The sequence below is a fragment of the Psammomys obesus genome, unplaced genomic scaffold (assembly GCF_907164565.1).
Source record: "Psammomys obesus unplaced genomic scaffold, mPsaObe1.curated_primary_1811, whole genome shotgun sequence".
Classification (NCBI taxonomy): domain Eukaryota; kingdom Metazoa; phylum Chordata; class Mammalia; order Rodentia; family Muridae; genus Psammomys; species Psammomys obesus.
Window position 1 is genome coordinate 24849241 of NW_026595981.1, and position 60948 is coordinate 24910188.

General features: G+C 50.1%; 4 protein-coding genes across 8 annotated transcripts in view; 1 reads left to right on the top strand and 3 right to left on the bottom strand.

The window, feature by feature from the left end:
- The window catches only part of Plekhh3 (pleckstrin homology, MyTH4 and FERM domain containing H3), a 9197-nt gene extending 6871 nt beyond the window's left edge, over positions 1–2326 (bottom strand). For 2 of the 4 annotated variants that reach the window (XR_008721613.1, XR_008721612.1), the window contains exon 1: positions 1532–2326. Coding sequence is in view for 2 of the 4 variants with exons in the window: in XM_055620414.1 (XP_055476389.1) it covers positions 1532–1693 (162 nt within the window). In the remaining 2 variants the exon portion in view is untranslated. The remainder of the gene's footprint in view (positions 1–1531) is intronic. The other 2 variants (XM_055620414.1, XM_055620413.1) reach the window with 1 other exon arrangement.
- A 2069-nt stretch (positions 2327–4395) lies between these two features.
- Ccr10 (C-C motif chemokine receptor 10) lies at positions 4396–6223 on the bottom strand. The gene is made up of 2 exons (XM_055620636.1): positions 6172–6223; positions 4396–5474 (listed from the first exon to the last, which is right to left on the bottom strand). Exons 1-2 carry the CDS (start codon positions 6193–6195, stop codon positions 4410–4412), a joined length of 1089 nt encoding a protein of 362 aa, XP_055476611.1. The 5' UTR covers positions 6196–6223; the 3' UTR covers positions 4396–4409.
- Positions 6224–6822: 599 nt separating this feature from the next.
- On the top strand, positions 6823–21435 carry Cntnap1 (contactin associated protein 1). The gene is made up of 24 exons (XM_055620062.1): positions 6823–7149; positions 8045–8146; positions 8236–8429; positions 8754–8901; positions 9001–9204; positions 9964–10148; positions 10488–10631; positions 11185–11446; positions 11919–12068; positions 12328–12499; positions 13224–13330; positions 13459–13578; positions 13875–14078; positions 14249–14405; positions 14492–14619; positions 14916–15101; positions 15569–15790; positions 16086–16325; positions 17495–17848; positions 17972–18099; positions 19011–19104; positions 19294–19539; positions 19613–19660; positions 20117–21435. Exons 1-24 carry the CDS (start codon positions 7080–7082, stop codon positions 20407–20409), a joined length of 4158 nt encoding a protein of 1385 aa, XP_055476037.1. The 5' UTR covers positions 6823–7079; the 3' UTR covers positions 20410–21435.
- Positions 21436–21759: 324 nt separating this feature from the next.
- Positions 21760–58952, bottom strand: Ezh1 (enhancer of zeste 1 polycomb repressive complex 2 subunit). Of its 2 annotated transcripts, none has more exons than XM_055619735.1 (21): positions 58899–58952; positions 51318–51385; positions 50100–50220; positions 49851–49979; positions 47668–47787; positions 46253–46373; positions 43328–43504; positions 42146–42248; positions 41550–41713; positions 41063–41154; positions 34029–34209; positions 33507–33703; positions 31478–31569; positions 30513–30553; positions 29868–29993; positions 26263–26441; positions 25641–25736; positions 25232–25313; positions 24467–24547; positions 23973–24057; positions 21760–23752 (listed from the first exon to the last, which is right to left on the bottom strand). In XM_055619735.1, the coding sequence occupies exons 3-21, from the start codon at positions 50214–50216 to the stop codon at positions 23692–23694; spliced, it is 2244 nt and encodes a 747-aa protein (XP_055475710.1). In that variant the 5' UTR covers positions 50217–50220; positions 51318–51385; positions 58899–58952; the 3' UTR covers positions 21760–23691. The 2 variants fall into 2 exon arrangements, with proteins under 2 accessions (XP_055475710.1, XP_055475711.1); XM_055619736.1 differs by having other exon boundaries at positions 50100–50225.
- Positions 58953–60948: the final 1996 nt, after the last annotated feature.

The following is a 60948-nucleotide window of genomic DNA, read 5'->3' on the forward strand; positions in this document are numbered from 1 at the left end:
CCAAGACTGGGCTAGGGGTGGGCACAGAGTTGAAAGAGGGATCCTTTTATATAATAAGACTTTTTCCAAGAGCCTTGTAGGCTATTTTGCAGACATCCCTGAGGAAGATGACACCACGCTACCCTTTTTCTGGGGCTTAGACTTAGAAGGGAAGGAGGCTGCTAAGCAACATACTCCTCAGGTCAGGGGTAGTTTGGAATTTTGCCCTTCTCACACACAATCCATTTCCAACCCCTGCCCAAGAACTTCAGTTTTTGTGACTTTGGGGTTTGAGGGAGGCCTCAAAACCAACCCAGAGCCAAGTTAGCTAGACAGGAACTATGCCATGGTCCCATTGCGCCCAGACGGCTAAAGCCAGGGCGAATGGAGGGGGAGGGCCAGGGACACCTGTCCCCAAGCTCCAAGGAGGGGGTGGAGGTGGGGCATGAGGGAGGCCATGGCCTATTTGACAGAGAGCCTCCCATGCTGGAAGTTCGGGTACTCCTAGGTCTCCCTCCCTCCCTGGGGACTCACTCACTTCTTCTCTGGAGGTCCTGAGCAGGACAATCCACACACCCTCAGAGGGCAGGTACTGATCTCACCCCCCCCCAGACCAAACTCCCCTAATCGCAGTCCCCTGCTTCCCTGCTCCTCCCCTCTATATTTAACTGCCCTCTGCCTCGCCAGGTGCTGGCGCCGGAGCTGGCTGCGGTGCAGCCTGCCCCACCCAGGAATGGAGCCACCGGGCTTGCTGGGGGACCCCTGAGCGGGGGTGGGGGGTGAGGGGGATGGGAGCCTGACCCAGGCCACAGCACACAGAAGCCTGGTTGCTTCAGGTGGGTAAGGGCGTGAGGGAGGGCTTCTGGAAGGATGGACGTCTCACAGGCCAATTGTGTTTCAGTGTCTCCCCGGGGGAGATCTGATTTAAAAAACAAAACAAAACAAAAACCCAGCAGTCAAGTGACCCTCGCCATTCCCTCAGGGTTCCCCGGAAGCCTCACCAGAGAAGGCAGAGAGTTCTGTCTTAAATGGCAGGATAATGAGAAGTCCTCAAAGGGCCACCGTCCCCAGCTTTTCCTTGGCGGGATCCCCGGTGCAGACCCCAATTCTAGGATGTCTTTTCCCCCTCGCCCGCGTTCCTGCGGTGAGGGCTCCCGCATCTGGCCCCAGCGCTCATCAACTGTGAGCAGAGCGAACCCAGGCGTTCGAGCCGCCCAGCCGGCCTCTCCACATTCCTTGGCTCTGGCGGAGGCGGAAGGAGACGCGATGGGACGCGGGCCCGGCAGGGAAGGGAGAGGCAGGGCCAGGTCGGGCCACGCGTGACGCCTCCTCTGCCTCAGGGCCCCCAGCAGGTGGACAGCGCCCTGTGCGCGGTGCGAGGCCCACAGGCACATCCCAAGTAGGGCCGCTTGCCCCTGGAACTCCGGGGCTCTTGGCCTCCAGACAAGAATCTCCCCTCCATTTCCAGTTGGGCCCAAGTATGGAACAGGATCAGGCGTGGCGACCGGCTGTGGTAAGGACTGAACACCGTTCTCAATCCCTCCAGACTTACCCTCCCGCCGCCCGCTGGGCTCGGGGTCCGCAGCTCAAAGGTCTCGTCGTCCTCGTCTTCGTCCCCGTCCCCGCTAAGCTCGCCGTCGCCGTAGTCCCGGTGCAGGAGAGTGAAGCCTCGACGGCAGCAGAGGAGCCACCACAATCCCCCGGGGAGAGGCATCCGGGCGAGCAGCCGGGGAATGGGGGGCGCGGGCAGCGTTGCCCGAGCAGCAGGGGATCGGTGAGACTGGAGGGTGCTCGGACCAAACGCGCCAGGGACGAGGTGCGAGGAGGGCAGAGAAGGGGGCCGCGAGACGGCAGTGTCCAGCGCCGAGGTGCAAGAGGACGATCGCCAGAGCCTGCTGGGGGGCCCCCCGATGTCTGGGCCCGGGCAGGGGGAGGGGGGGAGTCCAGGGCCGGGGGAAGGGAGCCAGGGAGCAATGTCCGGAGCTGGGAAGCAGTGTCCGCTGCAGTGTCCAGCCCTGTGAGGAGCAGTGTCCGGTGCAGTGTCCGTGGCGGGCTCTTGTCCAAGCTCCAGCGAGGGTGGTGTCCGGTAGGGCGTCCGGTGGCCCGGGCCCGGGCGGCGCGCGCTGCGCTCCCTGCAGCCCCGGGACTGGCGCGCTCGGGGCACGAGCAGAGCTCCGGACCCCGCCTCCCTCTCTCCCCCCTCCTTCCCTCCGCCTTCCCTGTTTCTCTCCTCCCTTCTTTTTACGGGGTAGGGCCTACGGGTCCGTCACTGCAGCCTCTGCCCAATCCGTGTGTCTGGCGCCGGCCGGGGCCACCAATCCCGCGCTTGAAACCGAGGCGGGTTGCATCATGTGCCTCTGGCTGAGTGACAGTGGGGAGGGGCGGGGGAGGGGAGGCCGGGGAGGGGGTGGGCGGTGCGACGCTAGCCACGCCCCAAGCTTCTGAGGTCGGACGAGGGGTGCCTGTGGCGTCATGTAGGCCCGCCTCCGTGCTCTTGTTTTAACTCTTGGCTCACCGAGCAGCCAATTAAAAAAAAAAAAAACACCTCTTGGAAGGTCTGGGGAAGGGAGGGCGCAAGGTTAGAGAGGAGCCAGGCTGTTGCCCCGTGATGACCCGTCACGCCTCGGACTCCCTGCAGAAGCAGAGAGCCTCAGGGCCCGCGAGGCACCTCCCACCTGCGCGTGAGGGTAAACTGCAGGGGCAGCTCCCCATCCTCGGCGCTAAAAGGGTCCAGCTTTAGATCTTAGTCACCCCACTGTTCAGGTGAAAAAGCTAAGACAGGAACTCCGGGGCGGGGGGGGGGGGGGGGGAAGCCTCAGCTACAAACCTGGAATAAAAGGGAATTTACGACGCACCGAATGGGAGAGTGTCTTGGCATGCAAGGAAAATCTGCGGTCTCTGAGAAGAGATGAATCGGAGGCCTCTCGGGGCAGATAGGCTGCCTTTCTGAGCAAGAAGGGGTTAACGAGGGCGCCAGGAGTCCAGGGCGGGGACCGCGGGCACGCGCGGTGCTGACTCAGGCGATTCCCGCGGTCACTGGCGGAGGGTTCCAGGTCGGCTGCGGAGGGTAGCCTGCGCCCCTTGGAGGACTGCGCAGTTTGGGGGCCCTTTCTTGCTTTGGGCTTCAAGAGGGCCAAGTTTTAAGTCTCTACTGCCCGAGGCTCCAGGATGCACGGGCTGGGCCGGGCTGGGCCGGGCTGGGCGGGACAATGCCTCCCTGGGGACCTGCACGCCACGCCCTTTTCGCCCGGAGAGTAGAGGGTCTGGCTTCCCTGACCGGATACTGAACTGGGAGAACTGTCCCGTTTGAGCACAACTCTGGCAGTTGTGACTGCGCAGAGCAAAGGCCAGAAGTGAACGCAGCATCCCCAGAAGCCCTCCTGAAGTGGTGTGTGCTGAGGTTTCCGAAGGCCGGAGCCTCCTTCCTTCCTCTTCAAGGTCCTAGACGCTTGCCCGCAGGAGAGTTCTCGCCGAGACCTCACCTCCTCTCTCCCGGCAAGCTCAGTGCATTTCCTTTGATTTGGTCCCAAGGGGAAATGGACAGCAGGGCACGCCACACTTTGAACCCACGCCCAGTAACTCCTCTTGGGAAATTTGCAAACCGAAGTCCGGCACCTCCTCCCCCACCTCCCACTTTTTTTTTTTTTTTTTTTAATCCTAGGTAAAAAACTCCAACTCAACATTTTACTTTCTATTTCTTTTCTTCTTAGGCAAGATCTCACTCCTGACCTTCCTGCCTCGGCCTCTGGGGCTTCAGGTAACACACCATCAGACTCAACTTTTTAGTGAGTGTCTTTCTTTCCATTGCAGAACTTTTGGACGAGATCCAAAAAAACAAAAACAAAAACAAAACACCCTTAACTAGAATCTCTTGCTTCTTAACCCCTACCTCCAGGCCAGACCCACACACAAACAGTTTGGGACAACATCATCACCCCCCGGGCATCTCACATTGCTGGGAACTAAGTACTTGCTAAAGCAGCCATTACTGGATTGCGCTAGGGTTGTTAGAAAGCCCTTCCTTCCACTGACTCCGGAGGAACCCCGCCCCTCCTCACCTGGCAGCTTTCCCACCTCACCTCTGTTGGCAGAGACCGGAGGGAAGGCAAGAGGGAGTGTCCGCGCTCAAAGCTTTAGCCGACTCAGCACTCCCCTCCCCCACGCCTCCCACTCAGGCTCAAGCAGGGGCGTGGGGGTGTGACCCGGTGTCTGGGTCCTGCTGCAACTCGTCGTGACTCAAAAATAGTAACAGTCGTTGGGTTGCAGCTCATTTGCGTTGTGTCGATTTAATGAAGCGCCGAGGCAATCTCTTTAGGTTCTGAAGTCTTTCTCAACATCCTCCCACCCCACGCCCTTACTCCCCTTTCTACCACCCGCCCTGGGATCTTTTCCTCATCCCTCCCCCCACCCCCTTCTCTGGAATTGGAGCCCTAGTTGTCCCAAGAGAGACTGTGGGTCTCGGTGGGAGCGGAGCAGGAAGAAAGGCGGAGCCGGCGGGGGCAGCGGCCTCGGGGGTTGGGCTTCGGGCTGCATCCCCAACCCTGTAGCAGTCTCCCCAGGTCCTGGCGGAAGCGCAGGCCCAAAAAGGCATAAAGCACCGGATTGAGGCTGCAGCGGACCAGCGCCAGGCCGCTGGTGACCAGCAGGGCTAGGTCCTTGCGTTTGCTGGAGGAGCAGCTCCGCTCGCGGGCGGCCAGGAGATCGGCCGTATCCAGCAGCAGGGCGAGGCTGTAGGGCAGCTGCAGCACCACGAAGGCCGCCACCAGGGCCACCACGACGCGCAACGCGCGCCGCCGCTCGGGCCCCCTGGCGGCCAGGAGCGTGCGGGCCAGGAGCGCGTAGCAGGCTACCATGACGCCCAGGGGCAGCGCGAAGCCGAGGACCACCTGCGCCACTGCGCTCGCCCCCTTCACAGTCTGCGTGAGGCCTTCGGGGAAGATGAGCCGACAGCGCCGCTGGCCTTCCCGTGACCGGTCCTGGCTGAAGAGGAGTGCAGGTAGAGCCAGGAGCAGCGACAGCAGCCACACGAAGGCCGAGACCAAGTGGGCACGGCCAGCCCTGGACGGCCGCTGGACGGCTGGCAGGGCTCGAGCGATGGCCACATAGCGGTCGGCGCTGATACAGGCTAGGAAGAGGAAGCCGGCGTGGAAGGAGGCCGAGTAGAGGCCGGAGATGGCTCGGCAGGTGGCATTTCCTAGATTCCAGCCCTGAAGAACACCTGCTGCAGCAAAAGGCAAGGTCAGGGCCAATAGGAGGTCAGCCAGGGCCAGCTGAAGCAGGTGAACGGAGGTGGGAGATCTGGTAGTTGGACGCGCTGCCAGATGGGTGGCCAACACCAGGCCATTGCCGGCCAGACCCAGCACAGCCACCATCAGGGAGACACTGGGCTGGAAGGCCCGACTAAACGCCTGGACATCCGCCTTGTAACAGAGTTCCGGCAACGGCCCAGCTGAGTAAGCCTCCTCATCATACCCAGAGTAGGGTTCCCAGGAGACCTGGCGGCATGAAAATGAGAGGAGGGGCCATGTAAGGCGTATTCCCGCAGGACTTCCTCATTCGGAGCCCCAACATCAGGAGAAGACATCAAGAGCCCTCCAGATTCACTCTAGGGTACCCTGAACTGCCTGCTTGTTTCTCCTGCAAGTCCCCCTAGCTCTGTTTCCAGCGTGACCTTGAGCAAGCCACTTGCTCTGTCTGGACCTTAGTTATAGAATGTGCTGCGCCCAGTCTAGAAAGCCCTATTCAGCCCAGCTGGCAAAGCCGGCAGTGAGGACTGTCGAGAAGATGGAAGATACCAGATAATGGAAACATCTAGCTCTCCTCAGAGCAAGCATTTGTATTATTAATAAACGGTCGCACTCGTTTCTGTTCCCTTTTGCAGTGCCCTCTCCTGGAAGGAAGGTCAGATGCAGGCCTTTGCTTCAGACTTGGACGCCAGACTGGCTTCAAGCTTAGGCTGAAGGGTTTCTGGGTCCTTTCCCTTCTCTCCTCCCCAGCCTACCGCTAGGTCTCACACAGGCATGCTGAAATTGTTCACACCAAGGGGTCTTGAGCAGAACTCGTAGGCGCCTGCGCAGGTCATAGATGACAGGGGCCTGCTTGCTATGAGGAAGGGGACCCCGGTCCTTCCCCCCCCCCCCCCCCGCCCACCCTCTCTGCAACCCTTCTCCCCTTCCCTGCCCGGACTCCCACCTGCTCTGTGGTGTCGGTCCCCATCTCTGGCTACAAAGGGTTTCTGAGGTACAGCCACAGGGGCTAAAGTTAAATAACTAGTGGGGCAGGAAGGAAGGGGTGGGGAGGAGGGCCAAGAGGGAGGGTGGAGATTAGGGTCTGCGGGTACGCTGTCCCATCCCGCCTCGCCTGCCTGATTGCTATCTAGTCCCTGCCGATGGAAAAAGAATGGCTGTATGATCCTGAATGAGGTTTGTTTTCCTCTCTGAGCCTCGGGCTTTCCACGTGCAAGGTGAAGTAAGATGAAAATGCCGAATTCACAGTTGTGGAAGTGTCCAGTGCTGAGCTAGGAACACTATTTACCTTCAGGGGGAAAAAATGATATATATATATATATATATATATATTTTTTTTTTTTAATTTGCCCTTCATTCCATCTCTAAGGCATCCATCTTCGAAGCTCTTTCCTTGAAAATGCCAGGCTCCGTCTGCAACCCCCCCCCCTTTTGCCACCCTGCAACACCAGTCCCTGTCTGCCTTGGGTTACTTGGGGTATTTCCCAGCGGCAGGTTGTCTACCCCGCCCTTTCGCAATAGGGCCGAGGCACGCGCTTGCGCGGGGTCTGGGAAAACGCGCGCGCGTGCCAGGAGAGAGAGAGAGAGAGAGAGGCTGGGGAAGGGGGCGGAGAAAGGGAAGAGAGGAGAGAGAGAGGAGGGAGAGAGGAGGGGGAGAGGGAGACGGGGAGGAGAGGAGAGGAAAGGACAGAGAGAGAGAGATTGGGGGTTAGGAGAGAGGGAAGGGTGGGTGAGGACGAAAAATCAGCAGTCAGCCGCGAACCCCAGGAGAAAAGCTGGGGACCTGAGCCAGAACGGGAGCCCTAGCAGGAGCAGGGCACAACAAGGCAGACACCCAGGGCTGGTCAGCTCCGCATGATGAGTCTCCGGCTTCTCAGCATCCTGCTCGCCGCTGTGGTCTCTGGAGCTCGGGGCTGGGGCTACTGTGAGTGCTGGCCTCAGTGGCAGGTGGGGTTGGGGACAGGGGTCCAGAGCTCGCGGGGTGAGTCCCGCACCGCATTGCGGCTAGGTGGTCGCAGGTCGTCCCCCCCCCGCAGCCACGGCCGTGCACCACCTTTCCCTGCTCGCTCCCATCTTTCCCTGCCTCTCCCCAGCGCTCCGCAATGCAGCTCGGAGGCTGCTGCTGCTGCGCGCGCGCCTAGGGTTGGGCTCTGAGGCGATGAACCAGTTAGCCCAGGGGATTGGGAGCTGTTAATCCAAGAGGGATACAGTGCCTGGGTCTGAGGTTAGGGTTGGCTACAAACGTCGTACTGGTGACCCGGGTTAGAGTTGAGGTTTTTTTTCCCTGAAGGGCTGGGGCGAGGATTTGGAGCTGGGCCAGGAAGCTAGGCAGGGTTTGTGGCTGGGGTTGGGTTTTATGGCTAGAATCCAAATAGGAGTTGGTGACCCTGACGAAGGCCAAGGATGATGCTAAGAACGGGATTGGGAAGGGGTGGGCTTGGGAGCAAAGTCTGATTGGAGGACGGGCGCGTGTGTCGGTGGGGGAGGGCCGAGGGATGGAATTGATGGGAAGGCTGGGGTTAGTTTCGGGTCCTGAGGCCCACCAAGGTTCCCCAATACGCCGGAGTTTGGGGACTGTGTTGAGGGGAGTGCTGAGCCGGGCCAGGCACTGAGCTAGCAAGGGTCTGGCTTTGTATCTGTGGACTGACCCTGGGAGAAGAAGGCGCTCCCCTGAGGGGGCAGCTGTTGCTGAGAGCCAGGTTGAGCGCGAGGCTTCCAGGTGGGGCTGAGTCAGCCACAGGGGGGCAGTGAAGAGACGGCCAAGCGGGGCCCAGCCTTCGGGAGAGGAGCCGTTCACAAGCTCGCCCCCCCCCCCCCAGATGGCTGCAATGAGGAGCTGGTGGGGCCTCTGTACGCGCGCTCCTTGGGCGCTTCCTCCTACTATGGGCTCTTCACCACGGCCCGTTTCGCCCGGCTGCACGGTGAGTTTGCCCAGCCAGGAAGGGGAGGGGGCACTCTAGAGAGCTGAGAGGAGGCAGTGGGCGGTAAAAGCCCTTGCCCCTTCCCCTAGGCATCAGCGGATGGTCGCCCAGAATCGGGGACCCGAATCCCTGGCTCCAGATAGATTTGATGAAGAAGCATCGGATCCGGGCCGTGGCCACACAGGGAGCCTTTAATTCTTGGGATTGGGTCACCCGTTACATGCTGCTCTACGGGGACCGTGTGGACAGCTGGACACCGTTCTACCAACAAGGACACAACGCGGTACTCTCGGCGCCCAGGCGCATTCCCTTGGGGAGCCGCCCCCCTGCTCTGGGCCCAGAGCTAGGCTCTAGCCTGAAGGGAAGGGGAGGGAACAGCATCAGGCACAGGTTAGGACCCTACTCTTGGGATTAACCCCCACTTCAGTCGTAAAAGCTAGGAGAGCTTCCTGGAGGCGGTGACACTAGATTTGCGCTTTGAAAAAAAAATAATAGGGCACTCTAGACCAGGGAAGCCAGTTCCTAGACTGGGGAAGTTTGAAGTCACCCCTCCCAGGGAAGCGGAAGGCGGGGAGTACGGTTACTACCGTTTCTTCCAACCCCACAGACCTTCTTCGGTAACGTCAACGAGTCCGCGGTGGTCCGCCACGACCTGCACTACCATTTCACGGCCCGCTACATCCGCATCGTGCCGCTGGCCTGGAACCCGCGCGGCAAGATCGGCCTGCGGCTCGGCCTCTACGGCTGTCCCTACAGTAAGGGTGTGGAGGCCCGGGATGGGGGGGGGCGGCGAGGACCCCGGGAAAGGGGACCGTCTCCCCGGGCCCCCCGCCCACCCACGATCCTTTGCGCAGCGTCCAACATACTGTATTTTGACGGCGACGACGCCATCTCCTACCGCTTCCAGCGAGGGGTCAGCCAGAGTCTCTGGGACGTGTTCGCTTTCAGCTTCAAGACGGAGGAGAAGGACGGGCTGCTGCTGCACACCGAAGGCTCCCAGGGGGATTACGTGACACTCGAGCTGCAGGGGGCGCACCTCCTGCTGCACATGAGCCTGGGTGAGTTTCCGGAGCACCTCGGGGCCGCCCAGCCTGCACCTGGCCGCACCTACACCGCCCCTTTGTAGCGCTCGCTTGGTGCCAGCAAGGCGGCGGGGAATGGAGTCAGGAGAGGCGGACCGGGTTTACCGACCAACCGTGCGGTGACCCGGAACAAGACCCGGGGACAAACACAGACGTACAAAACGATCCCCCCCCCCACCCCCCGTCTCAGTCGGTTTTCGTTAACACCTTTGTGGTGAGAGACAAGCAGCCGTCCTACTCAGGGTTTTTAGTCATTTAATGTTTATCTCATATGCGTTAGTGTGAAGGTGTCAGATCCCTTGGACCCGAAGTTACAGACAGTTGGGAGCTGCCATGTGGGTGCTGGGAATTGAACCCGGGTCCTTTGGAAGAGCAGGCAGCGCTCTTAACCACTGAGGCATCTCTCCAGCCCTACTCAGGGTTTTATAGATCACCGGTAGATGGATGGATGGATGGATGGATGGATGGATGGATGGATGGATGGATGGGTAGATAGATAGATGGATAGGTAGATAGATAGATGGATAGATGGATGATGGATGGATGGATAGATGGATAGACGGATAGATGGATAGGTGGATAGATAGATAGATAAATGAAAAGCCTAGAGAGGGTAAATGGCCTCCGGGTTATCCATGGCGTCCCCGTTGTTCTGGGCTTCGGCTGGGTCCGGGGTAGCCTCTGCTCTGTCTTGGGGCCTGCTGGAGCCCTCACTCGGTTCTGCCCCGCCCTCAGGAAGCAGCCCCATCCAGCCAAGGCCCGGGCACACCACGGTGAGCGCCGGCGGCGTGCTCAACGACCTAAGCTGGCACTATGTGCGTGTGGACCGCTACGGCCGAGCTGCGAACCTCACCCTGGACGGTTACGTCCACCGCTTCGTGCTCAACGGCGACTTCGAGCGGCTGAACCTGGACGGCGAGGTGACGGAGGGTGGGGCACCATTTGGGGAGCGTGACAGTAGGGGGAGTGAGGGGAGTCTGGAAATCCAGACCTGGGGTAACGGGAAAAGTAGAGAAGTGTCCCCTAGTCTCCTCCCACAGTTCCGCGCGACCACTAACGACCCTCTCTCCGTCTGCATCTGACAATTTGACCAGCTGAAAGGCCTACAGCCAACTAGCGGTGGCCTTGAGGCTCAACCCCGAAGCCCTAGCTTCGGCGCGCACGCGCGTGTGCGTCCTGGGGGAAGCGGGCCTGGTGCGCGCGCCCAGGAGAGGCAGGCGCTGGGCCCTGAGCAGCCTCTCTTCACCCGCCTCCTGCAGATATTCATCGGGGGCCTGGTGGGCGCAGCTCGGAAGAACCTGGCCTACCGGCACAACTTCCGCGGCTGCATAGAAAACGTGATCTACAACCGGATCGACATCGCGGACCTGGCCGTGCAGCACCACCCGCGGATCACCTTCGAGGCCAGTGGGCAGGGTTGTCTGGGAGGGCCAGGGACACTGTTAAGAGGCGGAGGGGAGAAGGGTCCTGTTTGGGATGGGATCCGCGCTCAGCCCTGGGCGGGGAATACAAGCACTCAGTGGTGTGCCCCCCCCCCCCAAGCGATGTTCACTCCTCAGTTAATGCCGCGAACCCGTCCAGCTGTCAGTTAAAAGATGAGCAGCCACTGAAGTGTCACGGGAAGTCTTCCGATAGGCTCTCCTCTTGGTCGACACTGGAGCGTGTGCGCATGCTCCAAAGCCTTAGGCCAAAATCCGACTTTGCTATCTTTGCTATGGGAATGCCCTTAGCGCTCCAAGGGGGAATTTTTTTTTTTCTTTGTGGACTATGGGATTAGTGGTAAAAAGCAAACAAAGGACCAGAGGGCAGGCTCGCATGGGTCCCTTTCACACACATGTAGACATACTCCGGGGGGTGGGGGGGGGTGACGGTTGGAGGTCTTAAGCCATTGAGAATATTACTGGCAAGTCCTGGCTGGCTCTCCCTGTTCTGAGGCATCCACCCATCCCCTTCCAGGGCAACGTGGCCTTCCGTTGCCTGGATCCCGTTCCACACCCCATCAACTTCGGAGGCCCTCACAACTTCGTGCAAGTGCCGGGTTTTCCGCGCCGCGGCCGCTTTGCCGTCTCCTTTCGCTTTCGCACCTGGGACCTCACTGGACTTCTCCTTTTCTCCCGCCTGGGGGACGGGCTGGGTCACGTGGAGCTGATGCTCAGTGAAGGGCAGGTCAACGTATCCATCGCGCAGACTGGCCGCAAGAAGCTTCAGTTTGCCGCTGGTGAGGCTCCCTGGGAGGTACAAGCAGGCTAGTAAGAGGGGAGGAGCTGGAAGGAACAGGCGTTCTCGGGTTCGGGGTGGGGGGTGGGGGTTCCTGGAGATGTTTGCCAATTTATTTTCAACGCGCACGCCATGTCAGTGACTAGGGTTATGGAGAGTGAAGGGAGCCATCGGAGGTGCCACTGCGCGGGCGAGATACGTAACAATGCGGTGCACTAAGACTGGGCTGGGAGTCCAGATTGGGTGTTTTGCAAGAGCAGGTCTCTTGGCTGCTGGACGACTCTCCAGCGCCACTGTCATTCCAAACGCAGGGGATCCGACTCCCTCTTCTGGCTTCATCGGGTACTGCACTCATGCACACAAAATACAAAATTCGTTTTCTTAAAACAACATCAAAAAAAACCCCAACCCCAATCTTCTCTTATTCTGGTTACTTCTTCCCACTCACACCATCCTCCCCCCCCCCGCCCCAGGGTATCGCCTGAATGATGGCTTCTGGCACGAAGTGAACTTTGTGGCACAGGAAAACCATGCGGTCATCAGCATTGATGATGTGGAGGGGGCAGAGGTCAGGGTCTCATACCCACTGCTGATCCGCACGGGGACTTCCTACTTCTTTGGTGGTAAGTGTGGGGTGACTCTGCCCCGGTCGCTTGGTGGGAAGGTCCTGTCTCAGTTCTGACGGGGCCACATGGAAAATCCTGAAAGGACCAAGCCCCCTTTCGCCTCTGGGACCCTGGGGTATAGGTCATCCCATTATTTGCACTTTGGTTCTAGCATCCTTTCTTCATTCGTGTATGTATGATTCCCTCTTGGCATTTCCCCAGGGCAGGGTCTCTGGGTCCTCTCCTGGGAAGGACCTTACAAGTGTGGTTGCTCCAGGTTGTCCCAAACCAGCCGGTCGATGGGGTTGCCACTCCAACCAGACAGCATTCCATGGCTGCATGGAGCTGCTCAAGGTGGACGGCCAGCTGGTCAACCTGACTCTGGTGGAGTTCCGGAGGCTTGGCTACTTTGCTGAGGTCCTCTTTGACACATGTGGCATCACAGACAGGTATCTAGAAGGTCCTCCTTATCAGGTCACCCCTCTGAAGCCTGCTTCCATGGACTCAGGGTGGGCTTTCTTTTCTTTTCTTCTTTCTTTCTTTCTTTCTTTCTTTCTTTCTTTCCTTCCTTCCTTCCTTCCTTCCTTCCTTCCTTCCTTCCTTCCTTCCTTCTTCCTTCCTTTCTCTTTCAAGACAGGGTTTCTCTGTGTTAACAGCCTTGGCTGTCTTGGAACTCTCCTTGTAGACCAGGTGGGCCTCGAACTCACAGAGATCCACCTGCCTCTGACTCCTGAGTGCTGAGATTAAAGGCATGCACCAACTCCCTTGGATTGGCCTTTTATTTTTATAAGGTCTTTGTCCTTATCAGTGCTCCTTTATACACACACACAAACACACACACACACAGAAAGAGAGAGAGAGAGAGAGAGAGAGAAGGAGATCTTCCTTGATCTCTTTCCTAGTTCTTCCTGCAAGGTTCCAGGTACCCAGGATTGAAAGAAAGTTTCTATTGGGTCCTAACATTCTTGTTTGGCAGGGGCTATGTACTTTGTCCTTTCTAGAAGAAGGGAGGACAGCACTTGATCCTTGTAGACTGCCCAAGTGTCCCTGGTAAACCTGGGCTTGGGCCCAGCTAGCTAGGTGGGAGGTGAGCCACTGGGTCCTGGTGCTTTGGGAAACTGGTAATGACTTCCTTTCAAACTTCCTTCTCTTGGTGCTGGACCCCTTCCCCAGATGCAGCCCTAACATGTGTGAGCATGACGGACGCTGCTACCAGTCTTGGGATGACTTCATCTGCTACTGTGAACTCACTGGCTACAAGGGGGTCACCTGCCATGAACGTAAGCTCAACCGTCACGGGGGGAGGGGGAGGGGAGGTTGTTGGGGATCAGAAAGCTGCTGGAGGTGGTAGGGTTATGACCATTCCTCCAGCCTTCTAGCTCCCAAACTGCCTCGTTGTCCCCACCAGCCTTGTACAAGGAGTCCTGCGAAGCCTATCGCCTCAGTGGGAAAACTTCTGGCAACTTCACCATTGACCCCGATGGCAGCGGCCCCCTGAAGCCATTTGTCGTGTACTGTGATATCCGAGGCAAGTGGCTCTGATGGGTTGGCCAGGCAATGTAGGGGGGCGGGGGTCAGGGAAGCTGTGAGAGGGGGCAAGACGGAACGGTAGTGAGGGTAAAAGACCATGTGGAACCTAAAAATGTATAAAATTACAAATTCTAACTTCTGGCCATTCTGGCACCTTCCAGTGTGGCTGGGCTGCGGTGAAGTGGCCGCCCTTTTACTGGTTCTGGGGGGGGGGGGCGGCAGGGTTGGTGGGGGGGTAAGGAGGGAAACAGAGAACGCTCATGGCCAGCCAAAGTTCTGTCCCTTCCCTCCCAGAGAAGCGAGCGTGGACGGTTGTGAGGCATGACAGGCTGTGGACGACTCGGGTGACAGGTTCCAGCATGGAGCGGCCCTTTCTGGGGGCCATCCAGTACTGGAACGCCTCCTGGGAGGAAGTCAGCGCTCTGGCCAATGCTTCCCAGCACTGTGAGCAGTGGATCGAGTTCTCCTGCTACAATTCCCGGCTGCTCAACACCGCAGGTTGAGGCTGGCGGCAGGGAGGGCAAGGCACGGCCGGAGGAGAGCCTTGGGTGTCGGGGGTTGGGAGGGGTGTGGGGGGTGTTGAGGTCAGGGCTGCTTGTACCTGGGTGTGAGGAGCCCAGAGGCTAACGGAGGGGGCAGGGCCTGGAAGCTGCTGGCGTCTTCCCCAGGAGGCTACCCCTACAGCTTTTGGATTGGCCGAAATGAGGAGCAGCATTTCTACTGGGGAGGCTCACAGCCTGGGATCCAGCGCTGTGCCTGTGGGCTGGACAGGAGCTGCGTGGACCCGGCCCTGCACTGCAATTGTGATGCTGACCAGCCACAGTGGTGAGGGGACAGCAGGGAAGGCTCTTCAGGACTGGGGGGGGGGCAGCTGAGAGGCTGGGTTCAGTCACTGCATCCTTTTCCCACAGGAGAACGGACAAGGGGCTGCTGACCTTTGTGGACCATCTGCCTGTCACTCAGGTAGTGGTAGGGGATACAAACCGCTCCAGCTCTGAAGCTCAGTTCTTCCTGAGGCCTCTGCGCTGTTATGGTGACCGTGAGTGGCAGGCTCCTTTGGCGTGCCTTTCCAGCATTAACGGTTTCCAAAACCTAGATCACCTGACCACCCACTGGGGATCTCTAGGTCACATGGCCAGATGCTCCTGCTGCGATCCCTGCCTTTGTTGTTGTTCTTCTGAGCTTACTTTTCGTTCAGTCCATTTCTTAGTCTCCAGCCTCTGCAGCTCGCCCCGCTCCACCCTTCCTGCCTCCTGCTCACTGAGGCTCCTCCACTCCTCCACCCTTCAACTTTCTTGACAGGGCCTTCCTTGCTCTGTTTTTTTTTTTTTGCAGGCAATTCCTGGAACACTATCTCCTTCCACACCGGAGCTGCACTGCGCTTCCCCCCAATCCGCGCCAACCATAGCCTTGACGTCTCCTTCTACTTCAGGACCTCAGCTCCCTCAGGGGTCTTCCTAGAGAACATGGGGGGCCCTTTCTGCCAGTGGCGCCGACCTTATGTGAGAGTGGAGCTCAACAGTGAGTAGGCGGACTAGGGGGACATGGGTACATGGAAATGGCTGAGGAGGCTGGGTTAGAGAACAGGGCAGTTACCATATTGAGAGGTGGCCGGGAATGGCCGGATCCTAGGCCTACTGTATTGGTGTCTGGTTATGTGACCATGGCCCCCTGGGGACATAAGTTTTGCTTCCGTGGGCCCTTGGGCCCTTGTGAAAAAGAAAGCAAGGCTCCTGAGGTCTCAACCATCTCTTCTAGCCTGGGCAGGGGAGCTCGGGAACTGATAACCAGGAATCTGCAAATCTGGGAAACAGATTGTATAGTTTTCAGCCATTTGTAGATTTTTGCCTTAGGCTATGAACAAAGTGGAGGGCTGTAGAAGGGGCGCCCATTAGGAAAGGAGAGAGATTGTACTGGGCAGGGACACTCTGCGAGGTCCTGGGAGTCAGGGCCCCTCTCTCCCCCTTACCTGCGGTCATGCTGTCCAGCATCTCGGGATGTGGTCTTTGCCTTCGATATCGGCAACGGGGATGAGAACCTGACGGTGCACTCAGATGACTTCGAGTTCAATGACGACGAGTGGCATCTGGTCCGGGCTGAAATCAACGTGAAACAGGCCCGGCTGCGAGTGGACCACCGGCCCTGGGTGCTAAGGCCTATGCCCCTGCAGACCTACATCTGGCTGGAGTATGACCAGCCCCTCTATGTTGGTGAGCAGCAACCCAGGAGTAGGGTGAAAGCCTCCATGATGTTCCTGCACTCTTGTGGGTCTTGCTCCACGTTTCCAGGAAGCCCATTTTCCAGTCCTCTCTGCCCTTGAGTGAGCCAAGGGGCCACTTATCTCCTCCACTCCTGCATATCCTGGCCCTTCCTCCTAGCCCCCTGGCCTCCCTTCCCACCCAGAGTATTTATTCCTGTCTCTGGCTCTACAGTAATTCTAGGGGAGCTCTTGGGATGGTCTGCCTTTGAGCTGCGCCCCCAGCCTCTCCACTTCCTCCTGACCAGGATCTGCAGAGCTGAAGAGGCGCCCTTTTGTGGGCTGCTTGAGGGCCATGCGCCTGAACGGAGTGACTCTAAACCTGGAGGGCCGTGCCAACGCCTCTGAGGGCACCTTCCCCAACTGCACGGGCCGCTGCACCCATCCCCGGTTCCCCTGTTTCCATGGGGGACGCTGTGTGGAGCAATACAGCTACTACACCTGTGACTGTGACCTCACAGCCTTTGACGGACCGTATTGCAATCACGGTCAGTGCTGCTGGCTAGGGGGCGGGGGGAGGAGAAGAGGACACGGAGCCCTAGGGCATGACGGGAGGCCAGAGGGACTACGGGAAGAGACTACAAGTCAGCAGTCATGGAAAACTAGAATTGTTAGTGGACTTCTGAGCCCTTTAATGGGGCAGCCGGGCATTTGAATATGCTCCAGAGTCAAAACAGGAGAAGGGGATGAGGGTAGAACTAGCTGATACTACACGAGCCCCAACATTAAGCGGATTAACTTTCCCATCTTCCCACTATCCGTCAAGGTCACACAGGTTGCCCCCAGACCTCATCCACATCTAATGTGTTTGTGCGTATGTACGTGCACGTGTGTGTGGAGGCCGGAACTCAAGCTCAGGCGCTTTTTCTCAGGTGCATCTACACTGTTTTCAGATAGGGTCTCACTGAGACCCGGAACCCACCAATTAGGCAGGCTCGCTACAGAGCGAGCCTCGGAGTCTCTTGCCTCTGCCTCCCCAGCAACAGGATTACGTGTGTGTGCTGTCACATCTAGCTTTTTGTGGGTGCTAGGGACTGAATTCTCGTCCTCGTGCTCGCACAGCGGGCACTTTACCAACTGAACAAGTCTCCTAGCTCTGATGTTGACTTTGGCTTCACAATACATTTTTCCCCTGCCACTTCTGGCCCTATCACTGCATTCCCAAAACATGTCAACGAGCTGGCTCTTGGTTGGGAGGAGCCTTGAAAATCAACATATCCCAGCCTCCATTTTCCTAAGGTTGGCCCAAGGTACTCTATGGGGCAGATGGGTCACTGTGGGTGGAGTCTGGTGGTCTAGGGAGATACAGAGAAGGATGCTACAGGGAATGGAGTTAGGATGCCTCAATTCTAACCTTAGCCCTTTGGGACACCATTACCCATCTATTAGGCTTATGTCTCCCTGCCTGTAAACTGCAGGGGTGAGACCAGATGGTCTTTCAAGATGCTCGTATCATTATTATTCTATTTAGTGCTAGATGGGATGGGGCGGGGCAGGTCTGTGATCCCAGCCCTGGAAGGGCTGTGGCAGGAGGATTGTAAATCTGGGCTACAAACTGAGACGACGTCTCCAGAATTGAAGGGGGAAAAGGAGCACGTAGTGGCAGATACTATGCCTGCAACGTCTGGAGCCTTCACCTTCATCATCTCTGCTTCAGATATCGGTGGATTCTTTGAGACTGGCACGTGGATGCGCTACAACCTGCAGTCAGCACTGCGTTCCGCAGCCCAGGAGTTCTCCCACATGCTGAGCCGGCCTGTACCAGGCTATGAGCCTGGCTATATTCCAGGCTATGACACTCCTGGTTACGTGCCTGGCTACCACGGCCCTGGGTACCGCCTGCCCGACTACCCGAGGCCTGGCCGCCCGGTGCCCGGGTATCGGGGGCCTGTCTACAACGTGACTGGAGAGGAGGTCTCCTTCAGCTTCAGCACCAGCTCTGCTCCGGCTGTCCTGCTCTATGTCAGCTCCTTTGTACGTGACTACATGGCTGTGCTCATCAAGGAAGATGGTAGGTCTTCCTCGGCTCTCCACCTCCAACTCCTGTAGACACTGACCGATGCAAAGATCCGGTCCTTTGCAAGATGGAGGCTGTGGGAGCTGGAAGAGACATGTTCCTCTTCCTGTCCCACAGGGACCCTACAGCTTCGGTATCAGCTGGGCACCAGTCCCTATGTGTACCAGCTAACTACCCGGCCAGTGACCGATGGTCAACCCCACAGTGTCAACATCACCCGGGTCTACCGAAACCTCTTCATCCAGGTACGGGTGGAAGGGGATGGGCCAGTTAAGCCACAGTCTCAGGATCGTGGTTGTGGTATGGAAGAAAATGTCAAATGATTACATGTCTGAAACACAGTTCAGTATACAGGGGAGATTTTCATCACGTGCACTACCTCATGACCTTCACATCAGCTCTGCGAAGCAGACGTGGTTGGAAGTTATTCTGAGCTCTGCTTTACAAACCACTGAACAGGCTGAGAAGGTCAAGTCAAACCACTCGGTGTGGGGGGGGGGGGGGGCGGCTCAGCCGGCAGAAGCTTATCTAACGTGCGTGGAGTCCTGGGTTCCACCCCCGGCACTGTATAGACGGGGCATGTAATTTCAGTATGTGGGAGGTTGAGGCAGGAGGATCAGAAGTTTAAGATCATCCTTGCTTAAATGGTAAGTTTGAGGCCAGCCTGGGCTCGTATCACGAGGGGTAGTGGTGCTGGTGAGATGGCTCAGCGGGCAAACACAAGCCTGAAAACCAGAGTTTGATCCTGAGCTCCAGGTTGCAAAGGGAGAGAAATAACTCCTACATTTTGTTATCTGAACTCCAGACAAACTGTGGCATTCCCCAGAAACTATGAAGTGTAGCCGGCTCTAGCGGCTCTCGCCTTTAACCCCAGCACTGGGGAAACAGAGGCAGGCATTTGAATTTAAGGCCAGCCTGGTCTACAAAGTAAATTCCATGACAGCCAGGGCTATGCAGAGAGACCCTGTCCCAAAAGATAAGATTATGGAAAAAAAAAAAAAAGTTATACTAAACTAAAAAGCCAGGGGTCAAAGCCAGATTGGTTGAGCCATGTGTAAATCATTTTGAGCAAGGCTAGTCTGGGCAGAGTGAATTCCTTCATGGTCTTGCTGTGTCGTTCAGTGCTCCCCTCCTCCCTGTGCTCCTCCCCCCCAAGGTGGACTACTTCCCGCTGACAGAGCAGAAGTTCTCTCTGCTGGTGGACAGCCAGCTGGACTCACCCAAGGCCTTGTATCTAGGCCGTGTGATGGGTAAGCGGCTTTTGAGAATGTGTCTGGGGAAGAGCTGGTGAAGTTCCTCAAGTATGGAGTGAGGAAGGGGAAAGCAGCAGGAGGGCAGTGGGGCAAGGGGAACGAGGAATGGATGAGAACAGTGGGTGCCAGGGGGGCAGGGCTTCCGGGTGGACCCAAATGCCTCTTTCTGGCCTGCCTCTCCCTCAGAGACAGGAGTCATTGACCCAGAGATTCAGAGGTACAACACCCCAGGTTTCTCGGGCTGCCTGTCCGGTGTCCGTTTCAACAATGTGGCTCCCCTCAAGACCCATTTCCGAACCCCTCGCCCCATGACTGCCGAGCTGGCGGAGGCCATGCGGGTTCAAGGAGAACTGTCGGAGTCTAACTGTGGAGCTATGCCACGCCTTGTCTCAGAGGTGCCGCCTGAGCTCGACCCCTGGTACCTGCCTCCAGGTAAATCGGCAGATGCGGGGGGCGGGGGGGGAGGGAGCAGAGGCAGAGCCTCCTAACCACCTTCTCTCCTTAGATTTCCCGTACTACCACGACGACGGATGGGTGGCCATACTCTTAGGCTGTGAGTAGCGTAGCACTGACCGATAACCCGACTTCCCAAGACCCCCCTGTCGGCTTCCCTCCTGGCTCCTATTCTTGGGGCTGAGGAGTGGAGGTGTTAGATGTGAGGATGGCCTGAAGGAAGGAAGGTGACACAGGCTATGCTGACATCAGTACATAACTGGGCAAGGCCCAGGCAGGTATACTCTTTTAATTGAAGTGAAATATTAAAATACAGCCATAGTTACAGGATGAGGAAAGAGATGTAGTAACATCTAGAGAAATGAGAAATTGGAGAAGCCATCAGAGATATTAAGAGTAAAGTGGGCAGGGGATAAGGCAAGAATTCAAACCTTTTAGACACAGGCATGGCCTGACATGGTCATCTGCCATACGCAGGCGTAATGATGCTTTTGGCTGAGTGTCTATGTGTGTACCCCAAAGACCCTCTCTGAGTTGTTCCTTTTCTTCTGTTCAGTTTTGGTGGCCTTCCTGCTGCTGGGGCTTGTGGGAATGCTGGTGCTCTTCTACCTGCAAAATCATCGCTACAAGGGCTCCTACCACACCAACGAGCCCAAGGCCACCCACGATTCCCATCCTGGCGGCAAAACTCCCCTACCTCCTTCAGGCCCTGCCCAGGCCCCTGCCCCAACTCCAGCTGCCACCCCGGTTCCAGCCCCAGCCCCAGCCCCAGCCCCAGCCCCAGCCTCTGGCCCAGGCCCCAGGGAGCAGAACCTCCCACAGATACTGGAGGAGTCCAGGTCTGAGTAAGTCACAAGAGCTTCAGGGACCAAGTACAATTCCTAAGTCCCCTCAACTCCTGCCTCTCCTCTCACCTGCCAGGGACATTTGGCTCTTCTTAGCAGGCTCTGTCCACCAGGAGGATTTTCCCCTCTTGCCAAGTTTGGTGGGCAGAGCTACAGATGGGACCAAAGCGAGTGGCCGAGCCTCACTGCCTAAACCAATGCCCTGCTCATCCCTTTCCCCCAGGCTCCTGGCTGTTGGCCTGCCTCACGGGGCTAACAGGCCTTTCCTGCCTTCTCAGTCCCAGCTGCTGCCAGGGATTAACAACAGGAGGGCAGGGGAGATGGATTGCCTCCCTTCCTGTATACGTTACCAGCAGAAACGGATGGCGGGGGATGGTGGGCTGCAGAGGGCATGGGGGGAGGAGGCTCCCCCCGCCCTGCTTCCTCTCAGCCTGGGCTGAAGGAAGAGCTTCATCACTGTCCCCCCCCCCCCCCGTCACACCTTGCCCCACCCTTTTTGTTTTAAGGGAGACCAAGAGGCCTCAGTTTAGCGCTTTAGTACCTCCGCTGCTTCACATGCTTTAGCCAAAGCCATAAAAAGCCTGCAAGCAGGAAAAAGGATGCAGACACCCTGCCTAGCCAGCCCTCTACTCTTCCACCCCTTCTCAAAATATGCAATAGCCTTGGTGCCTGTGTGTAGGCCTGGCCCCCTCCAATGCATGAGGAGCCCTCCCCCTCGCTCAGAAATGCTGCTGCTGTGTTCGCCCAGGAGGTCATATTCTTTATATATATTTTTTGTTGCAAAGTCTCTCTCTAGAGAAACTATATATTATTCTAAATTTTTAACTACCTGTTTATATATAAAAGCTCAGTGGGCTGACCTGTGCTGTGCCCCGTGTGTAGTGGGTTCCTTTTGTGTTGGATGTCTCGGGAGTCCTGCCAGCCACTCCCCCACTTGCTGGGCCTCCACTCTAGAGCAGGGCAGAGCCCGCTCACCCTCAACTGAGCAGGTCCAATAAAGCAGAGTGACAGCTCCAGTCTCTGTGTGGTAGCTGACAGCATAACCAAAAGAAGAATGGAGCCTTCTTAGGGGAACTACTCTTGAGAGCTTGGGAATTCCTAGTACTCAGAATCTATGCACACCTTTAGCTCCAGCGCTGGGGAGACAGAAGCAGGCAGATCTCTTGAGTTCAAGGCCAGCCTGGTCTACAGATTGAGTACCAGGACAGCCAGAGCTACACAGAGAAACCATCTCTAAACACTAAAACCTGTGCACCCCCCCCACCCCCGGAAAGTGGGAATCAGAGTGCTAAAGCTTCTGCCCAATCTGCTCCCATGCTTCCAACCCAAGCATGCAGGACACGATTTGCCAAAATGGATTCTAACACTTTATTAGATAAAAGAGGTCACAAGCCACAGGACTTTAAAGTGCAAGAAATTCACTGGCAATAAAGCCACATGTACGCCAGCTCCCCAACAGTCCACACCACCTCACTCTATCCATCCTTATGTGAGGTGGGTAGAAGCGGAGGGCTGAAACCCGTCATTAAAAGTAGTAGACAACAGGGACCAGGAACGGGCAGCTGAAGGAGTATTAGTGGCCTGACTGCGGAAGGAGGGGCTGCCAGGGGTGCTTGCTGAGGGAAAGCTGAGGTCAGTCAAGAACCAACACGGTGTCAAGCATTCCTCACGGCCAGCGCCCCCTTACCTATCTCTGGTTTCCCAGAGAATGAGTAATTCAGAGCCTACATTTAGGCTTGACGGTTCCCTGATACACACTAGACAAACCACCGGCAGATGTCAATTTCACACTGTGGTAGGAAACGGGTGTGGGGAGAGGCTACTGTCAGGACTGCGGGGTGCTGGATGTGAGGGACACATGTACCTACCGGTGTGGTGGTGAGGGCCTGTGTTACACGCACACCCATGCAAATCTCTAAGAGGCAGTCGGAAGGGAGTCTGATTTCTTTGGTGGGACAAGCACTGACTGTGGCTGGGAGAAGGGGGTGGTCAGCAAGAACTGTGGGAGGACCTCTGGTTTCCAGGAAGCAAGGAGCCTATTCCCCAATCTAACACTCCCTAGGCCAGTCTGTACCTGCCCAGAGTCCTTCCCAGCCAGAACAATGCCCCTGTTCTCAGCACACCAGACCCAAGGCAGCTATGCTGACTACAGTTTTTGTTCTTGTGTCAGCCAGCTCCTCCTGCCTCTCAGAAGACGAAACAGAACTGGAGAATCTTCCACTCTCCTCTTCCTCCTTCAGAAGTGGGATTTGGGCAGGAACCCCAGAGACCTTGGCTCAAACTCCACTGCAATCTATAGACCTTCTAAAAGAAAGTTAAAGTGCTTTGTTCTGCATGAATCCCAGAGAGAATGGTGGTCTGCCTGACAGTCTGCCCTGCACTGACACCCTCCTAAATGTGCATGGCACCCCCACCCCCCTCCCCACAAACACTACCAACAGCAGGTACTACAGACAGGAGTAAACCACACCCGCAACCTCTTCCTCTAGTCTAGACTAGACCCAGCTACCCTGAGGAAAGAAGCAAAGCTGCTCCATGGACCTAGCCTCTGAGGAACGGAGGGTCGGAGGACAACTGCAGCTTCAGTGACCCAGAGTATGCACTCCCAACCAGGCACGGCCCATGCTCAGCAATAGCCTAGGCCTGCTGCCTCTGAGCAGGGACTCTGGAAGGAGCTGGGTCACTGGCACCTGCTCCTGGGAACCTGAAAATGCCCTACCACCCCAGTCTACAGGACAGTCCTTTCCCCAGGCTCTGGCTGGCTCTGCCTATATCCACAGGATGGTGGCACTTCGCTTTCCCCCCTGTAGCCACAGAAAGGTCAGGGAGACGCATCTCCCTTTGAGTCCTGTCTGCAGTGCCTGGCAGGCTCACCTTTAACCCTGAGCACACGCAGGCTCCAGGGACGTGGCTTCACTTAGCAATGCCTGAAGAACTCTTGATTGGGAAAGCTAAAATGGTAGCACTGGTTGATTCCTGAGGGCCCACAGCTTGGGAGCTGAGGAAAAAAAATCAAGCACTGATATCCACCCCAGCCCACAGCCGCCTCCTCTGATGTGGAGGAGCAGCTTCTCACATCTGAGCTCTCCTGGGTGACCAGGTCTTCGCCGCCTCTGTTTCCCCTCTCACTGAGGCAGTTTGTCCCCTTGGAATAAAGTGGAGGCCTAGTTATACAGGGGTGGGCGGGGTCTCTCGGCGTGGAAGACATTGCGGAAGCTGGAGCAGCAGTGGATGCCTGAAGCCAAAGCAGTGCTGCTACCACAGCACTGGCACGGGGCCCAGAGGGCTAGAAGACGTCGGTCTCCCTCTCGATGCCCACATACTTGAGGGCATCAGCTTGGCTGTACCTATCCCAGGGCAGGGAGGAGGAACTAGGTTACTCTGCTATTGACAGGATGGGGTCCCCTCCTGTTTCACTTCCACCCGATTCCTAGCAGCCATTTGTCATGTTCCTGGTTCTAGGGCAAGCAATGGCAACTACAGACCCTCTCCTCCACCCACTCTAGCTGCTGTTAAGCCCCAAAGCAGTTCCAACAGCCACTCCTGCCCCATTCCCAATCACCTCACCTATAGTCAAAGAAGAGCTCTTCACCAGCCTGAATCGCTCTCTTGGCAAATATCCCAATGCGGTGATCTCCATTCACCATGACCACTGCAGAGAGGAGAGGACAGACCTAGGCTAGCTTCCAACTTTCCCTGGTTACTCCTGCGCTCAGGATTCTGGGCTGATTTCCTCCAAATTCCCCACTGAATCAAATGGAAGTAGAAAGTAGCTATGAAGGCACTTGACTCTCTGTTTTTGAATCTGCTACTGTAGCCAATGACTTTGGGGGAAACAGTGACCTTTAAGTCATGCTTGTGGGAAAGCACTTTTAATGTAGATGGTAGAGAAAGCAGAGTATGAAAGTGAGAGGCCTAAAATGATGGCAGATATTAATCATGAGTATCCTTGGAAAAACGTAACTCAGCAACGAAAGTAACTGAATGATGGATGAAAATCATAGTACATGAGGTGTTCATTCAGCCCACCCCTCTTCCTAGGCTCCTGAGAACTCACTCACCTTTGGCATAACAGTTGGGGTTCACTGAATGGTTTGCAAAGCGAATTTTGTTTCCTTTCCGGGTAGCATCCACTACAAAATCTACATGACACAAATCAAAGAAAATCATGAGTGTCCCAGGAAACGCTACACTTTCTTGGGAGGGGACAAGGTCTAGTTCTGTGGCCCACATGACTTAGAACTTACTGCAATCCTCACTTAGCCTTCCCAGTGCTATGATTACAAGTATGTGCTACTATGCCCGTTTTTGTTTGTTTATTGAAGACAGGACCTGCACTTGTAGCCCAGAATGGCCTAAAATTTGTGGTAGTTCTCGTCCCAGCCTCTCAAACGCTAGGGCTAGAGGCATGAGAAATGTGTCCTGCTTCAACTCCCCACTTCTTTGGCTCTAGTTTAAAATCAGTTAAGTGGTAACAGAAATAATTTAGTTCATGGGAATGTGAAGCCAAAATAGTAACAGGAGATGGGAAAAATCACATGACATGCTTCCTCGTATGGGAGCACCACCTGTGGGTCCTCCCACTGACTTTTGGATCTCCTCCCACCCACTGGGTAGGGTAGCTTCTCAAGAGGAAGTGTCTACTGTTCCCATACAATCAGAAATGAGCCAGAGCCCATGGGCTTCCAAGCTCAACCTTAGCACGTTGCCTGAAGCATCTGCTGGGAAGAATTGGTGCTGACTGGAACCTGGATTAACAGCAAAGGCTGCTTAATGTAAAGACCTGCACATGATCACACTGGAATAAAAGGCCGGCCATGTCATACCATTGTTGAGGTTGAAGAGGAAGCTGGACATATATTTATCATAGACCTTCCCTCGTCGATCCGCCTCATCCTGAGAGATGAGCTGGAGGAGCAGACAAGGAACAAGAGGGTGTCAGGTTTCCTGACCATCTGAGCTGGGAAGGGGCAGTGTAGGAGAGCAAGCTCAGGCTACGCTAGCCCCACCTCCACCCAGGCTGACCAGGGTGAAGGCTGGAGAGAGTCAGACAGCAATGCTCGACAAACAGTGGTTTGTTTCAGGACTGCAGGCAGTTCTGTGGGATCCCCTGAGAGGCCACATGAAAACTGGGCTGAGTTATTTAGAGATTAATTCACAGAAGCCTAACCCACAGAAAATCAGAGTTTCTTGTGCCTTCCCAGTAAGTGTGTGGGCTGGACGTGGAACACTCACCTCACCACAATATTCAGAAATGAATTCGTTCTTCTGCACAGACTCCTTGATGAAGGTGCCCCATCCGGCCACATCGGAAGGGGCCAGCAGCAGGTGCTGGGGAAAGGGAGGCAAGCCTTAGCCAACAGGGCGGGTCTCAGGGTGCGAATGCTGCATGGGCACGCGTGTGGTGGGCCAGGTAGAAAGAACTACCAACCGTCAGGGGAACTGGAAACAGAGAAGGCCCAAACCGTTCTGCTCTTGGGGGATGGGGGACAAGAACGGGAAGTGGTAAAGGAAACAGGGTACTTTTTCCTCTTCCTCGAGGACCTCCTGGGCTCAGTCTGGGCATACACTGCGATGTAGGCGGCAGCAGGGCCACACTGGGAATGCGGATGGAGTGCAGTGGTAAAGCGCTTGCCTCCCATGTGTTGGACAAACACCAAGGGGGACAGGATGTGAGTATCCACGATGCACACCCCCCTGCCTCTTTTGGTAGGATGGAAAAGTTGACTGATTTGGCCACAAAGCATATTTGTTGAGCACTTTCATATACAAACCCTCCGAGGAGCCAAGGGAACACAGACACCTGTGACCATTTCCTCTTTCCCACTGTGATCTTGACCCCAAGAAAATACCTCACCTTTTTGAGGCCACGCTGGATGCTGCAGTTTTTGCAAGACACCACCTTGCAGTCCCAGTGCTCTGAGGCCCCACAGGTGAGGCACAAGTCAGGGTCACATTCCCGAACTGCCAGATAGCAAGGGCACTGCTTGGTATTGCACTGAGTCTTACAGCGACAACCAGGAAAACGATTCTGGCCTGAGTGGGGAGATGGGGATGGTTAGGAAGCAGGCCTGCACTGCTGGGGGTCAGACTCAGGGACAGCAGAAGTAAATGTGACAAGTTCAAGGACACTTGGTAGAACAGAGAGAAGGCTCCTTTCCCCTAACATCTGGCTTTTTCCCTCGGACAATGAAGGACCTCCTTCAGGGCTCAGAAGATAGCTCAGCTGCCACAAAACCGTGAGGAACTGAATTTGACCCACAGAATCCACACAGAAAAGCCAGGCTCGGAAATAGCGATGAGGTGCAGGGGGATGGATTCCTGGAGCACACTGGCCAGACAGCCTAACCCTAATAAGCAAGTCCGTGGTTGGAGTGAGAGATCACATCTGAAAAACCATGTCAGGTAGTTCCCGAGGAGGAATTCCACCCAGGCTGACCTCTGGGAGCACAGGCACACGCATGCATACACATGCTTACACACTACAAACTAATTCCCAACATTCACGCCCAACAGACAAAAAAGCAGGTGTGACTGTCGAGTGTCACCTGCGGACTCCCTAACAGGGTCCCGCTCTGTTCTCTCTCTCTTGTTGAGAGAACTTGAAAGCAAGGCGAAGAGAACCCTAGAGAAAATGAAATCAGTGCTCCTCACAGTGAGTCCTCCTCATCAAAACAAGCATTTTCAGAACTGAGTGCATCCGCTCGGTGCCACCCTCCACCCAGAGCCCTCCCCAGCACTAGCACACATCTACTGTGGCTGAGATCACTATCTGCTCCTTGTCAGGCGACAATCAGAGCACAGCAGCCTGGGCACTGCCTTCTGCAAACCCAGAGGCTGCCATCAACTGCTTGGCCCCAAGCAGGAAAAACGAGGAGAGGTGAGGTAGGTAAAAAGTGGAAAACTACTTTTCTGCCAACACCCAAACTCCTGTCCCCTACCAGATATACATGTATGTATGTATACACACATACTTGCTTTTTTAAAGATTCATTTTTATTTTATGTGTGTATGTGTACCCCTACTTATCTATGTGCAACACATGCGTGAGTATCCAGAGGCCAGAAGAAGTGTTAGATCCCCCTGAGCTTGGGTTACAGGTGGTTATAAATTGCTAAACAACCCCGGTTCTCTGCTTTTAACCACTGACTCTCTCTAGCCCCCACACACTTAGTCTTAATTTTAATTATCTGTGTGGACCTGTGAAAGGGCATGCGCACCTGAGTGCAAGAGCCCTCGGGCATTAGATTCCACACGGCTGAAGTTAGACTGCCTTGCAAGCGGATGATGTGGGTGCGGGAAACACACTAGGGTTTTCTGCAAGTACAGCGTACACTTTTACCTACTCCAGCCCCTCCTACCAGTTATTCAAACTTTCCAGCTGAGTATGGTGGCCCAAGCCTTTAATCCCAACACTCGGGAGGCAGAGACATGCAGATCCCTGTGAGTCTGAGGTCATCCAGGACTGCGAAGTGAGACTCTATCTCAAAACAAAACAAAATACAAAACAACAAAATAAACTCCGGCTAATATGAAAATGCTGAACTGAAGGCTCTTTACCCTGTTTAATAAATGAGTTTTAAAGAACTCTAGCTGGGATGATTATATTGTAAGCACAAGGTCATAAATTCATTGCCTGCTACAACAATCAATCAATCAATCTCTAGTCATTAAACAAACAAAGAATTCTGTGTGGGTCCAGTGTGGTGGCACAAACTTGTAATCCCAGAAGCTAGGAGATAGGGGCAGAAGGATCAGAAGTTCAAGGTCAGCCCGGGATTATCATAAACTCTCAATATCCCAAAAGAATTCTGTATGTATATTCTTTCTTCAAAAACTTTAATTTTATATTTAGTGGGTGAGTACATACTGGGCACAGCTTGCCACTCACATAAGTGGAACTAAGAGGACAACACAGGAACCAGTTCTTTCTTTTCATCATGTGGTTCCAGGCTCTAACCCAGGCTCCTGGATGATTTCCTTTTATTATCTTTACCTGCCGAACCAACTCAGAAGCCCTCTTTCTTATTTTTCCACTTTCCCTCTCTCCCTTCCCCTCCTTTCCTGCTCCCTTTTGTGAGGCAGGGTTTCAGTCTGGGTTCAAGGCATCCACCTCATCCTCCCAATGCTAGTGTTACAGGTATGTACCACTCTCTGTAGCTAAACAAATCTGAAGGTGGTGAGGATTGTTGAGACACAGTTTCATTAGAAACACAGGCTGGCCTTAAACTGTGATCCTTCTGCCCAAGACTCCCACAATGGAGTAGCAAACCTAACTATAGTTACACACTACCACACTCAATCCACTTTTATTTTTCACTTTTATTTTTATTTGTATGTATGTGTGTGTCAAGTGTGTGCGGGATGTGTGTGTGTGCGTGTATGCCTGAGGACAGAAGGTGTCAGATATCCTGGAGCCAGAATTACAGGTGGTTATGCTGCCTTACATGGGTGCTTGGAACCAAACTCAGTCCTCTGGGAGAGCAGAAATTGTTTTTAACCACTGAGCTATCTCTCCAGCCCTAACTCTTTTAAAATAACACCATGAAGAGAAGACCCTGAATGCACCTCAGCAAAAGCTCCTGCTTTTCAGCTCTCCCTGGAAGAAGAAGATGGAGAAGCAGAGTGTTTTGTTCCTGCTCCCACAATCCCTACCTAAAGGCTTCAAAAATGACTCCACAGCAGGGAAAGGTGGCACATGCATTTAATCTCAGCTACCTATGAGGTGGAGAAAGGAAAATTGCTTGAAAATACGGACAGTGGCTGGGAGGTAGAGGGAGAGGAAGAGGGAAGGAGATGAGAGAAAAGAGACTTTTTGTGGGGGAGGGGAGTTCGAGACAGGGCTTCTCTATGTAGCCCTGGCTGTCCTGGACCTCACTCTGTAGACCAGGCTGGCCTTGAACCCAGAGAGCCACCTGCCTCTGCCTCCCGAGATTAACGGGACTAAAGGCTTGCACCACCACTACCTAGTGAGGTTTTTTTTGAGACTTTGTGAGCTCAGGAGTTGGGGTTCTTTAAAAAAAATAGATCAGGGGTTAGAGAGATGGCTCAGCAGCTAGGAATAAGCAATAGCTGCTCTACCAAAGGACCTGGACTGACTTCCAGCCCCCTTGTAATGGCTCACAACTGTTTGTAACTCCAGTTCTAGGTAATCTTATTTCCTCTTCTGACCTCCTTGGACAACAAGCATGCCCACAGTGCAGACATACATGCAGGCAAAACACTCCTATACATAAAATAATAAAATAAAGTTTTAAATTTAAAACAAACAAACAAAAAGACAGAACCAACCAACCCCCACATCTTTTCCAGATGGCTCACGCCTTCCTTCCCTGTAGGATGCCTGAAGTACAGCAAAGAGATATCAAACGTCTACAGGCACCTATGGGGCAGGAGAAGAGAGCCTGGACACTCCAAGGCCAAGCACTTTGGTAGATGATGGTGAAAGCAGGGTGCTCTTACAGTCTGGGCTGCACTGGCAGAACTTCTCACAGAAATTCTGGGTCATGATGCAGGGGCAGGTGCTGTCACAGGGACGGTCGGGGTGGTCACAGGGTTGGTAGTTATACACTTGCGTAGCAGAGTTATCTGAAAGAGAGATAGAGAGTGACACACACTGCTGTGACCAGGCTCCCTTGGTGCCCTACACTCCAAATACCCCTGCGCCTCAAGCCAATGCAGGCTTGTCCTAACCATGACCTTGGACATACTCAGCAGCTTACAATGGGGCTGGCCCCATGCACAAACAAGGGATAGTATCTGCTTTGTGGGTAGGGTGTGGAGATTGCCCGAGATAACAAGGCAGCTACTCTAAACATGAAAAGAAGTCTGGAGATGGCAAACAGCACACTAGGAAACTCAGAGACCACAAGGCCTTAGGTTTTATCTCCTGAGAGGGCATCTCAGCTGTAGCCATTGGCTCAGCCCTAGAGATGCTGCAAAGAAATCTGCAATCTGTAGAAGCAGCAAGGGTCAACAAGAGAGCTACAGGTATGGCAGGGTGATCAACACAGGGTGAGGGTGACGAGGATGGAGCCCATGACCTTGAACATGGAAAGCATGCATCCTACTCTGATTTATTCCTCACCTTTCTTCACATGAACTCACCTTTTTTCAGCTGAATTTTCCTGCAGTGTGCGGCCCACAACCTAGGGGAAAATGAAAGAAGGTATAGGTCTGAGCCATGGTCCCCTGTAGTTGCAGACAAATGACAGTGTGCCCTGCTATCAGGGACAGCTTGACAACTGTGAGGTACTCTTCCAGAGTTCCTTAACAGAAGGCACCTACCTTGGTACAAACACTCTAGAGCCTGTCTTAAACCCAGCCTTGGCAAATTAAAATTTAACACCACTCCTCTCCAAAACACCAAATAACAAAACCCAGGCAAAGCAAAACTCACAAAGTTGTCTCTTATCACACTTTGCTTCCTTCTCCCTTTGCCAGGCAGAGCTCTAAGGCGGCCAGGTAGGAAAAGTCTTTCAGTGAGGAAGCAGGAGGAAATTCCTTTGTAGCTAGAGCTAGAGCCATCTCCTTTCTTTGGCTGGTAATACACATTAGGGAGCTGACCATCAGAGTGATGATTTTACTTTTCATCATTCTGGGTCTCACCATGTAGACCAGGCTGGCCTTGAACTCAGAGGCACATTTGCCTCTGCCTCTGAGTACTAGGAAAAGAAGTGTACTACCACTATTTTTTTTCAACTTCCAACCAATAAACAGCATTAGGTAACTCTGGAAAACTATATACTTAAAAAGAAAAGAAACCAACTCTGCAGAGCTGCTAAGTGGGGAAGGTGTTTATCACCCTGGAAGAGGAAACAACCTTAGTGCACAGCCACAGGCCAGCCATGTTCTACTGTTGGACAGCTAGCTCAGAATCCTCAGTGTGGGCACAGGGTAGGGCTGAGTCCTCTCCACAGATCCCCAGGGAGTTCTGAGACACTGGCTCTCATCTGAGTGCCCTAATAAGATGGGTTGGCTCTGCTTAGTGGAGAGGGGGGCAAGGGTGACCCCGAGGAGGTCAGGGCACAGACGACCTGAGGAGACATAAGACTTCTTTGTCTAACCCTTGCCTGTGTTTTCTTTTCTTCTTCTGTGAAGGGTTCATGAGCTCATCTGTTGGCAGCTTCAGGATAAGTGACTCTTTGACTGCAAACTGAAAGACCTGGAAGAGAAATGGACAGGACCATCACAGCTCTGGGACCAGGTGACCAGGGCAGTGAAAGGGCCAGGTGCTGGGCTTTGAAGGATCTGGAATTTACGAGCAGCTAACTGGGCATCTTTTTAGTCAGAGAGAAACAGGGTGTGGCTGGGGCGGGGTCGCTGGCTCTGAAGGTTTACTCAGGCTCAGGAGGCAGAGCTACCTAGCAGGGCGCTGCTGTCTGCCACCACTGGCTTTCACCCACCACTCAAGCCACAGCGAGCTGCTCAAGTAGCTCTGCCTCTTTTAGGAAGGAAGCTGCAGATGCAGACGGCTGACCAGAAGGGTATCACTGGGCTAAGAACTAGCTCCCTCTGTTGGTAGAAAGGTACCAGAGCACTGGCTGTCCGTCAGGGCAACATTTTAGGAAGGTGGCTCCTCTTCCACATAGGTCTTCCTTTAGAGCATTCATTTTCTGTCTCCCCTCCCTCTCTTCTCTATTTATTCCCTTCTTAACTATGGAACCTTCTGATATCCTGATAAAAACTGTAAACAGTATCAAGAAAAGATCCATTTATTTTATTTATCTGTTTATTTATGGCTTTTCAAGGCAGAATGCATCTATTTGTTTATTTGTTTACTTAGTTATGGTTTTTCAGGACAGGACTTCTCTGTGTAGCCCTGGCTGTTTTACAACTGGTTCTATAGGACTAGACTGGCCTTGAACTTACAGAGTGCTGGGATTAAAAGCGTGTACCACCATGTCCAGCTGCCTTTAAAACAAAACAACAACAAAAACCCACACATATAATTCTACAGCTTTTTAGGTTAAGGAACCAATGCTGTGTCCTGGCAAGATGATGGCTCAGCAGAAAAAACACCTGCCAGGCAACTCTGGTGACCTGAGTTCAGCCCACAGATCCTACTACTTAAGAAAGAACCAACTTCCCGAAGTCGGTCTCTGGCCTCCACCGAACTACTATGGCTCACGCACACTTACGCAACCACACAAAGACAAAGACACCAATAAAGACAGCAAAATTTAAAAAAGAATGTGTGTTGCAAGCAAACAGATAAGGGCTCTGAAACGAAAGTACAAATCCCTTCCACTCCTAATTCTCTTCACTGGTTACATGAAGGAGCACGAAACAGGCTCCCAATCCTTCTGAACTCCAGGCAAGTAATGCTTGAGAATGTGCTCCTAGGAAGAAATCACAATGGCCTGGAGAAGCCGGGCAGCCAGGAGATCAGGGCTCTGGCGCTAGGCCCTGGTCTTGCTGGACAAACTGGCACCTGACTCTCATCTCAGTTCTGTACTCTTGTCCCTGTCATTTAAGGAACGTCGTTACATTTTCATTATTCACTGTGTATGCATGTGTGTCTGTGTCAGCGTGTGAGTGCTACAGTGTTCAATGTGGAGGCTGGAGGAAAACTTTCAACAGTCGGTTCTCTCCTGACATGTAGATCATGGAGTTCGAACATGGGTCATCATGTGCCTTTACCCTCGGAGGCCTCTTAGGAGCCATCGTCATCTTTTCTTGCTCTGGAGCATCGGTGGCTGTGGTAAAATGGCAGTTACAGGAATGCTATGAGTAAGAAGACTAAGGTCCGTGTCTATGTATTGGGGGTCGCAACTGGAAAACCTAGTGACAGGAAACCTGGAACAAAGCATGCAAAGAAGGGCTCTGTGTGGTGGCACACACGGTTAAGCCCAGCGCTTGGAAGGCAGAAGCAGGTGGATCTCTATGATTTCAGTGCCAGTTTTAGTCTACACAGTGAGTTCTAGGCCAGTCGAACCTGTCTCAAAAAAATAAACATACACACATACACGCAGTCTCTCTCCCTCTTTCTCACACACACACACACTCACACTCACGCACACAATTTCTGTCTAGACGCAGCCTGCTACGTTGGTAGAGATGAGCGATGAGGCCATTCATCCTGCTGCGCTCAGGAGGTACCTGCTTGCATGTCTTTGTCCCCAGAAGCCTGGCTATTGAGCAGAAGTTGTTGAAGTAGGTGCCATGGAAGACTCGGAAAAGAGATTCTTCAGCTCCAGTCCACTCCACAGGCTCTGACGGAGCTTCTACAACACAGAGCTGAGGTGGGGCCGGACTGGCTTTCTGCTTTGTAGGGGTCTGACAGCGAGAGTTAGCCTCTGGGCAAGGGAGAAAAGCACAATGTGTCAGAAGTATATCATTCTCACTTGAAAAGGAGAAGATTTGGGAAGGGCAACGTTAGCTGTCCATGGGCACTCCCTACTCCAGGCAGAGCAGCAGGGTCAGGACAAGTCTGGGGCCACCTTGGCCTGCACAGGGGTGTGTGTGTGTGTGTGTGTGTGTGCACATGTATACATGTGTATGTGCATGTGTGTGCACGGATGTGCGCGCCATGTGTCTGCCTTTCATTGCTCACAGGTAAACCGGTAGAGAGAATTTTTTAAAAGGTATTAAAGAGCTGGGCACTGACACTGGCCAATTTACCTGAAGAACTGGAGGCCCAGTCATTGCCGGTGTCCCTGTCACTGTCTCCTTCTTTAGTCTCAGCCACAGCAGAGGCTGCCGTACTGGAGCAGGAGGCACTGACCGCATGGTGCCTCCGCCGGCGGCGCCCAGAGCACCTGGACCGAGGGTTGTGGAGCATGGCATATTCCTTTGCTCCTTCCTGTAGAGAACACATTATGGGGAGGAGACAGAAATACGCACAGGCGCTCCTGGTCGACACCACCGTCACAGAGCTTCACCTGTGCAATGACACTTTGTTTTTATCTGTGTCATGTGTGACCATAGTACGACAGTGGCTAAACACTCCCAAAACATGGAAACATCTCTTAAACGACACAATCTACACACCCTTAACTTTTAGTATCTGAAATTCACTCATGTCTTAGGATTTGAGAAGATCCCCTGCAGAGGAAACGAGCATTAGAGGGGAAGAAACCTGCTTCAGGGAAGGTAGCGCCATGTTCCAGCAGGGACACAAGAGTCAGAGCTCCTTTCTCCAGGCCACTTTCTTCACATATGACCACAAGGCCCGCTTCGGTAATGTATGTGCAGTCTCTGAATTTGAACACACTCACTGTTTAATTTAGAAGCTTCTTCCTAAATGTGCATGAGACTCAAAAGAACACATAAGCTATAACTCAACTGGTTTCCACAGACTTATACCTGTTTCTGCAGGATCGTATGTTCTGAAATTGATTGGCTCTGATAGTATACACCTATCCACACCACTGTGAAACATACAGCATCAGCTGCTTCTATTTTGTGTCCCTTTCGTCCTTTTGTTTTCTTCTTTTTTTTTCCAAGACAAGCTTCCTCTGTGTAACCCTGGCTGTTCTGGATTTTACTCTCTAGATCAAGCTGGCCTCAAACTCAGAGAGCCTCCTGCCTCTGGAGTGCTTCCTTCCTCTTTTTTCAGTGCTGGGAAATGAACCCAAAGTTTTGTATATGTAGACAATTGCCTTCCCACTGAGCTACATCTGAGCCCTAAAAAGATTCACCCAAAGTACCACTGACCATAAATAAAATCCAGCCTACAGAGCTAACTTCTGAGAATCCTGGGATCAAAGAACAAGACAAGTGGTTCCCTGAGAAAACTAAAGGATCATTTCACAGTGATCACTGAACTTCCAAAAAGAAGAGGGCTGGGTGCCAGCATATGGGCAGCAGAAGCAGGCAGATTTCTAGGGAGTTTGAGGTCAGTACGGCTTACAGAATGAGCTCCCAGCCAGCAAGTGAAGCATAGTGAGACCTTGCCTCAAAACAAACACAAAAAGAAGAAATGACTGATGGAATTATCTGAGGTAAAATCAGTAAAATATCCAGCAGCCAAATATGCTCTCTGACTGAAAGATATAAATGGAAATGAAATCTAAGAAAACAGTCAAGGCTGTGGCTCATTGGAAAAGCGATCTCTAGCAAGTATGGCACACTGGCTTTAATCTCCACCACCAAACTCCCCACAAATAATTGGATAAAAATGAAAAAATACTTCAAATCCAGGAAGACCTCTTTAGATTTCTTTGTACATCAAAAAAAAAAAAAAGTTCTTTAATAGCTGGGTGCAGCCAGATGGTGGTAGCACATACCTTTAATCCCAGCACTCAGGAGGCAGAAGCAGGAGGATATGAGGTCAAGGCCAGTGTGCTCTACAGAGTGAGTTCCAGGACAGCCAGGGCTACACACAGAAACCCTGTGTCAAAAAAAACAAAGACAGAATGAAAAAAAGGTAGGTAGATAGGTAGATAGATAGATAGATACAGTGAGAGAGAGAGAGAGAGATCGATTATCGATCGATCGATCCCAACATATGGGAGCAGAGGGAGACTATCAGGACTTCAAGCCTAGCCTCAGCTACATCACGAGTCTGAGGTACATGAAATACTACCTCAGAAAACCGACCTTCATACCACTAGCATCCCTAAAAGGTCGAGGTGCAGTGGTGCATGCCTGTACCCCAGCATTTAAGAGAATGGCCCAGGATCCTGAGTTAAGACCAGCCTGAGCTGTGCTTGAGACTAGTCTGAAAAGAAAAAGCTCTTAATAGAAAGTCAAGAGTGAACTGGGAGCTGATCGACGCTAGAACACCTGTCTAGCCTGCATGAGGCTCCAAGTTCAGTCTCAACCCTGCAAAATAAACAAACAAACAAACAAACAAAGACTGTGAACATTAGTTTCTCTTCAGATTGTTTAAGTCGTTTGCCTTCTACTGAAGCTTTTTATGACAGGAACAACTGAGTTTGCAGCAAACATTCTGAAGCCTTGCGTTAGCAGTGCTAGACATCTTGTTATGATTAAAGACATTGTCCGTAGGAAAAACAGAGGCTGGAAGAAGATAGCCCAGCGCATCTGAATGGTGTATATGTCTACCTGGAGTTGGACAAACAAATGCACAGGGTCTCAGAGTAGTGACTCTGTGAAGGATGACGCCCTTCTGAGTTATACAGTGACACATGTTGACGTTATATTGGTGGTTGTGGGGGAAGGCCTGGAGTAATTTAAAAAGCATGGCTGTAGACTGAGATCAGGGCCTGAATCTCAACAATGCTATAAGCACTGACTTAACATTAACTGCAGAGTGTCTGACTTTCATAACCCCTAACTTCTTCCTGAGGATTGACAGTGAGATGACCCGTGACAGAATGCAGGGTGGGGCTTGACACACGGGAAGGACTTAATGCGTGACTTGAAGAAAGTTGACTTATTCTTTCTTTTTGCCATAACCATACAGCCCACATCAGATGAACAACAAGTAATGTTTGCTGCCGTGTCCCTTCTGTTACCCTGCTAAAGATGCGCCAGAAGGCACTTGGCTTTACACTGTAGTTTTAACCAATGGCAGAAACTGTATCACGGTAATATCCCCTTTGCCTGAGCATAGCCTATTACGTGGAGAGCTGATAATGCCCCTTCTCTGGGGGTTGTTCTGGACAAGTACTGTACCTGACCGTGTCAGTGTCACAGAGACTCATCCGCAGAGCAATTAGAAGATGTAATGCCTGTTGTTAAAAACAACAAACACTGCTCTGGATGTAATCAAGGACAGACAGCTTAATAAATAAAATGAAAAAATCAGGAGAAAACACAAAACAAATATTTTGGCAAACTGCTATAAATGATCAGAGACCAAAGCTAAAACTACAAATAAATAGCACTGAAATTGAAGGTTTAGTAGACACAGGAATAGATATAACCATAATTTCACCCAAATCCTGGCACCCTGATTGGCCGCTGCAAGAGATAAAGATTCAGTTTCTAGGGATTGGGACTTTACCTCAGGTACAGCGAAGGGAAGTCGGGTCGGGAGTGTACAGGGCCAGAAGGACAAACAGGAAAATTACAGACATGTGGCTAACGTAGCCACGACATTACGGGGATGTGATCTGTTGCAGCAAGGGAAAATAGGGACCAACAGTCCTCCAATCACAAACAAACCATAAAATAAATTTTTATTTTATTTATATTATGTTAAAAATACAAAAAGATATCAAAAACAGTCACAGGCCATTCAGGTTGTACACAAGCAGGAAACAACAGCTGCTGACCTTTGACAAAAGACAAATTCCAGGCACTAAGACAGCTGGTATACAGGAGCAGCTAAAGGCTCAACATATTGAAGAATTGATCAGTCCTTGGAATTCTACTATATTTTTCATTAAAAAAAGAAAAATCTGGAAAAAGAGAATGTAACAGATTTCAGAGCCATTAAATAAGGTGACTCAGCCAATGAGCTCTTTACAGCCTGGAATTCCCTTGCCTTCTTTATTACCTAAGGGATAGTCTATTACAGTGACTGACTTAAAAGACTGCTTTTTTACTATACTTTATAAGAACAGGATAAAGAAAAAAAAATTGCTTCCACAGTGCCTACTTATAACACTCAACTTATGCTCAACTTGTTAAAAGGTATCACTGAAAAGTTCTTTCATAAGAAATGTTAAGTAGTCTGACACTGTGTCAATATTTTATATAACAGCCATTAGAAATAATTAGTAGACAGTTTCCTCAATATAAATTTTATCATTATATGATGATATCTTACTGGCTGATTCAGACACAGATACCTCAGAAAAATGTTCAATTAAGTAAAGAAAAACTTGCTTTGCTGAGGATTACAAATTGCTCCTGAAAAAATACAAAGAGGAGATTCTACCAATTATCTAGGATATAAGATACGTTTACAGAAAATTCAACCACAGAAAATACAAATCAGAAGAAATCAATTACAAACTCTTAATGATTTTCAAAAATTACTGGGAGATATGAACTGACTACGGCCCACAACTGGATCTGCTCAGAAGCTAAGCTATTTATTTCAAACTTTACAAAGTGATAAGGATGTAAAGAGTCCAATTATCAGCTGAGGCTGAGAGAGAATTGGCTCTGGTAGAGAAGAAACTACAGGACGCACACGTGGATCGCTTGGATGAAAAGCTCTACTGTGTTTTAGTTTTCTGCCTTCTACTCATTCTCCCACGGGAATTCTTGTGCAGAGAGAAGATAATATCCTAGGATAGATATTTTTAGCACACAAACAGAGTAAATAATTAAAAACCTATGTAGAAAAGGTTTCTGAATTGATTCCGAAAGGAAAAATGAAACTTTGTCAATTAGCAGAAATAGACCCAGCAAAAATTGTGATACCTTTTACTAATGGTGAAATTGCCTCATTATGGGCAGAAAATGAACACTGACAAAAAGCTTGCAGTAATACTTTGGTAGAGATGAGCAACAAATATCCCAAATGCAAGAGACTTAAGTTTATAAAAATAACTAACTGGATTCTTCCTCATATAGTAAAAGGGACACCAATTTCTGGAGGACCTACATTCTATACTTATGCAAATTAATCAGGAAAGGCAGGTTATAAGCCAGGAAAAATAAGTAAAGTGGCCCAAAGCCCTTATGATTCAGTTCAAAAATCAAAGCTGTCTGCCATTCCTATAGTATCATTAAATTTTCCTTAATCTCTTAACATAGTTACCGACTCAATATGCAGAAAGAGTTGTTTTAAATACGGAAACTGCTGAACTTATTCTGGATCATTCACAATAAAATATTTACTCAACTACAACAAGCGGTGCTGGCCGTGCACACCTTTAATTCCAGCAGCTTGGGGAGGAATCGGAAAGTAGATTTGTTAGTTTGAGGCCAGCCTGGTCTACAGAGAGAGCTCGAGGACAGCCAGTGTTACAGAAAGAAACCGTGTCTTGAAAAACTAAAAAGGCAGCATGCCTGGGCAGGTGTCTCGGTGCTTGTGGAACAAGCCTGCTCACCTGAGTTTGATTCCCAGGACAAACACAGGAGAAGGAGAGAACCAACCTCCATACGTGAGCCATGTCACACCTCACCTCTTACTCAAAATAGATAGTTAAAATACTGTCTATAGTCTACTATAGTCTGCCTATAGAACTACAGACACTAGCCTCAGGAGATCAAGTCCCTGAGACGTGCCAGGCACTGAGGATGCCTGCCCCAAATTCGTGAGAGCTCACTGAGCAGACAGCCCTCCCATCCCTGCCTTCTGTTCCTGTGGCTCACCATGCAAGCCCCGTGTCTCTGAATGTCCTGGGATGGGCAATCACAAGGCTTTTACGTTTGTTTCTCAGGTGTCATCTGGAAGCAGACTCTGAAGTGATTTTACAATCAGAACTAACACTATCAGCCACTCAGGACTGAAGGTGCTGTAGGCTCACGGTGTTCTGACTATCCCTTCAGCAGAGCATTACATACTTCACCAAGGGCGAAGCCTTCCGTTCCCCAGTCCTCCATATTGGCTCCCATTTAGCACTCAGTAGCCAAAATGAGTGAAGAGCGGGTAGCAAAGAAGTGAGCAGTGACCCCCTTTTTTAGTATCTGTCCTGGGAAGTTAGGTTTACGTTCTTTCCCTTGGCCTTTACTTTACCCTCCTCTGCTCTACATCCTAATACTCTTTCTTTGCACTTACAGAATCCAGAATACTGTGACCATCAAGCTATGAGGACATACAAACTCCTTACTGTTCAGTGCTGTGCAGCACCTCACAGAGACCACCTATTCTGCAGGTCATAAGTGCCAAGCTATACGTAGTGAGCTATATGGATTATATAGGCGTCTGAGGATCAGAGAGGTGGCAGTCAGAGAGAAAAGGAGAATACTCCCTGAATGACATTCTCCTACTTAGCATACCGTCTTCCCGCCCATTTCTTTTTTCCCTCCTCTAAGCCCTTTGTATTCCTGAGTTCACTGAGATGGGGGACGGTGTCATTTGTTTTGTTTTGTTTTTTTTTTTTTTTGTTTTTAAGACAAGAGTTTCTGTGTAGCCTTAGCTGTCCTGCAACTCGCTCTGTAAACCAGGTTGGCCTCGAACTTAAGGGATCTGTCTGCTTCTGCCTCCAGAGTGCTGGAGGGATACACCACCACCCACTAATATGGGGTCTAAAGGTACCCTCCCCCCAGTCCTCAGGATGTCAAATGATCCTGTTCCCACCAACTTTTCCTTCTAAGCACTGGCTTTTGTGTGACAAGGAAGAGCTGATGTGGGTCCAGTACTGTAACTGGCCTATTCCCCTTAGAAACACAGGATGACTTCTGCGGCCATAAAAGGCTGTGTGGAGAGGGTCATGAGGTTGGACACAGTCCCTTCGTGTGTTTCTTCCTATGACTGTTAAGTATTTACAGAGACAACAAAGAAAACAGTACACGTAGGACATGCATACTTTGCTTCAATATTTTTTCTTTGATGGTGCTGGGAACCAAGCCCAAGTACTCCAGCACCAACACCCAGGTGCAGCCCACTTTGTTCCAAACGTTAACAACAGCCGCAGACTCTCAATCTAGGCAGGTGATATTCAGAGCAGGAAATCCTTTGTCCACGTTCATCACACCTTCCTCCATCACCCCCAGAAGACTACACCATTCTCCCGTGCTAAGGAACCCTGCAGTGCAGTGGGCCGACTCACTCAGCTGTGTTCCCTGACACAGGAAGTTCAACAACATTAAGCAGTTAACAACGCCACAACAGCTTAAGAACCTACCAGCAAAAGGAAGCAGTCTGTGCCACATGGTTCTGGTTCAATCTTGATTTCCTTGTTCTTGCGTTTATATACATTAGGAGTGGCGTGGAAAGCTGGAAAACAGAAAGCCACAGTGTCTCTTAAGGCTCTCTCCTTTCGACATAAGAGGGAGCAGGAAAACTGAATTAGGGAGTGATGGCAGGTGTTGAATTCCAAATAAAAGGTGACCAGCAAGGTATACAAAATTTAGTTCTGATAGCAACACAATCCTTTCAAAGCTGGGAGGCATCAAAGGGCAATCACAGTGCTTAATTAGATCGTGTATCATGCAAAGCACATCACACTGTCAATGAGGAAATAAAAACAGAACCGTCCCTCTGTAAAACCCTCACCAGAGCAGGAGCTGGGGCAGGGGGGAGGAGGTGAGCCCTTCACATAGAGCAGCCCCACTCCCGGTGGAAGAAGGAGTTGGGGTAGGGGGAGGAGGGGATCACTTAGCCCCACTCACGGTGGAGGAAGCAGTCGTATTTAAAACAGCGGCGGCAAAACAGGGTGTGGAAAGAGTGCAGGGACTGCTCCCGCTGCACTGACTTGGCGTTGGGGCCATCGATGTTGGGTGTGCACTGGGGGGGAAGTGCATTGGGGTCTGACATCTCCGTTAGCTCTCGGTACCTGTAAGAAAAGAGAGAATTCCTCTCTAGGAAGCTGTCTCCACTGTAGCAAGGGGAATTACCACCCAGGCAGGGCCTGCCAAGGAAGGCTGAATGGTTTTTCTAGGCTCGGTGGGTGAGATGGGAAACAGGATCCACCACTGTAACTATGCAGGGCTGAGAGTACGAACGTGAGGAGGAGGAGGCGGCTTGGTAATCACAGTGCTGGTGTAACTACCCAGAAGGTCGGAGTAAGCTTTCTGCCCAGATGTCGGCACAGAATGATCCCTAACATGACAGGGCATTCAGAGGTAAGTAAGCAAGAAAGTCAGAAGTGGAGGCAGACCATGGCACACTCGCCATCAACAGGGATTTTTCTTAACCAAAAAATGGGTTTGGGTAAGAATTTGTTCACAAACCCTGGGTAGAGCGTGAGTGGAACAGCCTTCCCTACCTCTCCTTCATGTCATCGGGGACACCATTCTCAGGGAACATGGACGCAATGGCACTGAAGATCATGTCATTTGGAAACTGTTTCTTGGAGCTCTTTTTGTTGCCTGAATGGAAAACAACAGTAAACTCCTGGGTGCGCACAAAGCTGTCTGAAATGTTCCCTTTGTTGGCACAGTGATTAGAGCTGCTGTGCTCATCCAAACATCAACTGCATTGACAAGAAAGTCTAGAGTCCCTGTTAGAGTCAAGAGGGGAAGAGGAGTTTCACGGAGAGCTAAAGACGGATGAACCCTACCCTAACATCAGTGCTGAAAAACAAGAGTGACACTGGAACTCTTTCATAGGAAGAGAGATACTGTCCCTGGATACACAATTAGATAGCACAGCATAATTCAGTAATTCAGTAATTCAGAGTTTCTCCTTTTCCCATTTTTATGTGTATGTACATGAATATGGATGTATGTTTGTGTATGTGGGCACATGTGTGGGCATGCAGGCACATGCATGTGAGGTCCTGAGGTTGACATCTGGAATCATCTTCTCTGTAGCTCTTCCACTTTATTCACTGGCCTTGACTTTGCCAACATGACTAGTCTTGCCGGCCAGTTTGCCTTAGTGACCCCATCTGCATCTTTGAAGGCTGGAGTTACAGACAGGCTACAAAGCCATCCTGCATCTTCATGGGTTCTGGACTACAGTCATCATGCTTCAGAGCAAGACTTTAACCACTGAGCCTTCTCTTCAGCCCAGTAATAGTAGATTAAATACTAGTGACATGGAAAATATTCATAAAATTAAATTAGGAAGATAAAAGTTTGTATCACGCACCCACACAATCTCAATTTTGTATGAGCATGCTGATTTATATATGTACAATTTAAAATCTACAGGGAATCAATAATCAGATTATTCCTATGTAGCAAGATTGTAGTGTAATCTTATTTTCTCCTTTATACCTTCCCAGATTTTCCAAAAACATTAGAATTAGAAACTAATAACAGTAATTATTCTAGAAGTTTTTCTACTGCTCGTTCACAGGCAGTCAGCTGAAGCTATCAGTTAATGACCATGTTTTTCCTTTAAGTGTACCAATGAGAAGCATAAATGGTTTTTAGAGCAATAGACTTTTCAAGTTCTCTGTCCCTGTCAATTTCAAAATAGTCTGTGGAAGCAGGGCTTGCACCTTCGATAGCGTGGCGTTTCCGCTTTCTTGTCATGGGCATATCCTCTTTGTTGTCATCTTGCTTTCCATCTGAGGTGTCATTGTGCCCATCCTCTTCATCATCTGAGTACTGGTTGAGGGCATCTACCAACTCCAGGAAAACGGCGTCACTGATCAGCACAGACCCAGGGATCATCTCTAAAGCACAAGGATTAGAAAGGTGAGCAGTGACAGCCTCAAATTCCATTCATCTTCCTAGGAAGGGTTTTTTTTTTTTTCTTCCTCTTTTCTTTAAGACAGGGTCCTTGGGCTGGAGAGATGGCTCAGTGGTTAAGAGCACCGACTGTTCCTTCCAGAGGTCCTCAGTTCAATTCCCAGCATCCACATGATGGCTCACAACTGTCTGTAACTCCAGTTCCAGGGGACCCAACACCCTCATACAGATACACATGTAGCCAAAACACAAAATTAAACAAACAAACAACACAGGGTCTTGCCAAATATGGTAGCTCACACCTTTAATCCCAGCACTTGGGAGGCAGAGGTAGATGGATCTCTGAGTTTGAAGACAGTTGATATAGTGAGATCGAAGACAATCAGACCTACATAATAAGACCCTGTCTCAAAATAACTAAAAAAAAGACAGGGTATCCTGTATCCCAAACTAGCCTAGAGTGCTGTAATTCCAGGTGTGCATTACCATGCCTTGTTTTATGCAATGCAAACACTTTCAACTGAGCCACATCCCCAAAGCTCAGGCACATTTTCATACACTCACTCCTGAGGTCTATGGCTATAACAAACGTATCATTTGATTAGCTCTTAACAACTACAACAGTTTGATAGCTAGGTAGAAAACCCAGTTAGAGACCTTTTGGAATATATCACTTCTTTGGTCACTGTTAACACTGTATTTACTGTTCAAAAATCTCAAGAGCAAGCGGAGGACAGTGGCACAAGACTTTAATCCAAGCTCTCAAGAGTCAGAGGTCTATTTGTCTATAAAGCAAGTTCCAGGACAGCTAGGACTGTTAAACAGAAAACCTCTGTCTCCAAACAATACACAAAATCTCAACAACAAAGGTGTATCATCAAATACAAGCCAAGCAGAGAAGTAACAACAAAGTGATAAATCACTTGGCTTTGTGCTAATGTATCAGTAGTGACTTCTCTTAATCAAGACTTCTTTGTTTTTTCTAAAATCATAGTTGGGTTATACTTCAACTTGAAATAATGTCTTTGAACACTAGAGGGTGCTGTTGGGTGTGTATTTGAATGTTGGCAAGGTACCCCCAACTGTCAAGAGTAGGTTGGTTGTCAAGCAGTAGGTAGGCTGGCATATTCACGGGGAGTCCCTCTTCTCCCCACTGCCTTCCTCGGTAGTGAGGACTGACCACAGGACTATCACTGAGCTATATCCCCAGGGCTTTTTCTGATTTGAGACTAGGTGCCAGGTGTGGCACTGACCTTCCTCTGTAGCCTTGAGCACGCTCTGCAATCCCCCTGTCGAAGACTCTTGAGTGGCTGGGATTATCAGGGTATGCCAGCTCCTCTCCTACATTTTTGTTGATTTTCTCCTCCTCCTTCTAAGACATGGTTTCTCTGTGTAGCCCTGGCTCTCCTGGAACTAGCTCTGTAGACCAGGCAGGCCTCAAACTTAGAGATCCTCTTGTCTCTGCCTTAAGGCAGGTGCCACCGCACCCAGCCCAGGCCCTCTTCCTACGTTTACTGACAGCCTTTTGCAGAATTATAACGAGGAGGTGGCAAGGTGGCTCACTGGGTGAAGCTCTTGCTGCCAAGCCTGACGACCTGAGTTCAATCTTTCACACCCACATGGTGGAAGGAGAGTGTTCTCTGACCTCCACATCACACTATGGCATTTGTGGACTGCGCCCCCAAGTTAAATGTGTTTAGTTTAGTTTTGTTTTTTTAAAATAATTACAACATGGGTCAGGAGAAATCACTCAGAGGTTAAGAGGGCCGGCCAAGAGAACTTGGGTCCCACTACCTTCTGTAACTTGAGGTCCAAGAAGATCACCTGCCCTCTCCTGGCCTTCTTGGGCACTGCACACACATGGCTCACAGACACTCGTGCAGGCAAAACAACCATACACATAAAATAAACAAACAAACAAATCTCAAAAGAATTTTTAAAAGTGTCTGGAAAGACTGCTCAGCTGGTAAAGAGCACTGTCTGCACATCTCTAGTGCGGTGGCTCACGCCTGTGATCCCAGCACTCTGGGAGGCAGAGGCAGGTAGATCACTGTGAGTTCGAGGCCAACCTGTTCTACAAAGCGAGTCTAGGACAGCCAAGGCTCTGTTACACAGAGAAACCCAAAAACAAAACAAAACAACAACAACAACAACAAAGGAGCACTGTCCACTCTTATAGAGGTCCTCCGCTCAATTCTCGGCAACCACAGTGGCTCACAACTGTCTGTAATATGATCTGATGCCCTCTTCTGGCATGTAGGTGTACATGCAGATAGAGCACTCACACATTAAAAAAAAAAGAATTACAATTAGGTTCATATGTTTATGCTTTTGTAAAATACAAATATTTTATAAAATATTTATATTTAAGCCAATTTTTGAGAAATCCAGAAGATATCTGGATCATAGAGGTATGACAGTAAGGATATGCCCGATGCTGTCCTCAGAGAAAGGGAAATAAAAAATAAAGTGGCCACTGACAGACTTATGGAAAATGTCAAAAATTAAATGTACCCATTCAACAAACGCTCTCATAACCATTGATCAGTAGGCAACTCTTTTTGTGACCCAGCTCCCTCTGCAATTTAACTGGATATTCTAAATATTAAATTCTAATCCCAAGTCACATCATCACACTGGAATATGCTTTAGTGGGCACCCATGGGGACGAAATACAACAAAAACAGAAGTATGCTAGCAAAATCCTCTCACAGTCTGCCCAGCATTATTACCTTCTTCACCGTGGACTTTGCCTTCATAGTTATTAATCAGCTCCTCGATGAAGGTTTCATCTTCTTCCTTCACCTCATCACCCATGTAGGGAATATTGCACAAAACTGTCTCATCTTCCACCTGCAGAAAACCAGATGAATTCATCCCACAAGCCACCCTGTCTCTCCTCTTTATGCTGGGCTGTTCTTTCATATGGCTCCTCAGTCTCCTGAAAAAAATCTCTGTGAACACTTTCCTACAAATATTTTAAAGACTAGCCATTTTGTTTTGCCAACAACACCCCAAACAAAAGGAACAAAAAAAGTTTAGTAAATATTAACCACTAAATGTTAACCTTGATATTAGCAATGGCAACAACACCTTGAATCTGACTAAAGCAACCACAATATTTGAGGTCTTCTATAAACATCCTGTTCCCCATAATAAAAAAAGTATGGTTATAATTTGTGTCAACACAGGCTATGGATGTTTGTTGGTAGTGACTAATACTAAAGGAGAGAAGGGTGTTCAGCAGAGAACACAGACATATACCATACTCTATCGCTAAGCATACTCTATCGCTAAGCATACTCTATCGCTAAGCTACGTCCCAGTGCCAACCTAGTCATTCCTAAATCCCCAAGGATTAAGTAAAAGCATTCCAAAGTTTTTACTCTTAGAGACTCCATCCCATATTTTAGTCAAGACAGCAGCACTGGTCTCAGTGGGCAGATAATGAGCAACAGCAGCATTAGAGAGGATAAATGACCAGAACAATGATCCTAGCAGGAGTCAGGGTAAAGCATGGGATGAAGGCAGTTACTCAGAGCCACCTCCATACTCTCGGCTGCCTCCACAGCACCTTGCCATTAGAGGATTCCAAAAAACTTGCTCCATCAGCAGGGCTGGCAGCCTGTGTAAGCCTCAAGGGTCTGATTCAGCCATATTTAACTGTGACTAATTTAACAAAGTTGGGTCAAAGTAGTAAAAAAAAAAATTGGGAGTCTTGTCCTGTCTCATTAACTAAAAAAAAAAGAAAAAAAAAAAAAGCAGCAATCAGAAGTATATTTTAGAGATCATCAAAATCTAACTGGATAAAACAACTTGCAGTGTGTGTGTGTGTGTGTGTGTATGCGTGCATATATATGGAGGCCAAAGGAAACGTTCAAGAGTCAGTTCCTTCCTCCTACCATGTGGGTCCTGGAGACAGAACTCAGGCTGTAGACAGACTGGTGGTAGGTGCCTGTATCTGCTAGGCTTCTCAGCGGCCTGTAAACATGTATCATTTTAGAGCAACTGTGTGATAATAATCTTCTGCTCTGTAGATCCAAGCTTTATGCCATGCCCTGACAGTCTTTAACCTAAGAGAAGCCCACACTGATCAGCATAAAATGACAACACAGTTTAAACACTTCCATAGTGTTTTCATACATACCATAAAGTTCTGCTGGAGAGGGGACCAGGAATACATGATAGGAACTAACGCAACAGTGTTCAGAGACCTCATCAACATACTCTGGCTGGCAAAACCTGGAAAAATGCTCTCTATGGTACACTGAAAGAAAAGCAGCAACACAGAGAAGAAAGAGTAAGCATACAGCTCAAGAGAGGACCAGCATAAGTCAGCTATGATGGCTTCATGCCCATCATTCCAGCACTTGGGGCTGAGACAGAACTGCAGTGTTTGAGGCCAGACTAGGCTAAGGCTACAGAGCCAAAGTAATAAAAACAAAACTATAAGGGATACACAACAGTTTCCTTCCCAAAAGATCCCAGTGTCTACCCTTTTTCCCCTTGAGGACCAGGATTACAGATGTGTGTCATGCCAGTTTCACCCCAAGAGCACTTGGGATCAACCCCAGGTTTAATGTGTGCTGGGCACACGCTCTACCAACTGAGCCACCCCCCCACCCATGCTCTTTTCAATCTTTTTAGACTTATTTTAAATTATGTGTGTCTGTGTACAACTGAGTGTAGGTGCCCACAGAAGCCAGAAGAATCGGATCCCTGGAGCTACAGTTAAAGGGGGCGGGAGTCACCGAAGTGGGTTCTGGGAGCTGAACTCAGGTTCTCTGCACAAGCAGTATGTGCTCTTAACCACTGAGGTGTGTCTCCAAATTCTTGTAAACTATTAAGTTGGGAGAGCGTTAACAGCAGCTCCTAAAGGGAATCTAAGCTGACAAGCTGTGGGAAGCAGGAACTGCCTCTTGTTCACAACTATGTCCCTCAGAGTTCAGCACAATGTTTGCCACACTCAACAGATGCTCCCTTCAACCAAAGCATGGTCTGCTAGAGGGCCTCTCAGAGTGCTAGGGCCTGAGTTCAGGGATGTTTTTCTTCTTTCTTCCTCTCTCTCTCTCTTTTTCTGAGACAGGATTTCTCTGTGCAGCCTTGGCTGACCTGGACTTGCTTTGTAGACTAGTCTGGCCTTGAGCTCACAGCGATCCACCCGCCTCTGCCTCCCAGAGTATTGGGATTATAGGCATGAGCCACCACGACTGGCTCCAGGAATGTTTCCGACTTTTTAAAGATTTATTTATTATGTACACAATGTTCTACCTGCATGTACACCTGCATGCCAGAAGAAGGCACCACATCTCATTATAGATATTTGGCACAATGTGGTTACTGGGAATTGAACTCAGGACCTCTGGAAGAACAGCCAGTGCTCTTAACCTCTGATCCACCTCTCCAGCCCAGTAATGTTTTCTAAAAAATCTAAGCTTTGGATATAGCTGCACGGACGGGGACTGCACATGAAGCGAGACAGTACACAAACTAGAGTTCCATCCTGCTTTGGTAATGACCATTGGTGTTAATACACTATTGGTTTTTTGTATTTAAAAAATATTACCAGGCTGTTAAAATGACTCATTAGGTAAAGACACTGGCCTCCAAATCAATGACCGGAGTTCAACTGCTGGGATCCACGTGTGGAAGGACAGAACTGACTGCCATGCATGAGGACTCACCCACATACACGTTATTTGAGCAAAATTAATACATGCAATAAAAAATTAAAAGTATTACCTCTTTACAAAGCTAGAATGTTTTTTTCCCCTTTGAATGACAGGCTCCCAGGGGAAGAGGGAGGAAGGGTAGGACAGGAAGGAGATAAGGGAGGGGGCTACAATTGGGATATAATGAATTGTAAAAATAAGTAAGTAAATAAATAAGAAGACAGCCTCTTAAGTAGCCAGGGTAACCTCGTTTACTATGTAGCCAGGCCAACCTCAAACTCCTTTTCCCCTGTCTCTACTTCCTGAACTGGGTTTTAAAGGCATTTGGCACTATGAGCAACTAGAATGTGCTTTTTAAATTTATAATTCAATTTAGTTCACAAACAAATGTATTTATTTATGGTAAGGCAGTCCCTCTGATCAGCAAACTTCTGTCCATTACCTAGGGAATTTGTTTCCTAGAATCTAAGTACACTAGGAACAAAACAGGACACTGTGTTATTTGGACACAAAACCCAGGAAAACAGTGTTTTTGTTTTCTATGAAAGAGTCACAGTTATACTCATTAATGGAGGAGGACAAGGACACAATGGTTAATTTTCAACTTTGTAACTTCATGTCCAAGGAGAAAGAAAGGCCGGCTCACATTCCAAAGTACCTTCTTCAGGAAGGGGTGCCCACTCACAGGCTTCATCGGCTGCACAGGCTGGACACGAAGCTTCTTCCATTCTTCATTGAGGATCTGGGTTTTTTCTTGAACTTTTGCAAAATTTGCCACATACAGAGCCTAGCAAAGCCAAGGCAGACTGTCAAGGGTCAATGCAGGTCGCAGAGGGAAAACCCCAGAACCCATTCATACTTTGGAGAAGTACGCAGATATAACCCCCCTCTTGGGAACCATTTTTACCTTTGCTCCCATATTTGCCTGGAGCCGTTTGAGCTGCCGAAGCCGCATATACTCAGATTTCACTTTTCTTTTCCAGTATGTGATGCATTTGGAAGTCGGGGGGCTTGCTATATCCATTTTCCTGGACTCAGAAAAACAGATGTGATAAACAGCACATGATTACTTGGAAAGGAAGGCTTCCTCAAACTCAAATGAACAGGGTACATCTGAGAGCCCAAATATGAGTTTAAAATTTCAACTGAAAACAAACTTTTGCAGGAGTAAATTCTGGTCTCAGTGTGAAAAATTTCAGCGCCTACCGTCCTTTAGTGCTGGAGCGGCGTGGTGTAGCTCACGCACAGAGACCATGTTTAACGTGTGTGGCCCTAGGTTCTAGATCTAGCACTGCAACAGATCCTGAGTTCAATCCCTAGCCAGTCCCTGTTGCCTCATCATTACTAGGGGCTTGACTTTTTTTTGATACTTGGATGCCTAGTCACTAAATTCACGTTTTAAGGGTTTATTTTTTATTAATTACATGCATGTGTATCTCTGCATGGGCTAGAGCTGAGTTATCACAGTATTAGGAACTCCAGCTGAAGTCATAAGCAGTTGTGAACAGCCTGATATGACTGCTAGAACCAAACCTAGTTCCTCTGGAGGACTTGCAAGCACAAATACCTCCCTACTCTTCCAGTTCTAAAGGACCCGGCACCCTTTTCTGGCCTCCTCGGGCACCGTATGCACACAATGCAGACAGACATGCTGGAGACACACCACATGCATAAAAAAATACATCTTTTAAAAAGGAGACAGGGATTTTCAAAGTGTTTTATTTATTTTTCTGTGCATTGTTGTTGGTTCTGTGTGAGGGTGCCAGATCCCCTGGAACTGCAGTTACAGACAGGTGTGAGCTGCCATGTGGGTGCTGGGAATCGAAACCCGGTCTTCTGGAAGTGGTCTCCGCCAGTGCTCTTTGCTGAGCCATCCCTCCAGCCCCAAGAGAAGGGGAGTTTTTTTTTTACCAAATCCTTACAAACTTGGGAGAAAATCCACCTACAATACACGCTACCTAAATTTCTACATTCTAGTAATGAAAACACATGACAACAGAACAATCTCACCTCCAAGTCAGCAGCAGACCTATGGATACCAACTACACTGCAACTTTATTTTGAGGGTAGGGTTGAATTACAGCTGGAAAATTTAGAGATTTTTACTGGGATATGCTCTACTTACCTTGAGGAATGTAGGAGAAAATGTCAGATTTTATAATGTGTCTCTGTTCTTCAGATGAATGGCAAGACCTAAAGGTAAAAAGAAGTGTTTAGCTTTGCAAGAGAATAAAAAATGAGTTTATTGAATCAATACAGCATGCTCAGATATTGAGCCCCTAAGCAGGATGCTCCCCAAGAACTGAAGAACTTCAGGGTCTCTGCTACCATTTTGCTTATTAAGGTCTTACAGATGCTTAACGCTATTTAGAAAATTGCTTATGTTCAGAATTCTATCCTTCTGGGGCCAGAGAGTTGGCTCGGCAGTAAAGAGCACTTGCTGCTTTTGCAGAGGACCTCCACAGGCGTTAAACATGCACAGTGCACATACACACATGCAGGCACCACCATGTGAACAACATAAATATATTCTTAATTAAAAACTTCTAGACCATTCATGGTGATAACCTAGAACCCCTGCACAGATGTAGCCCATGGCAGCTCAGTCTCCAAGTGGGTTCCCTAGTAATGGGAACAGGGACTGTCTCTGACATGAACTCATGGGTTGGTTCTTTGATCACCTCCCCCTGGTGGGGAAGCAGCCTTGCCAGGCCACAGAGGAAGACAATGCAGCCAGTCCTGATGAGACCTGATAGGCTAGGATCAGATGGAAGAGGAGAGGACAGCCCTAAAAATGGACTGGGGGAGGGGCATAAGTGGAAAAGAGGGAGGGAGATGGCTACAATTGGGATACAAAGTGAATAAACTGTAATTAATACAAAAATAAATGAAATTAAAAAAAAAAAACTTGTATCCTTTCAATTATTTATTTTCTCACTAAACTTCTTTCCACCCTTACCCAATTTCTAAAATTAGCCAGCAGGTAGACCTAAAACTTTAAACATATGAGCTTGAGAGATGGCTCAGAGGTTAAGAGCACTGGCTGATCCTCTAGAGGTCCTGAGTTCAACTCCCAGCAACCACATAGTGGCTCATAACCATCTATAATGAAATCCGGTGCACCCTTCTGGCCTGCAGAAGCTGTATACACAATAAATCTCTATGCACAAGTCAAGAAAATCTGGTTTTACTCTATACTTACTAGCTAAGCTTGGTAGAGTCCTACTTCTTTTTGGTAAGATTTAGTTATTTTCATTTTATGTGTATGAGTGTACTGCCTACAGGAATGTATATGCACCACGTATGTGTAGGTTCCAGAGGCCAGAAGAGCGTGTCAGGTCCCTTGTGACTGCAGTTTCAGATGGTTGGGAGCCACCCTGTGGGCACAGGGAACCAACCTAGCTCATCTGAAAGAGCAGCAAGTGCTCTTACCTTCTGCATCATCTCTCCAGCCCTGAAAACTACTTCTATTCATAGAGTCAAAAACCACTTCAAGGACCCATGAAGAGCTAAAATCCAAAACAGAAACTAGAGGTTTCAGATTGTGTGTTTGCTTTTTTTGTTTTATTTTGTTTTTCGACACAGATTTCTCTGTATAGCCTGGCTGTCCTGGACTTGCTTTGTAGATCAGGCTGGCCTGGAACTCACAAATATCTACCTGCCTCTGCTTCCCTGAGTGCAGGGACTACAGACATGCACTACTGCGCCCGGCTAAAGTCAATAAATTTTTATTTAAGGATCTTACATGCTGTAATTTCTTCTCTACCACCATGAAATTCACTGTAAGTCCCCTAAAGCTAAAGTTCATGATTTTTCAAAAGATCACCTTTTCTTGGTTTGGTTTGGTTAGGTTATTTGAGACAGTCTCTCTTGAAGTCCTAGATGGCCTGGAACACTCTATGTGGACCAGGTGGCCTTGAATTTGATCTGCCTGCTGAGCGCTGAGAGGCGTATATGTGTCAACATGGCCACAATTTTCAAATCTCGGTGTCTTTCACCTCCATCTGAATTATGGACATACTGATGACAACTCCAGAGTTCCCCATCTGAAATCTCCAGCATCTTTTTGTTTTTTTTTCTTTTTTCTTTTTTGGCTTTGAGACAGTGTTTCGCTGCATAGCCTTGGCTATCCTGGACTCACTTTGTAGAGCAGGCTGGTCTCAAACTCACAGAGACCCACCTGCTCTGCCTCTCTTTTACTTCAGGACAGGCTTACTGCCTGCCTGGTTCTCAACTGCTGACATCCTAAGTCGGTCTACTTTTTTTTGGTTTTGCTTTTTGAGACAGAGTCTCACGTAGCCCGGGCTGGCCTTGAACTCCCTATGTAGCTACTGGTGATTTTGAATTCCTGATCCTCCCAAGTACAGTGATTATAGGATATAAGTTACAAATCTCTTCCCCTCCCAATTCCACCTATTTTATATATATATATATATGGGCTGGAGAGGTGGCTCAGAGGTTAAGAGCACTGGCTGTTCTTCCAGAGTCCTGAGTTCAATTCCCACATGGTGGCTCACAACCATCTGTAATAAGATCTAGTGTCTTCTTCTGGCATGCAGGTATACATGCAGATAGAACATTGTATACATAATAAAAATAAATCATTAAATATATTTTTTTTCTTGCTTTGTAGCCCAGGCTCCTCCTGAACTCAGTATCCTTCTGAAGCAGCTTCCAAGTGCAAGGATTACAGGGACATTCCTTATTTTGAAATAGTATGCTCAGAACAGATCACTCTATGCAACTGAAAGATCAGGAATGGGAAAAACTTTTATTCCAGTGTTTATGGTGGTGGTAATGGGAGCGTGGGAATGATGGTTGTGGTGGTATTGAGGGCATGGGAGCCATCCATGATTGTGATGGTAATGGGGGACAGGGGTGGGGGTGATGGTTGTGGTAGTGGTGGTTTGTGCTTAGACTTCTTAGAGGGAATGGTCACGGGAAAAAAATGTCAGTATTTTCACTAAGGAAGGGACATAACTGTTATCTCTACATACAGTCTGCTGAGAGATGACAGCAACAGAATGACCCAACAATTAACGGTACCGCTTCCAATTTTTCTTACTGTTTTCTTTGGCAAGGAGTATATACACGCACATGAAAATGCCCTCCAGTTTTAACTAGCCACAATGCAAAATAAACCATACTTCCTTTTACAATTTGAGTGATATTTGAATCTTGCCTGTCCATGAGCCAGTGTTTATTTCACTTGGCCTTTGATTTATCTTCTATGTCTCTAAAAGCTTATTTGGCAGATGATCCCTCACAGAACATAGAAAGAAATGAAAGATTCTTTAGAAGCAGATGTGATTTAAAAAGTCATGTGAAAGGGCTAGAGAGATGGCTCAGCAGTTAAGAGCCCTGGATGGGGCTCAAGAGGACCTGAGTTCTATTCCCAGAAGCCACATGGCAGCTCACAACCATCTGTAGCTCTGGTCCTAGGGAATCTGATACCCTTTCCTGCCCTCTCTGGCACCAGGCAAAGCATCCACACACATAAAATAAAAGTAACATTAAAAAAACAAAACACAACACAACACTTCAAGTACAGCACCACGATAGCGAAGCAGTTAGCTCCTACTCAGTGGTTATCACAACAAAGTGAAGAAAAAGAAAAGCAAACAAACCATCGAGCACTTGGAACAGGTTTGCAGAGAAACGCGGTCATCCATCCTAGGCATACGAGTGTACACAGACAGGTTCCTATTTGCATTTTCTATCAGCACTTATATTTCAGTTACTTATTAGGAGTCTTTCATTATGGTCATTGTACACTGGAGACACCCCAAAACATACTGCTTGGGGCTGAAGTCTTCATATAATTAAATTCAGCTCCATAAATAACAGCATTTCCAACAGGTGCACAGAGGACTCAGCATATTAGTCATGGAAAATGCAAATTAAACACAGCAAGAGGCTGGAGAGATCACTGGGTGGCTAAGACCACTTGCTGCTCTTCCCAAGGACCCGAGTTCAGTTCCCAGCACCCCCACACAAACATCTCTAACTCCAGCTCCAGATCTGACACCCTCTTCTGGGCTCCAAGGACACCTGCACTCACATGTACGTATAAACAATTACGAATGAAAATAAATTTAAGAAAATTACGATATCCTAAGTATACTCCTCGGACTGCAGGCGGGAATGCAAAATTTGAGTCAAGGTTCTTGCTGCCAAGCCTGACAACCTGAGTGCCATCCCTGGACCCCACATGGTAGAGAGATATTGCTCCTCTAAGATAGCCTCTGAGCTCAAGTGAGCACACAAAGCAAGACAAGAAGCACAGTGCAACATATATGTAGCACACAGCCTGCCACAGAAGAAAACTGAAAACACATATTCCTGTAAAGACTACACCTGAAAGAAAATAAGGCCACACCTGGCCCTGCAAGTCTTGAAAAGCAAGCAAAGGAAGGCTTTGCAGCCGTAAGGCACTACAGCTTTACATTTTTTCCTTCCTTCCTTCCTTCCTTCCTTCCTTCCTTCCTTCCTTCCTTCCTTCCTCCAAGACAGAAGGTTTCTCTGTGTACATAGCCCTGGCTATCCAGGAACTCTCTCTGTAGACCAGGCTGGGCCCAAATTCAGAGATCTGTCTGCCTCTACTTTCTGAGCTCTGGGATTAAATGTGTGTGTCACCAGCACCTAGCTCGGCTTGTTTTTTTATTGGTTAATTAAAATTTACTTTTAGATTTATTTTGTGTGTTCGGTCTACATGTATGTATGTGTGCCGTGGGAGGGCTAGTGACCTCAGAGTTCAGAAGAGATTGTCAGTCAGAGCCAATATCACGTATATTAGCATATATAAAGATAGATAGATACTCAATTTCATTAACATTTGTACTTAAATCAGCCCGGAGCCGATTAACACAATGGAACAGAATCTTCAATTAAGATACTAGGCATGTTTTTGTATCTGTCCAGGTGTGTCCAACCTGTACCTCACAGGTCGTCTGCATCCCAAGACAGTTATGAATGCAACCCAACACATTGTGGATAACAGTGCCTCACAGTAAGGTCAAAGGACTGGATACCAAAGCACCATTCTACTTCTCCAGAGTATTTACACATCACAGGTTTCCCTTCCGAGCACAAGAAGGCTATTGTGATTTTAAAGAAACAGGATCTCAAACTGGGTGTAGCTGAGTGCAAGCCTTTAGTCCTACCACTCAGGAGGCAGAGAGTGCTGAATCTCTAGAGTTTGAGGCCAGCCTGGTATACAGAGTAAGTTCTAGAACAGCCAGGCTACACAGAGAAACCCTATCTCAAAAAAAAAAACCACAAAAAACAAAAAGGGGCTGGAGAGATGGCTCAGTGGTTAAGAGCACTGGCTGTGCTTCCAGAAGACCTGGGTTCACTTCCCAGCACCCACATGCCAGTGGGTGTGTGTAATCCTGACATCCTCACACAGACATACATGCATTCAAACATCAATGTACATAAAATAAAATAAATTATAAAACAACAACAGTATACCAGAATCTCATGGATTGCATCTACCTCGCCTCAACTTTGCTAGTCCCGGCCGACCTTGAATGCTGAACCTTTTACCTCTACCTCCTAAGTGCTGAATTACAGGCATGTGCCACCAGCCTAGTTTGCTGTCACCAGCATCTTAACTAACCAACTCTAGTATGCCCTAGTGTTCCATAGAGCCAGGTCACTTCCGCTGCAGACAAAGAGCAACAAAAGTCAAATCAGATTTGGTTGGGGAGGGGGGGATTTTATTCCCAGGAACTGAGGAAAATGCTGGCTTGGAGATGTACAAGGATGATCAGGGAGAGCTACAGCAGCCTGCTCCAGATCCTCGACTGGCTCTGAACTACACCAGCAGAAGGTTTTAATGTTAGAGGCCATCCACTACTACCATTAAAAACAAGACTCTTCAGTTAGACTTCCACATACAAATATTAGAGCGGGTCAGAAGATAGCACATCATGTAGGCTCCAGAAGGGCGTGTGCGCCACATCCATTTCAATGTTGCCTTTTTACAGATGGCTCTTTGTTCCGTTCTTAAAGCCTGCACCATCACAACCAGATTCCATGTTAGTCTGTTACGAAGTTCTCTCTCCCAGCATGCACTACTATGTGAACTGGTCCTCTCGCTTTCGGGGTCACTACTTTTCCAAAGCTGAAAAGGGGTTTCCCGGAAAATCAAAATTCCGGCAGAGTTCATAACTCCTCAGGCTGGAGAAACAGTCAATGCCCTTTCCTCATCTAAAAATCTTTTGGGTGCAGCCAGGTGTGGTGACCCACATCTTTAATTCCCAACACAACTGATGCAGAGGCCTGAGGATCATGTGAGTTTGAGGCCTGCCTGGTGTGCTGTGCATGGAGAGTTCCACAGAGACCGTGTCTCAAAACAAAGCAAAAAAAATTCATTGTGTGTGTGTGTGTGTGTGTGTGTGTGTGTGTGTGTGATTTCCTATTCTGGGGCATTATGAAGCCAAAAAAAAAAAAAAACTACATTTTTTTTTTTCAAGACAGGGTTTCTGTACAGCCATGGCTGTCCTGGAACTCCCTCTGTAGACCAGGCTGGCTTCGAACTTAAGAGATCCATCTACATCTGCCTCTTGAGTGCTAAAAGTTAAAGGCGTATGCCATCCTCTGCCGCCACTACCACCACCGGGGTAAAACTATGTAGACCAGGCTGGCTTCGAACTCGTGGTCCTCTGGCCTCCACCTCCTTCAGCAAACCCTACCAGCGTGCGCCACCACGACCGGCCCCTACATTTTCAATGGACCCTACATTTTCAATGGAGTCCCTGTACAGATCCAGTTATTTGTGTTCCTTGGCTGTTTTCCCCAAGGAACAGGTTCCATACTTTGGCCGGAAAGTCGTCTCTGCGGATCAGCACACTTGTTGCTCCGGCGGAGAGCACGCATGGGTTCAGTTCCCTGCACCCGGCATGGAGGTGGATAACCATCCCTAACTGAGTTCACACACACACACACACACACACACACACACACACACACACACGCCAGGCGTTTAAAACCTTCCCACGCATAAAAGTTAAACGTATTTTTTTTTAATCCTTTTAAAGTTTTGTCCCGCATTTCCTTTCTGACCAGCGCGTCCCAAATGTAACACCTTGCCTCTTAAAAACTTCGGGGCACGTTCCGTTTATATGGCTTTGCTTCCCCCAGAGCATGCTGGGCACGGAGAGACAGCCCCGGGGTGAAGGTGAACCCCCATTCAAACCCGGAATTGGGAGCGAGGCGGGCTGGGTCGGCGACAGGCTGCGGGAGCAGAAGGCGGTGGAGGCGCCCCGAGACCCTGGGAGCCTCGACCCTTGATCTTGGGCGCCTTAAGAACCTCGCTCACCTCGCGGTCCCCTCGGCCTGGCCACCCCTTCCTCAGCATCCCCCAAAGCCCGTCCCCTTCTCCCCCCACCCCCAGCCCAGCCCGGGCCTCTGGTCCTCCAGCCTCCAGGACTCAGGGTCCCCGGCAGACGCCACGGACCGCGAGCCGGTCGCGCCTCCCCCGCAACGCGGCCCCCAGCAGCTCGCACGCGCTCTCGCCCCGGGGTCCCACGGCACTCGGGACCCTCCGTCGCGCTACCCCGGGGCCGGGCAATGGGGTGACCCCTCGGCTCCCTCCCGTGAGTCGCCTTATCTCTTCGCCTCTCCCTCCCGGAGCCTCCGGCGCCAGCCCACGCCGAGGCCCGGCCCCACCGCCCAGCCCCGGGCTTGTTTACTCACTCACCCTCCATCCTGAGACGCAGGCACCCGCCACTAGGACGCCTGCGCGCTGCGGCCACGCCCCTGCGCCGCGGCCACGCCCCGCGCCTCCCCTCCGTGCGCGTGCGCACTCGGCGTGCCGAGCACCTGGGCTTCCTTCTTCGCAGGTGTGTGGTTTGGCGAAGGTGGCCGCAGCGCCACTCCGAGGCTTCGCTAGGTGGCGCTGTCAGAGGACAGGCAAGGCCGTGGGGAAATCCTCCTGGAGCCACAAGACACCTTCTTGAAGACTTCATTTGCCAACACACCGTCCCCAGCCGTGTTTAGATAACTCACATCTCAAGTTTCGGAAGCCCGCCTAGAATTTCTTCATCCTGACGCCTCGCAGCTACCGAAACCCTAAATACCAAGGGGCTCTAAGTTCCTGTTTTATATATATTTGATTGTCCCATTTCCTAAAAATAATTTGTTTAGTTTTTCTTTTGTGTGCATTAGTGTGAAGGTTTCAGACAGTGTGATGGCATTAACAGACAGTTGTGAGCTGCCATGTGGGTGCTGGGGATTGAACCCGGGTCCGTTTGAAAGAGCATTTGGAAGAACATTTGGAGGAGCAGACAACGCTCTTAACCACTGAGCCATCTCTCCAGTCCTGATTATCCTATTTCTGTCAGTCTTTTCACCTAAAATATATAACCTTGTATCAAAATATTTCCTCACAGAGCTGGAGAGTTGGGTGAGGGGTTAAGAACGCTGTTTTTCCAGAGGACTTAGGTTCAATTTCCAGCACGCACAGTATCCAGGCCTCTAAGTTTACACACTTCTGTAACCAAACATGGCCTCAGTTTCCTTAGACTGATCCAAAGCAAGGCCTTTTTAATTACTGCCAGTGAGTGGGTAAATGAAGGTTCCCTCAGGTGAACGGAGGTGCCCGTGCTTAAGTCTCTTTGATCCGCAACAGCGCCAAAGCAGCTACCACAGGTGTTCCAGTCTGACCTCACAGACTTCCATCAAGCTGGACCTGCACTTTCCCTCCCAGCCATGGATGTTCTCACAGACCCTGGACAGCATCAAAACAGCCTGTTCTTCCTGGACCTGGCCAGCATCTCAGCCTTTTGACCTCCCCATAGCGCCCCCAGTGTCAGCAGGAAGAGAATCTACCCCCGTTATTCAGTTATTATTAACAAAAGGCTGGAATGGTGTGTTTCAGGACCAGGACAAGCAGTTCCAGGTTCTCCCAGCATTCCTCAGTCCCTACCTGCTGCCTTCATGGCTGGCAACTCTCTACTGGCAAGCCCCTACCCTGAACATTCCAGAGCAGGGGCTTCCCCTCCTACTCTTGACCATGTAATCTGGCCATTTTGTTGCTATTATTTTTTTCTTTCTTTCTCTTACCCCCTTGCATAGCAACCAAGAGCTGCTTCCAAGGAACCTAAATTTATAGACTTTGTCTTGTTTTACATGAAAAGCAGCCCAAGTTCCTCATTTTTTAATTCTCAGAAAAGGGAGGAATGTTAGTATTTAGGCACCTGCTTCTGGGTTGCCTAGCAACCTATGATACCATCATGTGTCTGCAGGCCAGATGGCCACGCCTGGCAGGCATGGTTATGATGTTCCTTAAAAGGGTCAACCCACTACTTTCTCTCTCTCTCGGCCTCTCTTGCCCTCTTGCTCTCTTGGCCCTTGCCCACTCCCTTTTCTCTGTTGGGGCGCCCCTTCTCTTCCATCATGTCCTGCTCTCTCTCTCTCTCTCTCTTCATCTCCATCTAATAAACCTCTAAACCTCTTTTATATAAAATCTGCTGTGTGCATCATCATTCATTAATTGGTCTCAATAACAATCATCTGTAATTCCAGTCCCAGGGGATTTGACACCTTTTTCTGGTCTCCTGAAACCAAGCGCACAAGTGATACATGAACATACAGGAAAGCAAAACATTAAACATATATTAAAGGCTAGGATTAAAGGCATGCACCACCACATCCAGCCTCAATAATTTCTTTTAAACCTCTCCACAAGATACTTTATAATACAAGAGGGAAATAGTAACTTTAGGGGTAAGAAACATCAATCACCTTAG

Excerpts from the sequence above, each read along its gene's own strand:
- Ccr10 (XM_055620636.1), bottom strand. The coding sequence starts at position 6,195 with ATGGGGACCGACACCACAGAGCAG. Across the intron at positions 5,475-6,171 it reads GGACCGACACCACAGAGCAG|GTCTCCTGGGAACCCTACTC; the intron begins GTGGGAGTCCGG and ends TCATGCCGCCAG.
- Cntnap1 (XM_055620062.1), top strand. The coding sequence starts at position 7,080 with ATGATGAGTCTCCGGCTTCTCAGCATCCTGCTCGCCGCTGTGGTCTCT. Across the intron at positions 7,150-8,044 it reads AGCTCGGGGCTGGGGCTACT|ATGGCTGCAATGAGGAGCTG; the intron begins GTGAGTGCTGGC and ends CCCCCCCCCCAG. Across the intron at positions 8,147-8,235 it reads CCGTTTCGCCCGGCTGCACG|GCATCAGCGGATGGTCGCCC; the intron begins GTGAGTTTGCCC and ends CCCTTCCCCTAG.
- Ezh1 (XM_055619735.1), bottom strand. The coding sequence starts at position 50,216 with ATGGATATAGCAAGCCCCCCGACTTCCAAATGCATCACATACTGGAAA. Across the intron at positions 31,570-33,506 it reads GGACAAAGACATGCAAGCAG|GTCTTTCAGTTTGCAGTCAA; the intron begins GTACCTCCTGAG and ends TTTCTCTTCCAG. Across the intron at positions 26,442-29,867 it reads CTGCCAGTGCAGCCCAGACT|GCCAGAATCGTTTTCCTGGT; the intron begins GTAAGAGCACCC and ends CTCCCCACTCAG.